Source organism: Diadema setosum, chromosome 3, assembly GCF_964275005.1.
Source record: "Diadema setosum chromosome 3, eeDiaSeto1, whole genome shotgun sequence".
Lineage (NCBI taxonomy): Eukaryota > Metazoa > Echinodermata > Echinoidea > Diadematoida > Diadematidae > Diadema > Diadema setosum.
Genome location: NC_092687.1, coordinates 1,544,549 through 1,612,076, shown reverse-complemented (window position 1 = coordinate 1,612,076; position 67,528 = coordinate 1,544,549). Strand labels below are relative to the sequence as shown.

General features: G+C 38.1%; 5 protein-coding genes and 1 pseudogene across 5 annotated transcripts in view; 2 read left to right on the top strand and 4 right to left on the bottom strand.

The window, feature by feature from the left end:
• LOC140226655 (uncharacterized) overlaps positions 1-3,813 on the bottom strand; it is a 7,797-nt gene extending 3,984 nt beyond the window's left edge. Inside the window, exons 1-4 of the mRNA XM_072307096.1 lie at positions 3,303-3,813; positions 1,797-2,102; positions 1,334-1,493; positions 1-455 (exon numbers count right to left, since the gene is read on the bottom strand). The exon at positions 1-455 is cut by the window's left edge and continues 324 nt beyond it. Coding sequence (XP_072163197.1) covers positions 1-455; positions 1,334-1,493; positions 1,797-2,102; positions 3,303-3,813 — 1,432 coding nt within the window. The remainder of the gene's footprint in view (positions 456-1,333; positions 1,494-1,796; positions 2,103-3,302) is intronic.
• Positions 3,814-20,478: 16,665 nt separating this feature from the next.
• On the top strand, positions 20,479-29,533 carry LOC140226654 (proton-coupled folate transporter-like). Its single transcript, XM_072307095.1, has 3 exons — positions 20,479-20,760; positions 27,277-27,703; positions 28,953-29,533. Exons 2-3 carry the CDS (start codon positions 27,286-27,288, stop codon positions 29,531-29,533), a joined length of 999 nt encoding a protein of 332 aa, XP_072163196.1. The 5' UTR covers positions 20,479-20,760; positions 27,277-27,285.
• A 3,091-nt stretch (positions 29,534-32,624) lies between these two features.
• On the top strand, positions 32,625-37,902 carry LOC140246963 (proton-coupled folate transporter-like). The gene is made up of 5 exons (XM_072326274.1): positions 32,625-32,801; positions 33,868-33,999; positions 35,836-35,919; positions 36,327-36,483; positions 37,489-37,902. Exons 1-5 carry the CDS (start codon positions 32,672-32,674, stop codon positions 37,556-37,558), a joined length of 573 nt encoding a protein of 190 aa, XP_072182375.1. The 5' UTR covers positions 32,625-32,671; the 3' UTR covers positions 37,559-37,902.
• A 22,001-nt stretch (positions 37,903-59,903) lies between these two features.
• On the bottom strand, positions 59,904-61,158 carry LOC140226653 (uncharacterized). The gene is given in 2 exon segments (XM_072307093.1): positions 59,904-60,206; positions 60,208-61,158. Coding segments are annotated over 2 exon segments (1,254 nt in total).
• A 143-nt stretch (positions 61,159-61,301) lies between these two features.
• Positions 61,302-62,643, bottom strand: LOC140226652 (uncharacterized; annotated as a pseudogene).
• Positions 62,644-62,667: 24 nt separating this feature from the next.
• Positions 62,668-63,831, bottom strand: LOC140226651 (uncharacterized; the record flags this gene model as incomplete). The annotated part of the gene is made up of 1 exon (XM_072307092.1): positions 62,668-63,831. A coding segment is annotated over exon 1 (1,164 nt), but the record flags the coding sequence as incomplete, so codon positions are not given.
• Positions 63,832-67,528: the final 3,697 nt, after the last annotated feature.

Below are 67,528 nucleotides of genomic sequence, written 5' to 3'. Positions count from 1 at the left end.
GTTGACCGCCGGCCTTCGGAACCTTTCGGAATTTCTTCACTTTGGCGTAAATCGGAAAAGGTTTGGAAGCCTTTTCCTCATCGGAAGACGATAGATCAATGGACACAGTTTTCCTTGCCGTGCTCGCATCCTTTGCGTCGTGCGACGGGAGAGCGTCAACCTCTCGAGACGATGCTTGTGACGTTATTTCATCCTGACCTGGAAGAGGCTGGGTGAGATGGAGGGCGCCCTCTCTTGACTTCGTGTCCTCGATCTTAACCGTCTTTCTTGGCGTCGATGGGTTGGTTTCACCCTTGCCTCGGCCGACGTCCCAAGAAATGCCCATAGCTGCTATAGACTCGTACGCTGGATCTTCCTTGATGTTGGGCTGTGGTTGAACTGTAGACGTGGTGGTTGCCTCTGGCCCTGTACTTGTCTGCAGTCTATGCTCTTCTTCTTCATCCGCATCTTCGTCACTGATTGAGAATAGAAAAATAGCTGACATGGAGTAGGTGCTTTTTAATTTAAGTGTCATTAAATTCTAAGCATGTAATTAAATTTATTATTTCATTATGAGGAAGTGTAAATCCTTGTCTGGGGTGTGGTATGGGCATGCAGTGACGATGGAAACGGTATTATAATTGTTGCTAGTAGGATTAGACAGTTATTGTAGACCACATTCCTATCACATTTTCCAAGGGTGACAGGACATTATTTTGTTCCTGCGACATTTGCTCCGGTCCAATTTTCTCCGAGGACTTATAGGGTCATGGTTAGGGATGTATATAAAGGGTTTTAGGTTTAGTTTGACGTGAGGATTAGGATTAGGGTTATGCATGTGGGTAGAATATAATGTTTGGCTTCGCGTGAAGATATTTCATGGGAGCAATTGTCGCAGGAGAATATGCCATGGAACCTTCCAAAAACAGCTTAAATACACACACCAGTCGCAGCGTCCCTTTTGTGCCTCATTTTATCTGGTTTTCTTATCCTTCATACTTCCCAGTTAGTGAGATATTAGTGAAGGAAGAATTAGTGAAATATCTATTACGGTTAGCTTTACGAATTCTTAATAAACATAAGCAGAACAATCACTCCTAGGACTTTAAAGAATCTCTGCCAGTTTATGTTGTTTTGCAGAACAGTTACGAAAGACCAACTTCTGTTCGTTTTAAACAAGACAATAATAAGTAATTCTGGGGTTTTCGAAGGCTGTTTCTCAACACCATCTCGTTCTCTCTCTCTTCCAGTGTATCTTTATTATCATCAAAATCACAGTCGTTTTTGACATTAACAGCCACCATACAACTTCCGACTGCCCCGTGAAGCAGGCCAGGCAGTATTCCAGACCTACCTATCGGTCAACGATGCGTTTGTCTCCACACCAGATTCTGTTCTTTCTAGAGTTCGATACGGATCCGGGTTATCATCGTTGTCTGTAGTGATTGTGACGTCACCATCACGTGGTATGTTTACAGATGTCAGCAGATTTGGTTCAGAGTGGTAAACTTTTCCTGGAAGAAAATGTCATACGTGATTATTTGCTACACAATTAAACCTCTCGAATGCAGTCCTATGCAGGTTGGATATCATCCTTTCTATCAAAAGAACAAAAGGGCCTATTCAACATTTTATAGAATACTACTTGGAGAAGTTAGCTTTGTCCTTCAAAATTTAGTGGTATATTTCTATCGACAGTTATTTAGCTGTATTTTCGATCTTCCTAATGAAAAAAGTTTAATACAAAGAGATCATTACGCAACAAAACAATGTCCTCTAGAATCCCTGACCGGTGTGCCTTTAATGATTAAACTTACTTTTGATTTTGCCGTACAAGTCTTCCCTCCCGACAGTGGACAGGGCCAGCGCAAGATGCGACCTGGGATTGGCCAATTCTGAACAGTTGTGTTTCCATAGGAGCAGCATCTCCGTGGCGCAGCTCTGTGCGTCGCCATGGTGATTCTCTTTCAGTGCTGCCATCTTGGTTTGGGGCACTCCAAGGTGGCCGCCCAGCCGAGTCCATTCGGAAGCGCGGAGTTCCTCGGCAAGCTTTTTGATTTCCTCTTCGCTGACTTCTGACCTATCTCTCCTCAGCGAAACGGGAGCGAAGGTGGCGTCCTTCACTGCAAATTAATTGTCATTTAAATCATAATTGTGTACAGTACGTAGGTTCCTTCCCCCCCAAAAAAAAATCACAATCGGATTTTCACATTCATAACTTCCAATATGATCAAACTGTCTGAATGCTATTTCAGAGTTTTAAATATATCATCTTAGCTACATTCCTCAGAAAACCTCATTCAATTTGGTCAAGTGGTCCAGAGAAATGTGCATCGTTGTACAGCATGTCACGAGTCTGATTCTTCCAAGTTTAGCTATTGGATGCTCGTGGAACTGCACATGAATGTGTGAACACAGTGGACAGAGCTTGGAGGGAAGGGATTCCTGACACACTCATCAAAAATCCTCAGTTCTCTTAGACCACTGAAGCAAATCGGATTGGATTTTCTGTAAGATGTGGGTTGTTGTGGACTGATTCTCTATATTTGAAGTAGTTATCATCGTCATGATCGTGGAGGGTCCCATTGTAAATTTTTGGGGACATACTGCATATCAAAAAGTAGTTTGTCATTAAATTTCCGTTTAGCTTTATTGGCATAAAACCTTACAAAACATGTATTGTGTATTCGCGCAAGAACTATCGTGTGGACGGCAACGTTGAAACAGAATGAGGTTATGGCCTGCATGTGTGACTTTTCCATCTTTTTTTTTTTTTTTTTTGTTCTCAGATACCAATCTTCCTCAGAAGAGTAGACTCTTTACTTTGAGGACTGGCACACACAAGAAGGAGCATGTGAAGCATGAAATTAAGCTTAGAACAAGAAATTATTATTATCTTATCTTTCATCAACAATCTATTCCCTCCCTCTCATTCGTTGCACCTTTCTATTTTTACATCTCTTTATAAGAAGTGTTCAGAACAACTGTTTTTTTTCATTGTTTTTAAAATGTCATCGTATAATCGCTCTACTCTGTCGTTATGAAAGGAATGTCGGAATTGCAATAATGGTAATATTAAGTAACGTACGTATTGCTTTCATCTCCCGAAATGGAAAGTGTAACCATGCAACTGCAATCCCCCCCCCCCCTGCTGAGGAAAGAAGTAAGTGTGTGTGTGTGTGTGTGTGTGTGTGTGTGAAGGGGGAGGGAGAGGAGAAGATGTAGGAACTATCCATTTTTTTTTTCTTACATACAATTAGGATAAAAGTTCAGGCAAAAAGTATACATACACCTGGAACCAAAGTATGGGGCGCCAAACTTACACATGGCATGCTGGTCTTCTCTCTCCAGTGAAAAGTACCCCGTGCCCGTCACTTCTTCTTGTTCGTTGCGCGCAATATACGAGCGCCCTCTGCGCGATGCGCGTAGTACGTCGTATTGGGCCTTCGACCTCTGCCGCTGTGAGCGGGGTTCCGCGATCGCCACGGGATTAAAACGAACGCCGCTTCTCTCCGGGACTCCTTCGATCTCTCCGCCCATCAGTCCGCCGTTTTCTTCCAGCATGAAAGAGAGGTAGTCCTGGCTGGCCCGTCGTGGTTGGTAGCGGCTGGACAACACATTTCTCATCTGAGCGTTCTCCGCCTCTTGTTGCTGCAGCTGTCTGCTGTGCTGCGCGAGTTGCTGGTGCTGTGGATGTTGCTTCTTGCTCCGGTGGAACCTCGACCTGTTACCACGGCCACCTCGGCCGCCACCACCACCAGAAGCAGGTGTGGCGCCATGACCGCCGAACTGGTACTGCCTTGAAGTGTGGCGTTTGGAGACACCCTGCCCCATGGTGAAGGTACAGTCCTAGCTGGGAACCCAGAATCACATGGGAAATCTGAATATGCGGATGAAAACAAGGCTTAAAGTCTCAAAATAATCGTAAAATCGAAAAATCATAAAATCGAACATTGAATCGGTGTGATACTTCACTGTGTAAAAACGGCACTATTTGAGTCAGCTTTACTGTATGAATATAAATAATAATTCTGGTTTTGTGTTTGTGCGTGTGCGTGTGTGTGTGTGTATACACACGAAAGGCATGCAATCGAATACCTCAATCCTAATTGTTGTTGTTGTTGTTATATTATATGCACATGATGTTGTATTTCAATTAATTTCTTCTTTCTGTATTGCGCTTAGAAACGTTCGTATTAAGAGCTGTATGAGTGTTATTTATTATTATTAAAATGACGAAGGTGTTATTTCTGTTCTTTAATTGGAACGAGTAGTTTCTCACATGCTAATTGCTTTTGAGCTTGCGTGTTGTAGCCCTTTCCATTCACAAAATCCAAGCATAGTACAAACCAATAAGAAGTGTAGGGTTGCAGTATTAACCCCCCCCAAAAAAAAAAAAATCAAAAAAAAAAACCAAAAAACAAACAAACAAACAAACAAACACACAAAAAACCCACACACTGACACACTTAATATTGTAGTAAAAGTGACCTCATGAAGTATAGTAGTCTCCTTATCCAGCGACGACCTCACCGAAACTTTGAAGATACATAACTTCTAAATCGATTGCCTGATTTTGTATTGCTGCTTTTACTCATAATTATTATATAACGTTTTACATTTGTGCTTTGGGTTCTTTAACAATAACCTTTGACCTCGTCGGCGCCGTAGGCATCCACTTTGCGCACACTGACTGTCAACGTGGAGCTGATCATTATCAGTTCGACAGCATATTCGCTGGAAGGCATTATAGTATGCGCAGTACAAAAGCCTAACGGTTGATTGATTTTCTATGACATTTCAACGGGGGTGGCTCAAAAGTATGAATGCAGATAGAATACCCCACATCAAACAATTTTGTGTGCTTACAATATTCTCTCCTCTGAAAGCTTATTGTATTTGAATTTTTTTTTCCCATCACGTTTTAGGCCGGAATGTAATGGTTGTAGAAAGAGAGGTAGAGATAAACAGAGAGAAAGAGAGAGATATAGAAATAGAGAGAGAGATAAATAGAGAGATAGAAAGAGATATAGAAATAGAGAGAGATATATAAACAGAGAGATAGAAAGAGATATAGAAATAGAGAGAGATATATAAACAGAGAGATAGAAATAGAAAGAGAAAGAGATAGACGGATAGATAGGTAGATAGAGAGAGAGAGAGAAATGGAAAGAGATGGGAAGAACATGAAATCTCTATTACAGGCAATATTTTCTGTTTATGCCCTCCGAATAGTTGCCCCCTCTCTTTCTAATCTTATTTTCTCTTTTTTTTCCTGCCTATAAGCCATTTAGCAATGTATTGCAAAGTGTGTATGTCACCACCTGACATGACCTGAGGAGGTAGAATTGTGTTTGTGTACAGTCATGATTGACAACACAGAATCACATTAATGATCGGAATTTCTTGCATCCAAAGCAAAACTCTAGATTCTTCTCTAAAGTGTTTCTTCTTCTGATAGTGTACAGTCAACATGGTACTTACTTATTTCTTTACTGTATCCGTTTTCTTATGAATGTAGTACACAATGATGTAAGTAAATCATTAATATTTTGTAAACAAAATAGCATTTGCTAACCAGAAATAACCGTAAACCGTAATAAGAAATCTTCGGAACAACAAACCTTGGGAATAACGGATAGTATTAGAATCATTCATCATTCCACGGCATTCCCGTTATATAAACAGCTGAAACTGTGGTCGGCGAGTAAAATGCACCTTGATAATCATCAATTAGTATCAATTGGAAACTGGAAACTTACGTGGCCAAGTTTTCAGACGCACTATATAGGTCAAGATTCTTCGTTCTTATTCATGTTTCAATCAGTGTTAAATTAACAAAGCGCAACGTAAGTAAAACCGTATAATAATTGATATTGTCATTGATTGTGAAATACGATACTCGGAATTACACATCCATTAAATGTGATAATGGCACTGCGTATCTTCACATCTTTGTCTTCGACATATTCAAATCTGATGCCATTTTATGCCTTTGACATTTTGAACTCTATAACCATGATAACGTTATAATATCCGACAGTTTCATCTCATATATTTTCATCGCTGACATTGATTTCATATATCTGGAATTTACTGGACAGACCTTTATCATTTCTGACCTAAGGGATACCTCTGACATGTTTGCATCTGATATTGTTACTTGTGGCATATTTGCCTTTGTCATTTTTATCTCTGACACTTTTGTAACTCTGACATGTATTTGTCCATATGATATTTTCATCTCTGACATTAACTCAGACCTATTACATCTAACATATTATTTGCATCTGACATTGTTACTCCTGATATTTCTACCGTGACGTTTTAACATCTGACATTATTTTATTTGTATCGCGACTCTTTTCTTTGTGACATTTTTACCTTTGACATCTAACCAATGATATGTTTGCACCTCTGATATTTGTTTGTCCCTCTGAAATTTTCCTTTCTGACCTTTTTACCTCCAACAACAGTCTAACCTTGATACCACTGATACTGTACCTGCGATTATTATTTTTTCTACCTACCAAATGCCCTTACTGCCATGCTTATAATATACCATGGCGACAGTGTGTGGAAAAAAAAAGAAACCTCCCACAATGTCCCAAAACTTCAACCACAAACTTAAAGCCACGCAAGAAAGATTTTTCATTTGGAATCGTCTTGTTTACCACACTTTTCAAGGAAGAACGCACTGTTGGGAAAATCATTGGAGCAACAAAAATTATTAGATCGAAAAGTTACTTTTCCTTTTCCTATCATTTTAATGAATATAATGGTTTGTGCAGACAGAATGCAGACGTTTTAGCCATGAAAACGGCCACAGTGTGTCCAGATTGTCTGCAGCGATCTGTTCAAGAGCCCAAGTGAATGACGTAATTTATGCAAATCGAAAGCAGACCTTTACAAGAAGGGTTGTTTTTAACAGTCGGAAAAAAAATGCCCGAGACTTGCCTGAAATAGCACCAACTATACAATGATGCAAACCGGATTCCAAGCATTTAAGTGCGTGACGTTTGTACAGAGGGAAATGAAGTTCTCACTGCTGGGTCCTCAGTGTTGAAAATAGCCATAAAGATTAATACACTCTTAATACGGGCGACTTATCTATTCCGACTAAACACTTTCCGTACTCCAAACTCAGTTTACATGCATCATTTTCTACCAATGTCTGGAAAAGACTGGTAAGCAGGCTTACCTGCAGTCTGGGAACTCCCTTGTTGCTTAAGTTGGCCTATAGAAAAATGTTGTCTTTTGTGGATCGAAGTCTTTCAGTAATGACAATTAATGAAACTTGTCCCATACATCCTGGTTGAAGATTGGACCTTTTTTAGGGCGCTTTTTTTTTTTAATGTTGTTGTCTATTTTAGCCATAACTGGGAGCGGGGGCTTTTGAATCAGTATTCTTAACAATAGCTGATTTACGCATCGACATAGCAATGTACATGACTCATTGAGCGTCTTCTCTTCTATGGAAGCCCTCCCCCTCCCGACATAAGGTACAGTACTTTACCACTCAATGGTAACATTTTGAGACTAGTTTTCATTCAATTAACTCCTCAAATCCAGAGATCCAGAGGATCATTTCTTTGTATGTGTTTATTTCATTTCCGTCTAAAACATGACAAGAAGAATATGAAAAAAAAACAAAATATCCGCAGACAAGAGTGAACATTCCATTCTAGCATGTGCCCACGTACAAGACAAGACAAAACTTCCAGTCGGACTAAAACGAAATGCATTGTTATAGCAACTCTTCAATGACAATCTATAGTACACTGGGTATTGACGTCAATCTCCATCACAGGAATTAAAGGAACAGAATGCATTTGCTAGCCTGATTTACAAGGCCTTTTTATTGTGAAGATATACAGAAAGTTTGAATTCGGCCAACTTTGCTTAAAGGGATGGTATTGTATTGGTTGATGTGAGGATTCATCCTTTGACCTTTTGCGAGATACCTATAAATAGAAAAAAAAAACTTTATGAAATGTTACAGAGTATACAAACTAAGAGGGATTCAAAAGTTCATTTGATGAAAACCGGTTTTGAAATGGCCGAGATATCCAAAAACAAAGTAAAACGAAGCGATTTTAATTATGAAAGATGGGGTCCATCTTTTATTAGGATTACTTTGTTTTGGACATCACTGCCATTTTAAGAACTATTTTCATCAAATAAACTTTGAATTCCTCTTATCTTTAGTATTTCAGAAGAGAATTCTCATATCTAAAAAAAATAATCATAAAAAAACGTTGGAAACCTGAAGCCCCATCTCGACCGAAAATGTACCATCCCTGTCGAATCTACTCTTAAAGGGACTGAAGAATTTCTTCGACTCACATAAATTTCGACTTACACAATAAAATAAAATTTACACATTCACAACCATCTGCACAGTGTTTATAAATGACTTAGCAAACTTTTCGACTTGTGCGAGGTCGATTTAGGCGAAGCTGGCTTTATTTGCACTATTATCTATTGTTGATCAATGTTTTTGATGCACCGGCCCTGACATGTTTTTATTTCAATGATAATAGCATTGATAAACCCTGTCCCCTATTTGACGAGCTTTCAACCAAAAGGCGCTAAATCCATGGAAATTCAGTTCAGTTCAGTTCAGTTTTTATTTCTGCATTTCAAAATCAATACAAATCAACAAATCAACAAAATACTTACATAGTCATTTACAGAGCTAATATTCGTAACGTTTGGATCATACATAGATTTTTTTTTTCAAGAACGAATATTATATATAAAAGGAAGCAATAGATGATAAAAATGAAATGCAGGGGACCATCATCATAAGCTAAGCTTGACGAGGAAGATGGCCCCAGGTAAAGAGATACATAGAGAAAATCTTGCCACTCACTGAGTGGGGGGTAATTGTGCGAAATGATGGATTTAGCTCCTTTTGGAAGCAAGTTCTTCATTTTCCCTGTTCAAGGTTGTATGCTTGGGGATACCTTGTCTTTGCCAACATATCGCTATATCTGTTTTTGTTTTTATTTCATTCATAAAATCTGGAGAATCATTTCTTTGGTTTTAACACAAAGCAATTTGTGTAAATAGTTGATCATTACGAAAAACAAACTAGATACCAAAATGTCGGGACTTTAAGCAGAGAACGAAATCAAAAACTACATCAATCCTCTGGAGAAATTGCAGAAAAGTTTCACTTTAAATTCATTAAAATTGTGCTACGTTTAACCCTTCGCACTAAAATAGCCATGAAATTCCATGGATATCTAGTACAGATAGTACAGATGTATAGGTGCAAGTTGCAACGAAAGACGTAGGCTATTTCCCAAATGTCACGCGAATGTAGACTATGCCGTATACTAGGAGCGGATGACATAGACGACATGTGCTCAACATTGGACACACCCTGAAAACATTAATTCAACGAACGATCAGCTCCCAGCCGTCGCCTGGTGTTTAGAATGTGCACAAAATTGATAACATTGGGATGTTCAAAGGTTTATTTCAAACTGTACTTTCAGGATAGATACATCATGATTTGGAACGTGTAATCAGAAGTGTGCTTTACGGAGGCAGTCTTTCGTATTCTTGGTCTAGTGCAGCAGCAGTAGGCCTATTTTGTATCACTTCTACAATATACGGAAGTTGTGTAGAAGTGACTTTGGCTGATTCCTGCACGCATGTCAAACGTAAAGTATTAGTTTGAATTAATAGACAACTGAGAAAAGATTTTCCGCTTTGACAAAGTTTGATTACCACAATACTCCGTCTCTAAACTTACCTTGGTTCTCCTTATTATTTTGACCTAGGTCTATGGAATCACTGCTTGGTCGTCTGTTGGAAAAACATCACATAAGGACACACACATTATGGACAATCAGTCTCCAGATCACAACGCGCACTGTCACGTACAAAATCAGCTAGCTCCCTCAAAACACACACCTGTCTATAACAAAGAAAAGCAGGCGACACAATGTTAACAGCACGCATTCCTGCCAAACTATAGCTCTTAATTGAAATTCATATCTTCAGTCAAGCGCGGCGTTTGGGACCTTGGCTTATTCTCCTCTATCTCTCTCTCCCTCTCTCTATCCTTCTCTCTCTCTCTCTCTTTTCTGTAAGTATTGGTGTCTGTATCATTCGCAGGCAGCTTATACTTGAATTCATATCGCTTAATAGGTAGAAAAAAAAATAACCACACACGTCACAATGGGTTACCTTTTCATTTGGTTGAATGATTAGCAATGGAGTGTAATATAGTACGCTCACCGTGTTCAGACTTTGACTAACTCCTAGACTTTATGTCAGTCGTTTACAAACTAAATGAATTAATTTTGACGTTAGCCTACCTAGCGCATTGTTGAAAGAGAACATCCTTAGGCTGTGCATTTAGTTTGATTTTCGATGAAGCATAGTCGTATTAGACTAAGTTTGAGAATTGTAGGTATGGAGTTCACGAGATTTTACATACTAAATGACTGAGCTTCAACCAACCTTGAATTGTAGAGGGCAAGCTTTCGTCCTCTCCTGAGGACTTTCTCAAGCCTTATGTAGTGGAGTGTTGTTTCGCTGCCGTTGCCTGTCTTTATTAATCACTGGACCATAGATTGGTGAAAGGGTATAGCCCGAGTCTCTGTTGAGAGCTGGATTGACCCTTCTGATCCAAAGTGCTTCCTTTATTTTTCTTTTTAACCAGATTTTACATGTTTTATAGAAAAAGAAATGAACGACGCAATCATGTACCTACCATTTCGATCATAAACATAAGTGTATATTTTCTATCCACATTTTGTATGACACACACATTAACGAGGTATTCCCCTTGCCTCTTGTTGTTCTTGAACTTTAAAAGTTATGTTGATTGTTGGCGTATCAAGCTGGAGTTGGTCTAAACAGAGAGAGAGAGAGAGAGAGAGAGAGAGAGAGAGAGAAAGAGAAAGAGAGAGAGAGAGAGAAATCTTTTATTCTGTAATTTTGATGTAGGAACCATATCGGGAAAACAAGTGGCATTAGGATGTCTTTCTTACTTTCTGTCCAAAATCGAATTAAATTTTCACCTACCCTCTATGTTGGACTTTTGTTAAAACTTTATTTTTTTATCTTTTATTCTGTAATTTTGATGTAGGAACCATATCGGGAAAACAAGTGGCATTAACATGTCTTTCTTACTTTCTGTCCAAAATCGAATTAATTTTTCACCTGCCCTCTATGTTGGACTTTTGTTAAAACTTTATTTACATAGCCACTAAATGACGCACTGATTGCAATGAATGACTAAAGACTTTATTACTCGTCTACTAAAGGCTGGCAATGAGGATTAAAAATATTATTTACCATTTGCAGATGAAACAAAAGCCTACATTCTTTGCTTCAAGTTAGTTCTAAAATGTGAGATAGGGATAGAAACAACCAATGTAAATATGTTGATCAGTGTAATTAATGTTAAGTGTTGTGAAATACACAAAACTTGAACAATAATTTTATCAACATTGACAAAAATAGTGATATCTCCTTATGATTTTAAGGCGTTTATATAGGGCAATTACCCGCTGGGCAATTACCCCGGACCCTTCCCCGAACCCTAACTCTAATCCTCAACCTAATCCTAACCCTAACAAACCTCTCACCCTAAAACCCAACCGTAACCCTAATTTCAATTTCAATTTCAATTTCAGTTTATTTTCAAATTTCTCACAGTACCACAAAAAGTACATGTGTACAATACGATAACCTTAATCTTTACTCTAACCTTATTATAACCAGTATTTAGCCGGGGGGTGGGGGTGAGGGGTAATTTCCCTCTGGGGGTAAGTGCCCTGATTCGATTTTAGGCTTTATTGTAAAATAATATGGTAGGATGTTTTGTGATACAACTGACCTACACATAAACTATGCAACAAATGTGATAACTCAAAGATTTTTTTTTTTTTTAATCACAGCTCCAAACGGCAAACAATGATTTTAAAGGACGTATGTAATACAAAATCCGTTTTGACTTGTATTGATTTATAATGCCCTCATCATCACCTATATGTGGCAAAATGAATATGAAAATATTATGTGCTATATGTTTTATAATATATTTTTTCCTGCTATTTTCGTCGGACTGCTTGGATAAGCCAAAAACCCCAAAGCAAGATTCTATCAATGACATCATCTGTTAATCCCTGCTAAAGCACTATGCACCTTTCCTTAGATTGAGTCAAGTTTGCATGTTTCTATGTTACTAATCTGATTAACAAAAGACATCGCGTAGAAACATGCACGCCTTAGTTGTACGTGAAATGTGTAAATAAATATTGATAAACGTGGAATCAATGCATTCAGATCACTGCGTAATCGTCAGTAGTTTCCTTCCGTAGGTCCACTTCTGTCTTTGCGATAAAGAGATCGGCGACGTACTTACTCATCACTAATGACGACGACGATGACGACGACGATGATGATAATGATAATGATAATAACAATAATGCTAATAATTATAGTAATGATAATGACAATGATAATGAAAATGATAATGATAATAACAATAATTATAACAACAATAATACGGTGGATTGCAACTGATTGACAAATTGCCCTACATCGACGTAAATTCATGAATTTGAATAATAATACGGTGCTTCTTTATGCGCTTTGAGGATAAACATAAACAAAGACAGGAAAACACTTTTCAGTTCAATTCAGTTCAGTATCAAAGTGTACCTCGTGACTTCCCCATCCATTTTGACAGAAATGAGTCTTGAGTTACTACCAGGAGTAGTCCCAGCAGTACACTCTGGTAAGTTGTCGTCGATTGACATTTGAATAATATTGAGGTAGGAACTCCCCTCTTTTTTTTTTTATTTCTTGATACTTTTGTATGGTACAGCCAACGCAGTAGCGTTTTCATATAAATATGTTAAGGATTGTTCATGTTTCGTTTCATTCTCCGTCCAAAACATCAAAACAAGAATAAGGTACAAGATTCAATCAATAACAGTAGACAGGACTGGACAGTCCTGCTATCCTCAACCTACAGGACAAGACAAATCGTCTGTCAGGACAAAAGCAAAATACATTGCATCCTCCTCCTATCAATACAGAGGGTAGACGCGAATCATGAAAATAATAACACAAAAGGCAAATGCATTTTTTTTTTTTGTATCTCGATCAGGCCAAAGAATAGAAAATGGCGCCCTCACTTAAGCGAGAAAAAGAATGTAATATGCTGCCTCCCCTAAAAAAAAAGAGAAAAAAAAAGAAACAGCTCAAAATCGAAACAGACAAGAACAAAAATAAAAACAACTGTATCACTGAACTGAAAGAAAACTAAACAAGAATCCTCTGTCACAAGGTCTTCACCATCATTCAATACCGCCCTCTCGTGTTCTTGGTCCGTCATGTCAGTGGGCACAACTATAGGAGATAAAACAGCAACAACAAAACACAGAACAAAAACAAAACAAAAACTTTCTTTTCTTTTTTTTTCTGTGACATCATCCCTGTGCATCTATTCTACGTTGATCTACAGAAAGGCATAGTAGACAAGCCCCACTCACTAGCACAGATTCAGACGGAATCTTGGCCTCATTTCATAAAAGATGTTAGGATGACAACTTTTGCTGGAATGGCAACTTCCAATAGCAACATCCAATCAGGAAGCTATCATATCAACTTCTCATGAAACGGGGCTCTGAACTCATCTTACAGAAAAAAGCTGAAACTAAAACATCAACTACACACTAATAGAATTTCATAGACTCTACGCAATAGTCTACAAACTGATATTCAAAGTTTGGAGTACTATTTCCCGGAAGTAACTTCGTTCGAAGGATAAAATACGCAATCGTGATTGGCCTATGACCATGTGACTTTTGTCTCGCTCAGTCATTACTATGCTGAAATACCGGGTCAGTTCTATATATCAGAATATGTAACTGTGTGAGTACAGGCTTGTGTGTGTGTGTGTGTGTGTGTGTGTGTGTGTGTGTGTGTGTGTGTGTGTGGTGTGGGTGTGTAAGTGTGTGTACACACGCACATTGCAGAATGCCAAATCGTGATATAACAAGGTGTTCAGACATCGTAAAAGAAAATACGATAATTTTCCTTCCCAAATTGTACACCATTATACAGCGCATTTATGAATGGTTCGTTGCGGAAAGTATAATAGGCCTCGAGCGTATAATATAGAATACGGAATAGACGCGGCTGCGGCAATTTTTTAAATATTTTTTTGTAGACCTCAGACCCTTAGCTAAAAAAAAAAAAAAAAAAAAAAAAAAATCAATGGCGAACACATGCACACATACACAACCCCTAAACCAATCATACACATCGTTTCCCGAAAGCGGGGACAATAATACTTTTTATGTACAGATCTTGTTATAAGGATGTTGTTTATACCTACTTGGAAATCACATTTGATAACGAAAACAAAAACAAACGCAAAAATAACAACTCTACCACAGCTCAAAGCATGGTTTTCAGGCAAAAACAAAACAAAACAAAACAAAACAAAACACCAATACAGTAACTTCTTTATCTAACTTCAAGTTTGAAATAAGTTTGACTTATTAGTGGAAAAATGAGCTAAGAAAATGGGATTCCATCGGGATTCGAACCCGAGACCTCCGGACTGCTAGCCCGGTGCTCTACCGACTGAGCTATAGAAAGTCCTAGTTCAGTTTTCGTCCCAGAAACCCTAAATTCTCAATGCTCGGATGGTCAGAAGCTGTTCATACGGTATTAAGAAAAGACGTAGAATCTTTCATTCACAAGGAAAATAAAAACGTAATTTTTCTAGCGAATTTGTTTCCTTGGAAGAGGAAACGTCACCTTTCAAGAAAAGAGAGGATTTGAGCAAGATACAGTTCAGTCAAAGCGCTAATATGTACGTGGAAGCCTGAACAGCGGCGCCGCGGCGACATCAGGGGAAAAGCCTACAAAACAATAATGAAGGCGGAGACTTGTAAAGCCATTGACTTATAAAACTCAGTTTAACGCCAGTGCGCCCTCTATATAATAAATGGTGACAATCAGATCCCATTTCACATTCTGAAAAAAAAAGGCCTCTGTCTATGACAGTGCTGTAAGTATGAAAGTAGGCCGACAGTAAATCAAAGAGAAAGACCAAGAGCATATTGGAAGAGCGCAGAGTATTATGTCTACAAAAAGGCAAAGAAGGGCGAAACGAGTATATTTTAGCAGTGTCGTGAAAGAAATGACCGTTTTAAACTGCTGTCACCACTGTCCATATAATATGGCGCTTGATTCGAAACACGGCGAAAAAAATCGCTCGTTAAATATGCTCTTTTATAATCGTAATTATGACGTGAATGTGATTACGCCAACCCTTCTTATAGCAGAGGTTGGCTATAGAGGGTGACATTTTCAGAACATGCTCATCACACCTTAGTTTGATGACTTTGTGCCTACTGACACAATTTTTGAAAAAAAAGAACGAAAAAACAAATGCGAAATCCGGGGTGCCCCGGCCGAAATCGCAAAAAATCCAAGATGGCCACCGTTTCGGCTTAAAAAAGACATTTTTGGCCATAACTTGGCTATTTTTTGGTCTATTGTGATGGTTTTGGTGTCTAACCCCATGTTTTAGGGGTCAAGGAAGTGGATTATAATGATAATCTTAGTGTAAAACCTAATCTTCCACATGATACTAACCTTTTTCCCATATTTAGGGTTAAATTTTTTTTCTCCTTTACCCCTACCCCAACTGCCATTTTTTTCACTTTTTTCTGCGTTTTTTTTCAAGTCATGTCAACTACCATACTCTTAATAACAAGTTCTAGCTATCAATCTGTTTTTTTTTTCTACCGACAATACAGCAAGAAATATATACAAATAACTTACATTATACATGTATGTGTCATTCCGATACTCGTATGTGGCTGATGCATTCAGAATACATGGTAACTGTGGAACCAGTGCTAATACTGTATCTGCTTTATAGTGCCCATTAACATTTGGTCATAAGACATTTAACAATAGTCAAAGTGTACAGTTGTACTGTAGGTGTACAAATTTGTAAAATAACTTGAGCCTTCTATGATATGCCAATATTGTCCAGCACAAAGGTAATGTTTTGACTGGATGGTGTACATTGTACTGTATCCGCCGTTTTGACAAGAAAACATATTTTTACCATAACTCAGTCATCTTTTCACCTCTTACGTAGCCTAGTTTTGGTGTTTCACTATCACCACTTGGTCCTTTATTTCTCATGCCTGCTTTTCCTTACCATGTATATTGCAGTACTTTTATAAAGCAATAGAGTCCGCAGGTTTGATGGGAAATTTGATACCATTTGGGTGATTCAACCAGTTCTACGACAAACAAATGTCTTTTGACTTTATTAGTTATTTCAAGTTCTCTTTTCCAGTTTTCCAAAATATGGCCCAAGCACAACAACCAGATTGAGTATGTGCATAGGCTGTCTGTTACAGGAATGAAAAACATGGGGAGGCCCATAACAAATGTTGATGAGCTCATGGAATGCCTGGATACCCAAGATCCCACTGAACACAAAGCTAGTTTATGTGGAGTGCTGTCATACCACGGTCTCATATCCCATCAAGATTATTGTGCGCCCACATGTGTATAAGGTCTTGAAACCAAATCTCTGAGGTGGAAATGAAGGTGAACTTGACTCCTCTACAAGACTGGAGGAGAGTCTGATTATCTCCCTGTCCCTGATCTGCCTATCGTTTAATGGTGAATGCATTCAATCTAAAGTCAACCAATGGCATCACACAACCAACTGCCCATTCCAACCTTGAATAAACTGTTGATAGTGCACTGGGCATCAATGAATTCTGCATTGTGACATGGGATTACAAAGGTGCATGAAACTGGTACCTTGGTATGTGTTGAGACCAAGAGCATGAGGCATATGAAATCGAGCACATGGAAAGAATGAAAGGGACAAATCAGCATTCAGCACTGCTGATGGCCAAAGCAAGCTGATGTGCAGACAGTACTGCTGATGCAGATTCTTCCATTTAATGTAATTGGCTCATGGGATACATCATCCAGTCAAGACATTACCTCTGTGCTGGACAAATGGCATATCATAGAAGGCTTATTCAAGTCATTTTACAATTAAATTTGTGCACCTACAATAAAACTATACACTCTGACTACAGTTCTAATGACCAATCCAAAAATGTTAATTAGCACTACAAAGCAGATACAGCTTATAAGCACTACTGGCTTCACAGTTACCATGTATTCTGAATGCACCAGCCACATGATACCAGTATCGGCATGACACATACATGTATAATGTAAGTTATTTGTATTCTTGCTGTATTGTTGGTAGAAAACACCAGATTGATAGCTAGAACTTGTTATCAAGAGTATGATACATGACTTGAAAAAAAAAATGCAGAAAAAAAGTGCAAAAAATGGCGGTTGGGGTAGGGGTATAGGAGAAGGAAAATTTAACCCTAAATATGTGAAAAAGGTTAGTATCATGTAGAAGATTAGGTTTTACACTAAGATTATCATTATAATACATTTCCTTGACCCCTAAAACATGGGGTTAGACACCAAAACCATCACAATAGACCAAAAAATAGCCGAGTTATAGCCAAAAATGCCTTTTTAAGCCGAAACAGCGGCCATCTTGGATTTTTTACGATTTCGGCCAGGGCACCCTGGATTTCACATTTTTTTTTTCGTTCTTTTTTTTTTCAAAAATGGTGTCAGTAGGCACAAAGTCATCAAACTAAGGTGTGATGAGCATGTTCTGAAAATGTGACCTAAAATTGACCCTCTATATAGCCCACCTCTACTAAATAGGCCGTTTGTTTGGATGCTGCTGAGTAACTCATTGTTATATGTTTATGATTGATTGATTGATTTTATTTCTGAATTTCTTTTTCATGATAGAATGTCAATTGAACGAAGTAATAATTGAGTACAATATTTATTTGAATCTAATGGTTGAAAACAGATAAATGATTGATTAAGATATCCGAAAATATTCCATTAAAATGCAAAACGAAAATGAACGGCCGTTATTTTGATTTATGCATAAAAAGTACAAATATAGAATCCCATGTACCTGACGTTCAAAAGACAAATTAAGCAACTCTAGATATAACAGAAATACAGGAGACCGTCATCATAAGCAAACGCTTGACCTGGATAATGGTCTCAGAAATGTTTGTTTTGACAATACAACATAGTAAGAAGAATATACTCAAGTCACCACTCGCCAGTGCATGGAGATGAAGAGAGAGAGAGGGAAAATGGAAAAAAAAAAGAAAAGAAAAGAAAAGGGGTGCAGCCGCGTGGTGCATTGTGCGAAATGTATTAAAAGTGTCTGTGTGAAAAGGAGTTGTGGGTGTGTGACAATGCATGTGTCTTTTATGTTCATGGTTGTTGTGTACGCTCATGCCCTTCATATAACCAAGATGTTGAATAGTCTCCCTCGCCATTTTTCTTTTTGTCCTCTACTGAGTATTCTCCCCTAAATCAATGCTTACATGTTTCACACCTCTTTCTGTTTTTCAGTTGCAAGTTCCGTGTTACTATGTTCGTGCACTTCACCAACGGTAAGCCGATGTTGTCTGGCATCCCACTCATTTTGTCCCGTGTCTTTTCTCCATTGCACAGACCAAAATATTTTTCGTTCTGCCAAGGAGGTTTACAAACAAGTCGATGCTGACAGCAAACAATGTGTAATGTGCCCACCTTTTAACCTCTGCGGAGTGTCTTATGACGAGATTTAATGTGAATGTATGCAGGGGAACGCGTTGCACATGAAAGCTATCATCTTGTTTGAAAATGTCTCCCTCCAAGGGATTTTTGTTGTTGTTTATATTGTGAATTATGGTATCTGAATTTGTATTCAATTGAACAACATAAAAACAAAGCACAAAATACTGTGAACTAAATTCATTTCCATCTGAAATGACGTTTATGCGAGCTTTGATCTCCACAAATTATGGGCGAAGATGATTGATGCCATTAACATGTTTCATTTTTATTGCTTGAAAGAATATATTAGCGTCATATTTCCATTGCATGTAATAACGTACGTATGTTTATGTGTTTGAAATATCTAAAGCTTTCAAAAATACAAAGTAGTGTGTTCCCCCGCCAATCATTTCGCTCTCTAATGTGCTCTGCATATTATATAGTCTTAGCTTCTCGCACAGTCATGACAGTATTGTCGTCCTTCTCTTTTTCGTTCCGTTGGTTGCTTATTCTTTTACGTTCGGTTTATAAGAGATTCAAACTGTTGCATAAACAATGTTTTTTTAAAGCATCTTCTTTCCCCGTTGTAAACTCTGTCGAAATGTGTAAATACAATAATAAATATTTCTACAGTATGTTACGTGTCTTTGTAAATTTTCAGAGACATTTTTTCCTTTAATTGCAACTTTGCAACCGTCTTTGGAGTACCGTTTTAGAAAGGTTCGCGAAGTATACGTGTAATCTATCTAGTGACAGAAATAAGACGATTGCGATAACACAACTGCAAAGAGATTGTGTTCTTATTCACCTAAATTCGGCATGCTCGATTTGCGTCCAATTCATTGAAATGGAGACGTACATATTCAGCTTGTGGCGTAAACTTATGATACAACACAGTGTGCTGTAAATGAACCTGGTAATAAAATACTTACTGCAATTATGACAACACGATGACAACACAGTTGAAATAGGGCCTACAACTAAAGTGATAATAATGGCAAAGAAAATTAGTTATCATGCATTGTTCGTTTCTTCTGTAATCATTCTGTATATACCTACAAAGGTTAAGGTCGACTTTGCTCAGATTCAAGGCCCCATTCATATGATATTTATGATCACGTGCAAGATAATATGAAGTCGTTAACGAATTTATTGATTGCGGATTTTGCATGTCATAGGTAAAAATCTACTGAAAGAGGGGCGTGTGGATGGGAGTTGGACCCTCGCGGGTTTAATTCCCTCAGTCACCTGACGCTGCTAGAGCAAACAGAACAGAGGGAAAGAAAGATGACCGGGCAAAATTAAGACCTTTGCTCCTTGATGTAAACAGACGGCGTCGACGCGACAGAGTTGCGGACTAACGGGCGCTCGCACGCGCCCCCAGATCTTCGGTCAGGCTGTGCTCCGAGTTTGTATTTTGGTATTCACAAGCTGGTGATAATCCGGTATATATATTTTCAGCTACTCTTGTGTCGCATCCAGCATGTCCAGTAAACTTCGTCTCACTCAGCGGGGTGATTTGAAAGGCTTTGAGGCTGAACTTAAGAGTTTTCACCGGGAAAAGGCTTACTACATTTAGAGGCGTTTAAATGCCATTCTGGTATAGGGCCTAACTGCCGTACCAAAAGGCAAGGGAAATTTCCGCACAGCGACCGGAACGTAGATATATTTACCAGCCAATAATGGATATTGTACTCAGAAGACCTAGATAGTGAGGTGCCTTGGTCGATCTACACTGAAGCATTTTTGCGATCACGTCATGCCGACTCGACGGATGCGGCAGCTAATAGTTGGACTAGGTCCATGGTTGGACCGTGTGAGTTGCGGTCTTCTTTGCCCAGATTTAAAATCCGGACTGTTCTTGTAAGACCGTATATTAAAACCAATCCTCTTGAATTGTCTTGAGGTATATCTTCTCTTTAACCCTGTCGCGAACAAGATGCCTATACAGCGTTGACATTGCGTGTAAGCATGTTACGCTGGGACTGAAAGACTTAAGTCTCTTCTAGGCCGAGAAGACTTTCCAGTTGACTGCTGGACAGTGGTTTAGCCTTGGTCTGGTACCCAGGAGGACAGGAGACAGTTCCTGATTACGTAAGTATGGACAGCACTAAGCTGCACATTGTCATGTTCCTATTTTCTTCCCCACGGGTAATCGTCAGTTCATGATCTATCTCATAAGCAGTGACAGCTACGGACGCAAAATAATGTCAGTCATATCTCATGCAGGGACAGCTGCGGCAGACGACAGGTAAGTGTGGACGGTACTAGTTGCACATCGCATCTTCGTGTTTCTCCCACCCATAGTCCAATGAAAGGTCACATTCTTACAATATGATATGTTTTGGTAGAATGCATTGCTGGAGATGCTTCAGTTCTTGTAAATCATTTACGGTACATCTACTCAACCTACTTTCGATCGCGGTTTAGTTTGACAGTTTATTTTGTAAGGCGTTGTAGTGTATCATACTAAATTGTTTCTGTTCAGTGAACATATTGTCATAATTCTGAGATGAGGATCATGTAAACACAGCGGAAAACTTAATATGATGGATTACTGATTATGAGGTGTACTATCCACGTACAGAGGTAAACTAGAAACGATAGGGGCTATGTACGTAAAAGCAAACAAGCTTGTTTAACTGTAAACAGCTGGAAGAATAATAACGTCATTACATTGCTGAGAACGGATAGGCGTATATTTACAGAACCAATTACTTGATATTAGCCAAACTTTACTCTAGCTGTTACTGCTTTTTTACAGCAACGTGATTGTGTACATTGTCACTGACATTTTGCGGTCACGACCCTGGGAGTGTACAATTTCAAGCACAATTTTAAAAGCCAGTTCCATCATGAATTGGTTATGGTAACATTGCGTCATTACTCACCGTGGTGTGTTGCGAAAGGGCTATTCAGCTTAACGGCTTTTAAAATCAACGCTAAATTCTGCTACATGAGCTATTGTATAAGAAAGAAGTTGCATTGCATATTATAGCCTTAGAAACCGTTCTTTGAAAGTAATTCATTTATAAATATATATAATAAGGTCTTATTTACCCAGGGTAGCCTCTTCAGTGTTGCCACTGCTCTACCAGAGGGCCGTTCTATAATTATTACCCTAGCGTTGCCAGGTACCCATTTATACACCTGGGTCGAGAGGGACATTGTGGATAAAAACATCTTGTCCAAGGATGTAAGCACTGGGCGGGATTCGAACTCGCGGTCCTCCGTTCGGGAGTCGGGAGTCTTATCCACTATGCCACAGCGCCCCACATTGATGTAGCTGATGCCCGAGAAGCACATAATTATATGCATTGATCACTGCACTGATCTACATCGAGCCTACTTTCACTTTTGATCAAAAGACAAAAATAGAGTACTTGGAAAGGTGTATAAAATATCATTTAGGATGGGTTTCAGACTTGAAGAAGAACTCGCTCATAGTCATGTTAAGAAACACACATCTGGTTTCATTCTGTAAATCCAGTAGTTTACGTATTAGTCTGAAAGTAAACTTATTGGCCCGAATTCACGAAGGTGGTACAAATGAAACCATGGTTTAAACCATGGACAAAAACCATGGAATGCCAAGTGTTGTATGCGATATTTCGCTACGAAATCAGTCATTTCGTCGATGAAATGATTATTTTGTAAAGAAATGACAACATTTTGTAACTAAATGAACCTTTCGTCCACGAAATGATAATTTCGTTAACGAAACAGTCATTTTGTCGACGAAATGACCAATTTCGTAACGAAATATTCTGTTTGAGACTTGGCGCTCCATGGTTTTTGTCCATGGTTTAGACCATGGTTTTGTTTGTACCACCTTCGTGAATTCGGGCCATTATGTCTCCTTTCTGTACGTACCGTGCACATAATGCTAATATGGCATCAGGCAAAACTGAGGTTAGATAAATTTGAGGGTTTTTTCCCCATGTATGCTTGATTTGCTTGATTCTGCATGGAGACGTGTTTGAAGTCTGTTGTACAGGTTGACCTGTTAAACTTGGTTGAAGAAAAAGAGCGTCGCTTGACCTAATCAGAGTTCACTTCCGCCATGGCGCTGGAATGGGAAGTATTTGAGTACTCTAGAATAAATTCGAGAGCTACATGTATGTTTGGCTGGCCTTTGAGTGCGTGACGTTGCTGCTTTGTCATGAAATTCCTTTTGCGATTGATGTTGGCTAATCATGGAATATGTAGCCTCCTATGTTATACTCAAATCTGAGTGTAAACACTCTATGAAGACGTCTACAGAAACGCGTTTCAGAATCGTGTTTAAAAACCAGTTCTTTCGCAGGTCTGAAACTCCTCTTATAGACGTGCGAAGTTTAACTCCTCTTGCAGAAAGAGAGAGAGAGAGAGAAAGAGAACCCAAACATAAGTTGTATTCACCACCGACAACTGAAGCCTTGCATTGTTCACTACATGGTCACATGATGGTTTGTGTAGTTTAAGCTCGCTTTGCATTGTTCTGGGTATATCGTTTCCTCGACGTATGTGATCACTTCATCCCCAAAATTGATTTTCAGTGGAGTGGTTCTCTGTATACGCGTCTCCTCATGAACTTCCACTTTCTTCTCTGAAAGTAGAAGATGCGACGTAATAAACAACGGTGAATATAAAGATGACAGTGTACGGATCATATTTATCTTTATTTTCACATGACTTTATATATGAAAACAGCAGCTATAGCACGTATAGCGCAAAACTAGCGACACTAATTAGTAATAGATAAAATAAACAGGCCCAATATTGCTGCATTTATATACACGTAGCAGTGTTGAGGAATATTGTACATAGCTATATCATAGACATACACACACAGACAGACGCACACACACATACACATACAAACATATATATCAAAACAAACATACATACATACATAATTTATATACACAAACATATATTCCTGATGTATTCTCATCGCGTCCTTAGTGTAGGCCTTATTGTAGCGATGACTAATGTAGTGACAGTACCCAACTTTTGACTATAAGGTCAGGAAAGGTAGTGACCTGTGTACATCTGCACGTGTGGTGGTCTTATAGAACTACATCCTGATATATTCGAATAGAACGACAGATCTAGATGTCGCTATGTTTCAGCAATGAAATCAAGGTGTAAGACCGTGCTATTTCTGCCAATAAAAACTTCCTGTCTAGTCTCTATACGACAGCGAAAGAGGGAGAGAGAAATAGAGAGACAGGGGGAGAGAGAGAGAGAAAGGGAGAGAAAAAGCTGTACGATAACACCTTGCTACACCAATACGAATGTGTGATTACAACATATATTTTCTTTTCATTTCCCGCTTAAAGAAATTCTGTTTAAGTATAATTGGCTAGCTATTTTTTTTCCTTTGTCTCAGCCGTATCTTTCACCTGATACGTTGTGAGGAAAACCTTGTAATGAAAGAATGCTGCTACATGGTCACGGACTGCTATACTAAAGGTTAGCCCAATAGGTTATACATGTATGACATACAATGCAATGGTCTTTGAGACAGGTATATCGCAACCAGACGGAGAGGCATACCAACTAACATGACTATTAAGCATTTTGTATATCACAATGCATGGGGGTGGGGGTTAATGCAAGGTTCTGCACTACTTTTTTTTTTTTTATATTGAGAACTATTTTTACATCCAAAGCACAAAGCACAGGGTTTTATTACCAACACCGTCTGAACTGAACCTTTGGTCAAGATCAACTACTAAAATACACTCACATGACTGAATTATCACTTCTAGAAATGGACTTACTGTCACCATAGTTTATGATAAGGCATTCCTCAGCATTTATGTTTGTTCTATTTTATTCTTTGCTTAGCTCTTTCGATTTGATGGAGGGGTATTTAAAGTGACCCTTGTTTAATTCTCATAAAAAGATCATAATTTAGATAATACTGATCATCCGATGAGAAAATAATATATTCACTTAGTAGGCCCTACTTACAAACAGTTAGCTTGTCAGTTGCATGAACTGCTCAGTACGGGTTGATCCATTATGTACGTGAGCCAGGTTGACCTCGCATTGTACTTTTCTTTGCCAGTTGAATCAATCTTTTGAGAAATTACAAACATCGTCTTGAGTTCATATTGAAGCCGAGTGTTTACATTTAAGTACTCCACAAAGAATCACATTGTCGGAGAAGATAAACCCCATTAACAGTGATTAAACAATCAAAACTATCGCTACATGTGCTCTTCAATGCACACACTTAAAAAGCCCTGATAAGATTACCTATACGGGCGATAACAACTTTCGAACGTCTTAAAGATTATAGAATAGTTTCAGGTATACATTATACATCATAATTATAACGGAATGAGTGCCCTGGGATTTATGCCCCATACTGAAATAACAATTAGATATTTCCTCATTTAATTGGTATAGAGTGATTATGTTGCTGGAATTCTATCGGCATTCGTTTTGAATCAGAAGAAGTGTTTTAGCTTTTCAATAATGTTTCACCCCGTTCAAAAGAAAAAATAAGATATATGCTGTTGTTGTTCATTCAATTATTTACTTTATGTCCATGAAACGAAAAGTAATACATTATACAAAGTACATGTATACATTTGTCAGTTCATATTGTTCAACAATACTTTCAGAAGTACAAGTCATAGAATATGATACCAAATGAAGAGTTTGTTCGCAAAAAAACAATAAGTTCATATTTGCCCAATGGAAATATTTGCGATTAAAGGTCAAGAAAAATAAAGAGAATAATAAGATTTTTATGCCTCCGCCACGAAGTGGTGCCGGAGGCATTATGTTTTCGGGTTGTCAGTCCGTCCGTACGTCCGTCCGCTTTCGTTTACGCGATAACTTGAGTAATATTTACTGGAAGTTTACCAAACTTGGTCCAAGTATGAAGTATGATGGGGCAATTATTTGATTAGATTTTGGGTGAAAGCGGCTAAAGGTCAAAGGTCAAAGGTCAAGATCAAATCATGAAATTGTATCCGTTTACGCCATAACTCAAGACTGGATGGAGCAAATTTCACCAAACTTTGTTGGAGGATGATGTATGATGGGACAATTACTTGATTAGTTTTTCAGTGAAATCGGACAGAGGTCAAAGGTCAAAGATCAAGGTCAAATCCTAAAATTTATATGTTTACGTGATAACTCAAAACTGAATGAAGCAGCTTTCACCAAACTTGGTCCAAGGATGATGTATGATGGGACAATTAGTTGAGTAGATTTTAGTGACATTGGCAAGAGGTCAAAGGTCAAAAGGTCAAGGTCAAATGCTACAAATGTTGCAATTTCCCCCATATCTATGCAATGCCCGAAGGTATTTTCTTGAAACTTGGTGTGGACATGTACTACTGTGTAAAGATTCTCCAGAGAGAGTTTCATGTCATAAGGTCAACGGTCAAAAGGTCAAAGGTTAGGTGAAAATGTTGCAATATCGCTTTTCTCGCAAATGGTTCAATGTATCTTCGTGGAACTTGGTACATAGGCATGTACTGTCTGGCAGGGATTATCTAGGGAATTTAGGGGTCATGGGTCAATAGTCGGGGGTCAAAGGTCAAGGTCAACTCCTCAAAATTTTACTATTTCCCTTATATACTAGCATATGCAATGCTTGCATTATTAGTTTCAAAACTTAATATATGCATTACCTAATGGAGATTCTCCGGGAAATTTCCAGCCAGAAGGTCAAAGGTTAAGGGTCAAAGGCCAGGTTTCAATGCCCCCCCCCCAAAAAAAAAAAATCTATTTTGTACCATCATCACACTCTTTCTTCATAGCTTGGAAAATTACTCAATGCATAAACTTCCCCAAAAATTCCCCAAATATGTGTACCTGCACTCTTAGAAAATTATAGCAAACCCAGTTCAAGACATTTCTGACAAACCTGTCATTTCAATATTTTGCCAGTTATGTGAAACTCTCATGGATCACACATTGTGAAGACGTTGTGCTATACGCCTATTGGGAGAATCATGCATTATGGCGGAGGCATCAGTCGCCATAGCGACATTTCTAGTTTTTGCTTTTTTTTAACCATAACTTCAAAAATGTACCTTTATGTAGTGACCAATATATCATTTAAAAGGTAGTATTTTGTACTTTATGACAGAGACAATACTTCAAAATCTTCAAAAATGGACTTATCGGTTTTTGCGAACAAACTCTTCATATAAAATGTACAAATATAATGAGAGAACAATGCACGCGATGATAAAAAAGTAAATATAGCGCTAAGAGTGATATAACGTACTGAAAAGCCGAGCTTGTAAAAAATGGATCACTCTTAATAACAGTGTACCAATATTAAAGGGCCCACTGTCCTGTCAAACCTGCCGCTGAGCCTTAGTGGCCACCTGTCTATAGAGGACTCCTGCCGTATACGGCCACTAAATCAATCGCTCCCGAAAAAAAGCCATGTTAACAACTCTGTGTATAGCGGCCACCTGTCTTTAACGGCCACTTTTTCATCTCCAAAGGGTGGCCGCTATAGACAGGTTTGGCTGTAGGACCCCCATATGCAAATGTAATGTATTGTTATTGGGACTGCTTATGACAAATTAATCGTGTATCATTCTCCTGCGTGTTCATCCTCCTTCATGTTGTTGTTTTTGTTTTCAGAAAAAAAAAATGGTGGACGACTGGACTCCTGCTGAGGAAGGCTCGGCTCTCCCATCCTCTAATAATAACTCTCGTGATGGCAGTTTCAAAGAACTTAGACCCCCTGAAGCCAGCATCAATTACGACACCACCGCTGAGGAGGAAGTACTTCCGGGTAAAGACAGCCACGGGCATCAACTACAGAGGGCGCGTTCACGTTACGTGACAGTCGAGGTCCCACTGCTCCTAATCTCCCTGGCCATAAGCGTCGTAATCACGCTGTTGCCGGAGTACATCCGGGCACGCATAGCGGTAGACGAGTTTAATCAGAACCAGACTGCGAATTCTTCCGTGTCCGAATGTCAGGCCAACTCCACCACCGACGATGAGATTCAGAAAGAAACAGCTCGGTGGATGCTGTGGTTAGGCGCCGCTGGCGCACTTCCAGGTACATAGTTACTGTTTGCTGGAACCAGAACCCTGTTTCCGTGACATGAGAACTAAATCTAGTCTAAGAATGAACTCAGAGTTGGGACAGATTCGGATCAGATCTACAAAAATTTGTAGTTGGGAAGGAAATAAATAGATTCATGATGCATTCTAGAACGTGGCAAGGTGGGCGCAAGATATTGCTCCCAAATGGCATAGTGAAACAATTTCCAACTTTTGAGGACTGATTGATTCCAAAGTTGTCCCTAAGATTGATTTTATTGAACCAGTAGGACTGATTTAAAAACTTTCATTTCTGAAACAGCCCGTTGGTTTAGGCCTACCCCGTATTGACCCTGAAGGGAATCGCAATAACTTTACTCGGAAGCAACGGATACAAATCTCGTGTGTAATATTTGTAAAGTTCTGTTCCTTAACAACGAAGAAGAAGAAGAAGAAGAAGAAGAAGAAGAAGAAGAAGAAGAAAAGGAAGAAGAAGAAAAAAACAAGAAAAAAAAAGAAGGAGAAGGAGAAGAAGAAGAAGAAGAAGAGAAAAAAAAAACCCCCATGTATAATCAAGACCTATCCTTGTAATGATAGGATCATTTTCTCTGATTTCTCTGAACTTGTCGGATATAATTTACTTGTCGGACATTTTATCCGACAAGGTCCTTCATGAAGCGCCCCCTGAAACACAAACTAAGACAAGGAAATTCAGGGAAACTTTTGACGTACCAAAACTTTATATTATCTAGTTAAATTCTGTTTCCTATGTGTCGATCATAAACGTGCCCCATTGTTCGGATGACATCGTTCTCCGATAGGGTCACAGGCACGAAGTGATAATGGTGTACGATTTACTGCCTCATTTCACATCTCATCTATACGAAGCTCATGGACATTGATATGTTTCAGAGTCTTGCTTGTGGGTGCACGTCACGAGACCGACACCCACTTGCCAGAGAGACCACTAGCCAAACAGCCCACGAGTTATACAGCCCTTGAGTCACACAGCCCATGCATTCGACACTAAGCAAACAAGGCTCACGAGACCGACAAACTAAGCATCGTGTTGTAATGTCGAACTCATGGGCTGTATGACGCATTGGCTGTATGACTCATGGACGTTTTTTTTTTTTTTTTTTTTTTTTTTTTTTTTCAATGTCGAACTCGTGGGTCGTATGACTCGTGGGTCGTATGACTCGTGGGTGTCGGTCTAGTGGGATAACCCCTTTTCTTGTTTGCTTTGACCGGCTTCTCGAATCCAGGTCTGTTTACAGCCATGTTCCTGGGATCCTTCAGCGATAGGATTGGACGAAAGCCCTCCCTCTTCCTGTGCGCATTGGGTGAAGCTCTCACGTGCGCCGGAAGCATTGTCATCGTCAAATTTCATCTGCCACTCGTAGCCTTCGTTCCAGTCGAACTCATCAACAGCATCTTCGGCGGAATGCTTCTGGCTCTCGCCACTTCTGCTGCGTACGTCACGGATGTGACGTCACCAAACTGGCGCACGTTTCGAATCATCATCGTGGAAACAACGCTTTTTCTTGGCCTGAGTGTGGGGCAATTGGCCCTTGGATTTGCCCTGCAGCTCGACCACACCCAATCCACGACGAAGTTCCTTCTGCCTCTGTGGATAGCATTGGCCTGCTCGCTGGTGTCAATGGCTTATGTCGCCGTCCCCTGGCTGCTCATAGAGACAGTCGATAGGAAAACGTCCGATAAACTCTCGAAAATACCGATCGAAATTTATCACCTCTTAAAGGCGAGTGCCAAAGATAAGGTCCTCTGTACAGTCAATTTTTTTCATGTCCCCTTGATTCTGAAAGAGATTTCTCTAGATACTTAAAGGGATGGTATAGTATTGGTTGAGGTGAGGATTCAGCTTTTAACTTTTTGCGAGATACTTAGAAATCACTTTATGAAAATGTTAAAGAGCATAAGAGGAATTCAAAGTTCATTTGATGAAAATCGGTTTTGAATTGGCTGAGATATCCAAAAACAGAGTAAAACAAAGCGATCCTAGTAGGTGGGTCCCACCTTTTATAAGGATAGCTTTGTTTCGGATATCTCAGCCATTTCAAAACCAATTTTCATTAAATAAACTTCCTCTTATAGAATTCCTCTTAGAATTATATTATGTTCTTTTATATTTCATAAGAGATATCTCATTATCTATAAAAATCATCATAAAAAAAAAAACGTTGGAAACCTGAAGCCTCATCTCAACCGAAACTGTACCATCCCTTTCAACATTAGGGAGCTTTAGATTTTGACGCGCGGACGTTTGAGCCGATGCTTGCGCTGGACGTTCTCCTCTCCTTGCGTCGTGTGGAAAAGTAGCTTTAGATTACGCTGGGACGCAACGTATAACTAGAAATGTCGCTACGGCGACTGATGCCTCCGCCATAATGCATGATTCTCCCAATAGGTGTATAGTACAATGTCTTCACAATGTGTGATGACAGTTTCACATAACTGGCAAAATATCGAAATAACAGGTTTATCAGAAATATCTTGAATGTTCACTTTCCACGAACTGGGTTTGCTATAATTGTCTATTAAAGAGTACAGGTACACATATTTGGGGAATTGAAAATTTTTACTTGACTTCTGACCGAACTTATTATAAGTTTATGCATTGAGTATAATTTTCAAGGTATGAAGGAAGAGTGTAATTAAAGTACAAAATATATCTTTTTTTTTTCATTTAAACCTAACCTTTGACCCTTAACCTTTGACCTTCTGGCTGGAAACTTCCAAGAGAATCTCCATTCAGTAATACATGTACATATATTAAATTTTAAAACTAATAATGCAATTATTGCATATAATACTAGTATATGAGGGAAATAGTAACATTTTGAGGAGTTGACCTTGACCTTTGACCCCTGACTATTGACCCATGACCCCTAAATTCCCTAGATAATCCCTACCAGTCAGTACATGCATATGTACCAAGTTCCATGAAGATACATTGAACCATTTGTGAGAAATGTGATATTGCAACATTTTCACCTAACCTTTGACCTTTTGACCTTTGACCTTATGACATGAAACTCTCTCTGGAGAATCTTTATGCAGTAGTACATGTCTACACTAAGTTTCAAGAAAATAACTGCGGGCATTGCATAGATATGGGGGAAATAGCAACATTTTTAGCATTTGACCTTGACCTTTTGACCTTTGACCTCATGTCAATGTCACTAAAATCTACTCAACTAATTTTCCCATCATACATCATCCTTGGACCAAGTTTGGTGAAAGCTGCTTCATCCAGTTTTGAGTTATCACGTAAACAGATAAATTTTAGGATTTGACCTTGATCTTTGACCTTTGACCTCTGTCCGATTTCACTTAAAAACTAATCAAGTAATTGTCCCATCATACATCATCCTCCAACAAAGTTTGGTGAAATTTGCTCCATACAGTCTTGAGTTATCGCGTAAACGGATAAATTTTATGATTTGACCTTGACCTTTGACCTTTGACCTTTTGCCGATTTCACCCAAAATCTAATCAAATCATTGCCCCATCATACTTCATACTTGGACCAAGTTTGGTAAAATTCCAGTAAATATTACTCAAGTTATCGCGTAAACGAAAGCGGACGGACGTACGTACGGACGTACGTACGGACGTACGGACGTACGGACGTACGGACGGACGGACGGACAACCCGAAAACATAATGCCTCCGGCACCACTACGTGGCGGAGGCATAAAAAATACAATCGCGCCCCCATATGATCAGTGCATGAAGAAGCTCTCTACGTCGCAAACTGTGCGGACGTGAAAATAGCCCAGTACGCGTAGTGAAAAACTCAGGCGACGCAAGCTAAAAATAGATTGACTTTACGCGTGCTACTGCGCACGCTCAGAACATGTTTTTTTTTTTTTTTTTTTTTTTTTCTTTGATCGTCCGCGCGTCTAAAATCTAAAGCTCCTTATTAATGTCCCGTGGAGGAATATGATAATTTACCTGATTCGGGATTTTTTAAAGCATCTAAAGAAACGAATATCTCCTGAATGCACATTGGATAGTTTGGAATAACCCTGATTTTGATTGGTGAATGTTTGTCATTCCTGTCTGTTGCACTACTCCTTGGAAAGAGGAAAATATTATGATTCTTCTTTTGTTTTTTATCAGGAGCAATGAATACTGAAATTTTATCAATCAACTTCCAAGTTGGCTTTCACTGCGATTTCAGCAAAGCCCTACAAAATGATAAGAAAATTATAGGACTCCGAAATCTCATATGTTTTTATGAAATAGTGTAAATTGCATCCGCATTATTTTGCAAATTAGATGACCTATGATAATGATTTGTATGGCCTCACAAACCTAACATCGGCCAACACACAAAATGTTCACCCTTTCCCGCCACCATGACATGAAACTTAACAAATAAACCAAAAGTGGTATAATTTATTCCAAACTTTAAATTTGCTGCATTGACTTAAATGGTACTGTTCAGGGGAATTATGAAAGGGTCGTAAATGGCTAAATTATTGCCCCTTGATAGAATTGTGCTTGGTGTGTGTGTGTGCGTTATGTGTATTATGAGTTGATATAACATCGTCATCTCAGCAGCAGTACGTGCGTGATTGCGACCAATTATAACTATTCACTAAAAGTATGAGGAAACATAAAATAATTCCTTTCTCTTTTCATGATTACCATTCTGTTCGTCTTTTTTTTTTCGTGTTTAAAATTAGTTGGACGTCAATCTGGTTTGGAGCAACTCTTTACAATTTTATAAATGTGTAATACATGTATCTTCTGTAATTATGATTGTATGTCTGCAAACAACAACAGTATTAACAACAAAAACTATGAATATCATGTAGAAATAACGTCGGTTGAATGTTAAAGTAAATCCGCGGTGAGGAGAGCAAATCCTATCCTAAAGTTAGTCACTATTTTTCGTATGTAGGAAAATACCAACGGCCGGCGGAAACAGATTCTCCTGTATTCGGTCATCATAATGTTTGCTGAATTCAGCGTGCAGTCCTTCGCCCAGATCTCCGTGGTGTACTGCCAGGGGCGGCCATTTTGTTTTTCCTCTTTGGAAATCTCCTACATCAGCATTGTGTCATTGGTATCGGCATCACTTGGTAAGAACGACAGTTACGTACACTCCGTTCAAACTTCAGTCAAACCTGTCGTAGCGACCACCTGCCGTATACGGCCACTAAACACAATTCAGGTTTTAGGCTTCAGGTTCAATGACATATTTCCAGCAGATATAAATATAATATACATCGTAGGTGCAGTTCCTCCCGAGAGAAAAGCCATGTTGACGACCCTGTCTATAGCGGCCACCTGATGTCTACAATGGCCACTTTTTTCGTCTCCCTTGGGTGGCCGCTATAGGCAGGTTTGACTCTATTTGCATGATGTTTCCCTTTTTTCTCTATACTCTGATGCTCCTGCTAGTAAGCATAGAATTGAAGAGTTTGAATGCCAAAAAGAGATAAAAGCCATTTTCATTATTTTTTTTTTTGGAGAAGTCAGGTCATCATCAATAAAGAAAAATAAAATACCGCACTCATTTCATAACCAGAATATTTTGTAAGATATCATTAAAATTATCACTTCCATTTTAATTGTTTTCTGTGTGTATCAGTATCTTTAACATGTTTAATATCTAATATCTCAAATCGACAATAATGGATACATCTGTTACTCCATTTAAGCTCTTCATCTAATCCTCCTTAAGGCAATAAATTGGAGATCTTTATCCTGCATACATCGCTGTACATACTAGTATACTTTTCTACTAATGGTAGTGTTAATATTGAAGGGCTTTCTTTTAAAATCAGCCTTTGCCCATAATTATTGAGTATAGTCAAATGAAATACGTAATGATTTTGTTTTTCAATCAAATGCATAATTCAAGAAATTTTGAATCTTAAACTTAGTTGCGTGGAATAGGAAAGTCAATTTCCATTTCAATTCAATAGTGACTTCCGCTGCCACGAGACGGAATGTCAATGACTTGTAGTACGCCCTCTATAGTTTATGATGCTCCAAGGAATGGCTTTATCACGCTTGTGTATCTTGTAAACAAACGTTGTCGTCTGCATCCTGTATTCAGCCTACTGCTTTTGGTTTTATTCTGTTGTACCTTACTTGAGCATTTTTTTTTATTGTGTGTGTGTGAAACATTCGATCTTCTAGGTATGATCGGTGGTGGCGCTCTTATGCCTCGGTGTATGTCAGAGAATTGGATACTTCAAGTCAGTTTCCTGCACATCCTTATATCGTGCCTGGTCACTGGATTTGCCAAGACCAAACTTGTTTTATATATCGGTAAGATTTCCAACTAGTTGCTGGTTGCATCGCTCGAACTTCATTATTGGCTCTTCTGATCTAGATGCTGTTTCTGCAGTTTTAGAACAAGAAAAACACAACTTTACTTTGCCGCACGACTATAGATACTTTATAGATACGCCCTTCTACCTACAAGAAAAAAAAAAATCACTCGTTATACTTTGCCAATCGATTAGTTTGGCAGAAGGATGTACCGGCAGGTAGGGCCTACTCCCTCTTGCCACATTTTGAAACACTTTCCGTGTAGATTTAGTTTTTTTTTTTTTTTTTTTTTTGGATAAAGGCCCTTTCACGAAACGAAGAAATAGACTGGAAATAGGTAGGAAATAGGCCCAAATATCTTGGAAACGAAAGCTCAATAAAATATGAGAATGCACAACTCCTAATTAGACAGTAAATAAGAGAGATAGAGAGGAAAAACAAACAATAACATATATTTTCTTTTTTTTTCGACTTGGGCCCTTGTACCAAAATATGGCCGTGATGCATTCGTCGGAAACGTGGGATACAAAGTTTTGCCGGATAAAGGGGATCCTACCCTTCACTATTCAAATACTTGCGAGTTGACTTAAATAGATTTGTGTGATAACAGTTCGCTTGATAAAAAGATTTACTTTTGTAAGTTGACGTAGGCCCACTATTGTTCATTTTGTACATTAACTATATTCCTAGTTCCTCACCAATTCTTTCCTTTATACGTTTTTCTGACTCCATTTTTTTTTTATACACACACAGCCGCGATCCTTATACTCTTGTTAACACAATGAATAAAGAACTTAAATCTGTGCAGTCTTGGATATACGCCGATAAATTGTCACTTGATATAGCTAAAACTCATTGTATGCTTTTTAGTAACAGTCTTAAAACCCTTCCCCTTCATATTAAGTTAAATGAAATTGAATTACATCAAGTTAGTAGTATAAAATCTCTAGGGCTTTTTATTGATAGCGATTTATTTTGGAAATCCCACGTTAGTTATTTAAGTTATTATTCTTTCTACAAACACGGGTGTTTTTGATAAACTTAAGAGTGTTTTTCCTAGTCAAATATTGCTTAATCTTTATTCTATTTTGATTGTAAAAGAACCTATATTCTTATGAACTTCATATACGAGAAGTATGAAAATAAATGAATTAATAAATAGAGTTCTGCCTTTTATTTTCTCTCTTCAGGGAAGTTACTTTTAACAGTTCCTTCTGAATCTCAAGTCTTGTTGAGAACAAAACTTGCTATTTGGCCAAATGAAAGGGCATAACGCGAAGCAAAGGAAACAATACAAACTTGAAAATTGAAAACATTGACTTATACGTAAGTCTGCCAGATAATGTCAGCATCCAAACTTAATCAGAGCGTTCCTCGTTCTTTGAATGAATTCATGACAGAAAAAAAATTAACTTTTACGATTTCTATTATTAATTTATTGATTAACGACTTTATCTGATAGATCCTGAAAGTAAATTGAATAAGATAAATTGAATAAGTAATGTTTGCTTGGTTTTGTCGAACACTAAAAGACATATTTTATATTGAGACATCCCAATGAAGTGCTGCAATAGATTATCTTCTGTCATAGAGATATAACTTTGAAAGAAGCTATAGACACCTTTAATTAACAAATGATAGCGGATTCTGTCACTTTACTTTGTATGGCTCCAACAATGTATGTATAATACATGTACATGTATGTTCATGTATACAATGATAATACGTGAATCAATAAATCAAATCAAATCAAATCAAATCAAATCAAATCAAATCAAATCAAATCAAATCAAATCAAATCAAACTTTTCCGACTTTGTTCTCGAATCAACAGGTGCCGGCATTTGGTTTCTAAAGCCCCTCTCCTTCCCCGTGATACGCTCACAACTGTCGAAGCTCGCCGCCCCGCATGAGAGAGGTATGAAAATGGTAATTAAAAGAACGAAAGCGCTGTGATTTCGCAATCAGACTACCGAGTCAAAAAAGAAGAAATGTTACATACAATTTCTGTTCAAAGAATATTCAGTCCGAACATTCTTTCAAGCCTGCAATCCTGCCAATGTATAATCTGAATTTTTCATGAAGACTCTTCCGTGATGTATAGTCGATCGTTTGGTCTTTTCTCATTGACAACCTAAGCTGGGATATGAGATTCCAAAGCCTAAAAATATGATTGTCTTTGAGAAAGTTTACTCGATTTCAACATTCTCTTAAATTTACGATCCGGCGTTTCACAACCTTTATAAAGGAGATGCACCTTACAGTCTGGTTACATTATTAGTACATTATATTTCTTTTAATTCTCCTATCATTATAATTGGACAGGTTTGATGCTCGCGTTCATTGGCGCCGCGGAAAGCGGATCTTCATTTTTGGCGCCAATAGTTTCCAACTCTATCTACCGCGCGACCATCGGCTTCTTCTCGCCATTCACCTTCTTTTTTCTCGGCGCCATTCAACTGGTGCCGGCCATTTTGACTGGGTGAGTTTTTTACGTTCTTACATGAACGTCCATCATGCATTTTCTCACCAGCGTCAAAGAGAGAAAGAAAGAAACAAAAAATACACTCACACACACACACACACACACACACACACACACACACACACACAACCTGTCAATATAATCGATTTTGGCTAAGTGGGGTGTTGTTCGTTATGCCGAAGGTTCGTTAACCCGAAAATGATAAGGTTTCTTAGTCCTGAATACTATTATCCTTTACCGAGATGTTTGGATCGTTAACCCGAAAATGAAATTGGGTGCGTTAATCTGAAGGTTCGTCAATCCGAAAATGGAAAAAGGTTCGTTAATCCGAAAATGAAAAGACGGTGCGAACTAGTGAACCTTCGGAATTACGAACATCACGTTTCCGGATTAAGGAACCTTCGGAATAACGAACCTTATTTCATTTTCGGATTACGAACCTTCGTAATAACAAACATTCGGAATATCAAATGGAAACCGGCTTAGAAATGATATGTAACAGATTACACCGCCACCTTTTATCGAGGTCGTGTTACATGTTAATGTGTGGCCATTTCCGATAATCTGTATGATCAAGGGATCAAATAGAATCTTACCCAAGATTCCAGCTTAAATATGATTTTAATTTGATATACAAGTAGTCATATTACACATACACTAAACCTACTCTTAGCTGCCTCCTGTCTGCAGCGGCAACCTGTTTTGTGTGGTCACATCAAGCATGGTTTACTGCCCTCGAGAGCAATACGATGTTTAAAGACCCCCGAGTGCGGTGGACGTCTTTTGAAAGCGAATAGCGGGCACAAATTGATATCCCGTGATCACTCTTATGAAGTGGTGGGGAGAGAAAGACAGGCGAAGCCGGAAAAATGACAAAACACTAAACGACGGAAAGTGTAACTTCCATGGAAGTGACGACATCAATAAGAAAGAAAAATCACTAATTGTAGACAAGATTGCTTACAGTACACTGTTTTCTACTTTTACCTCATTCTCTTGTAGTATACTTCAATGCGATAGAAAGCCGGCTTCAACGTACAGTCCACTGGAGGAAGAAGAGCGGACGAATTAGCAAACGATGGAGGAGAGAAAAAAATACTGTTTATCAATTCATTCATTTTCTGATTTATTTATTCATTGATTTATTCATTTTGTTTTCATAATACTACTAGAATTGTTTATTGAGTTGTGCAAACACTTTTGTTGGATAGACCCCGAAGTGCAATAAATCAGTCCACATAAAAAAAAAAGAATGTGGTAACTATGATATATTTGATGATATAAAGGTTACAAGTGGAATAAAAGTGATTATACTGACATCATGAAATGTGCAAACAGTATATATCGCAATAATTATATTTCACTACAAAAGATAAAAATTTGTAGCTACATACAGAAACAGTTTCTTGTTTTATTACTGTGCATTATGATTATGTACAATGTCAACGTGTATTTAGAGGATATTCCATAAGCTATACGTTTCTTTTGTATAATAATATGACCATTGTACAATACGTAAAATGATGTGTTCCAGTACTTATATTTCATTAATATAGTTATATATGTATATATATATTTAAAGAAAAAAAATAAAAGAAATATATATGTATATTACGTGTAATATTAAGCATATTATTATTACGAAAATAATGTTCGTGTGTGTGTGTGTGTGCGTGTTTTGAGAAAGACGGGGACAGATTTTATGATTTTGAAAACAATCATGTTATACATGAAGCTGTTCAAAGGTCAAAGGTCGTTTGTTTAAATCAACATCCACAAAGGAATCGTCTCTCTTATTTCTATCTTTTTTATACTCGGTTGTAATTGATGGCAGATGGCAGATGCCAGTTAAAGTCTGTCTCTGTAGTATGAACATTATTATTGGCATACCTCACCAATGCACTTTGTTGCGTGCTACTTGCTGCTGTGTAAACTTTGTTATTAAGATTATACAGTATGTCCCCCCCAAAAAACAAAATAAATTACAATCCATTTTTCGCATTGATAACACCCAATATGATTAAACCATCTAAATGCTACCTCAGGGTCTTAAAATATAACATCTTAGGTCTATTTTGCAGAAAACCCCATTCAATTTGGTTAAGCGGTCACAGAGAAATATGGATTATGGTAAAGCATGTCATGAGTCTGATTCTTCCAAGTTTAGCATTTGGATGCTCTTGGAAATGCAAATTAATGTGTGAACACAATAGACAGAACTTGGAGGGAAGAGATTTCTGACACGCTCTACAAAATTCATAATTTCTCTTTAACCAGTGAAGCAAATCGAATGGGGTTTTCTGTAAGATGTGGGCAATGAGTTATAGTTTCATACCCTATGAAATCGTATTTGGATTGATTCACTATTTTTAAAGCTATCGTTGCGTAGGGTACCGTTGTAATTTCATTTTTTTGACATACGGTATACCTTATATAATATCGCACCTATATGGATTTGATTCGTGTTTGTCGATCTGTGACATAGATTCCATCATTGCAATGCCGTGCTTAAGATTTTATTCAACATCTTGTTCAATATGACTTTGATAAAAAGAGTGAAAATGAGGAAAAAAGGAAGACGTGTATTGAACATTGCACATTGAACATGTAGAACTGTAGAATATGGAAGTTATTGTTAGGCGTCACATGTATTTCTTAAAGAGTATCATCGGTTGTAATCACATACCAGACATTCACATTAGCTAGAGTGATGTTGTCTTAAACTCACATTGGTTTGTGCACTCAAATCTCTGGAAGACTATCCGCTGATAATCGAGCAATTACATTGTACAACATATTCTCCTATAGATGTCGTCATTGCTAGGCCATAGCGATCCAACAAAGTGCTGACATGGTTGATGCGAGGGATGTAAGTTCTTCTGTTCTCTGTCATCTTTGGCTAAAAAAATCCCAACAGCTTTTCAGTGAAGAGACGTATGTAGGTCAGTGGGAGAAACTTGAGGCTGTGACGTAATAATCTAATCTAATCTGCATAATGTCTTCCGTTGTAGCACCTGTATTTTCGTACAGCACTAATAAGCCACTGTGCTTTTCCCGTGGGTTCAAGTCTTTAAACCTCAGCACTGCGGAATTGTATCGAATCTTGTGCAATAACAGTCGTCTTCCAAATCTTCTATTAAATCGATAAGATAATGTTTTGATTAACGAGTCAAAGAAGTGATAATGTAGTCATGATTATACAATTATAAGCATTCTTACTGTGTAAAATTATATGAGTTTTTTTTTTATATTTAGTTGGAAAATTATGTGTATTCTATTTATCATAATTACAGTAGGTGGTTGTGATATCTTACCATAGCGAAACGGGTATTCATTGCTATTCCCCTCTAACTATTCCTTCAATTCTCGAAGAACTGCATGGCACAAAACATCATCCCTTGTAAATTGCACCTCACTTGGACTGGTAACGACACGTCAGGGCAATAAATTAGAACGACGTTTGTGAAGCAAGTTCTAAAACTTTACATTTTCATGTTTCGTGTGTATTGTCCTATAAATCTCATGAAAAGCATACATGGTCGCATGTGCAATTACCGGGTTTGTTTACTGTATTTGTTTGTTTGTTTTTTGTCAAGTGTATAACAAACGATGAGGTCTATAAACTCTCCGTCGTGTTTGCCCCGATGACAATAGATAGGCCCCTAATCTTGGGAAATCATTCAAGTCGTGCCCTTCTAGTACCAGTACTAAAATTGGGCTTGTCCTTGAAGTGCGTTTCCCAGGCACTTGTAATGAAGACAAAAGGGGGAAAATCCAATGATGAAAAAAAACCAGAAAGATTCTTTATTGCAACTTTTGTATCATCTCTTCCCTTTTTTTGTGTGGTTTAAATGTAGTATCATTAATTTGAATAGAAATGCTTTCCACTTATGTAAAAGGCATTTACACACACGCACGCACATACACCCACACATGCACGCATATTCACAAATAATGTACAGCTTTTATGTTCTCACTCTATAGCCCTTTTTACACTTGTGTTTCTTAACCCCGGACTTTCTCTGACCCAGGACTATCGTTAGTCCCGTACCATTTTTTCAGCTTTTTACACTGGCCAATTAGTCCCTTACTATCTCTTGTCCGGGACTAAGGAGAAAACTGACCTTTTTACACTCGTATTTCTTAGCCCCGGACTTTCCAAACCACATGAATATTCATGATTACGCTGTGTACTGTACACGTATACGCACGCTCCGGCAGCACTTGATTACCTCGTTTCTGATTGGTCAGTGAGGGTCGGACTTCGTCTCCGTCGCTTAGCCCACACTGTAAAACATCGGTGTTAGATTTAACACCACGGGTGTTAAATCTAATATTGTAATATTGTAATATATGTAATATTTTTCCGACACTGATATTGATATTGTAGTGTTGTACAGTGCGTATCAAAAATTGTAATAGTAAGCTATACGGAGAGCACAATGTTGGTTGTGAGGAAAGGCAATCTTCTCCTCTTTCCATTGATATCTAATTATGTTGACAAATGTCATGCATGACTGACCACATGAACTTTAAAGACAACAATGACAAATCTCACTTTTTCCAAATTTGCGTGTTATTGCGAAGAACAATGCATGTCTCACTGCATGGATGAGATCTGTCAATGAAAGTGGTCAAATCATCACGCCAGCCTGCACGACTGCATGTTCGTGTTGAGGGCTTCTTCTAACCTCTTATGGTTCACAATCTAAAGTGTTATTCCTGAAGTCGACGAAGTTTTGATTTTTTTAGATTAATTCAGAAATTTAGCAAATTAATGCTGGATTACATATAGTCACACAAGCTCTATCATTTTATAAATGACATTATTTACGACATCATACAAATGTTTATAAATTTATGAACTGAAAGAAGCAATATCATGTGCGTCTTAATAGTATTATATAGTTTCGTGATGCATTATTTACACGAATACTAATGGAATAGTTTACATGTCATAACAGCATGGGCGTCACGGGGGGGGGGGGATGCGTTGGACAAAAAAAAAATCACCACTTCCGTCTGCGAGCGACCTCAACACCTGACGCAAAATAATTATTCTTTTTTGTTTATCTTATTATTTTTTTTTTGCACTAGGGACAACAAAATCGTGAGCAAAAACAATTGTCAGCCTGGGCTCTGTCAGCACTGATTTTATACATATCTACGAGTATTCTAAAGTGTTACTATTTATCGACCGTACTGTACATCCGTACGGTAAGAAGCACGTACTCGTTTGCATGTACTTGTGCTACTTACAAGTATGCAGGGTCTACGTTCAGCGCGTTATCTCTGACCAATGCATATCAATAATGCAAGGCCAAGGCGAGCCTTGCCTCATAAAAAAAAAACAACAACAACTGGAGGGGCGAGTATATCATTTTGCCCAGCCCACTCTTAATTCCCGAGGCGAGGAGATTTTTTTTTCTTTTTTTTTTTTTGCTGGAAAAATAAAAGTTTACCTTCATAAAAACATTATCATTTTTGGGAAGGGGCTGCAAAAAATTCAAGTACAGTTGCATTGCACCAAAAGTTTGCACCACATCGCTGAATTTCAGGTCTGAATTTACAAAATCATCTTCGTTTGGGAGGAGAAATGCTCCTTATGTAAACCCTCGTGTGCATGCTTTTTTCTGTTTGATTGCTTAAGAGACAACGTTCATAATATTCAGTGCAAGAATAAATACAAGAAGGTTATTCAAATTACACCATTACGCCACACAAATTACACCAAATAGTTTAATACTGATTTAAATCAAAATGTACTGTTACCTTAGTGGGACTGTTTCAAGTCGCTAAAGCACGCAAAATCCTGCATCAAATTGCACCATCTACAAAATCAAAATACAAAAAGTTCCACCGTGGGAGGGGAAACACACCTTCCCACAATACTTCCCCCACCCCCCCCCCCCCGCGCTCACTCCGCTTGCTCTTGTTTCGTCGGGGTCATCCCACTAGACAGACACCCACGAGTCACATACAGCCCACGAGTTCGACGCTGAAAATAGGTCCATGAGTCATTACAGCTCACGATTCATACAGCCCATGAGTTCGACATAAGGCAAATAAAGCCCATGAGACCGACACTAAGTGGAAACAGCCAATGAGTTTGACACATATAAAACGGCGCGTAACGTGTTGGTCTCGTGGGCCTTGTTGGCTTAGTGTCGAACTGATGGGCTGTATGACTCGTGAGCTACATAACTTATGGGCTGTATGACTTGTGAGCTGTATGACTCTTGGGTGTCGGTTTCGTGACGTGCACCCACAGAAACGCCTTGGTTCAAGCCTTGTCGTATCTCGCCTTACGCAGTTCTGCCAGATTCGTTTCGTTTAATCATTCCAATAAAATCGGAGTTTACAAAACATAGAAAACAATATTCAATCGAAACTAAATAAATGACAAAATGCAGACAAACAAAGTTAAACTTTACGTATTTTCCAAATCAGACAGTTCAGTGGAAATGAAAAAGAGAACTAAAGAAAAGTCTTGTATGAAATAAGTTCCCTCAGGTATGTATGAGTACTAGAATATGGATGCAAACTAAGTGTTTCACAGTTTCAAGACAAGGACAGTACAAAACAAAAACACGTAATGAGCTCCTTTATGGAGACAATATGAGCTCCCTCGTGGAGACTTTATGAGCTCCTTTGTGGAGAATATATGAGCTCCCTCGTGGAGACGATATGAGCTCCCTCGAGGAGACTTGGTATGCATTTAATATTCTTGTTTATATCTCTTTAAGATCTATAATGTTTGTTTTATGTTATAAGTGCTGTCTGGGGCAAATTATTTGTATAGGGCCCCATTTCTCTCTCTCTCTCTTCTTTCGATCTTTAAAATAACAACAACAACAACAACAAAAACACACACACACACACACACACACATATATATATATATATATATATATATATATATATATATATACATATATGTATATATAACAATTGTATAAAAATGTGCAGAAAAAGATATGGTTTAGTATTTGTCAAAATCCCTTCTTGACAGATTTTTTTTTTTTGAAGCGTATATCATTTTACAAAGAATTCCAAACAATGGGGAGATTAAAACGGACAATTTCTTTTTTAAAGCAAAAGTTGTATTTACCTTAAACATATGAAATAAATTACTCTTACGAGAATCATAATGATGTATCCTGTTATTTACGCAAAACATTTGAGAAATATTAGGAGGTAACATGTTCTGAAAATGCAGATATCCAGTTATTGTTGTATAATATAAAAACATCATGAAAATTCAAAATATTCAACTTTTGAAATAAAGGGGCTGAATGAGCAAAATAATCACCACCAGTGCAAATACGAATTGCCTTCTTTTGCAACTTTATCAATGCATGTACTTATTCAGGTTAGTGAAGATGAAACACCTCATTTCTCCCAGCTATTTTACAGAATTTTTTGAAATTTGAATTTTAACACACGTCTCTATGGGGAATTATTTACCCGTGTGAGCCCTATAGAGAATGCACGCAATACATGGAAGTCTATGGGAAGTATTCATCCCATACAAGCTCTGCTGGTTTATGTTGATCTTGTATTGTGTCAGATCTCTCTTCCTCCCTCCCCCTTCTAATCCCTACTCCCCCCCCTCTACCTCTCTCCTCTACTCCCCCCCCCCACTCTATCTTGCTACAATTTCTTTTCTTAATATTATGTTCTTGTGGTACTAGATCTTAGCAAAGAGCAGTCATCAGCATCACACAACTTTGAATGACTTCTTGTATTGTGAATCTTGTATTGTGTCAGATCTCTTCCTCCCTCCCCCTTCTGCTCCCTACCCTCCCCCTGTCTCTCTCTACCTCTCTCCTCTACTCCCCCCACTCTCCCTTGCTACGATTTCTTTTCTTAATATTATGTTCTTGTGGTACTATATCTTAATAAATAGCAGTCATCAGTAGAACACAACTTTGAATGACTGTGTTATTCTTGTATTGTGTATCTTGTATTGTGTCAGATCTCTTCCTCCCTCCCCTTCCCCTCCCTACCCCCTCTCTCTACCTCTCTCCTCTACTCCCCCCCCAACTCTGCCTTGCTACTATTTCTTTTCTTAATATTATGCCCTTGTCACTAGATCTTAGTACGTAGCAGTCAGTCATCAGTATCACACAACTTTGAATGACTGTGTTATTTTAATGTATTTCTTTGTTTTGGCTACCACTGAAACAGCTCAAAATACATAAAGTTAGTCTGTTTGACAAAACAAAGTCTTATCAAGTACTTTGTAGGCTATAAGGTGATGATGACACCCCCACAATCAAGGATAACTGCCTGGATCTATGTATTCATCTTATGAAGAACTGATCAAAACTGCAAGATTTATTGAAAAAAAAAGCCTAAAGGGCATGATTTTCTAAAAGTGTCCCTTTGAGAAGCTTTATAATCCTTGAAAGTGTAATTTCTCATATGATGTAGGGGCAAATATCATAAAAAACACATTTATGATGTTTAAAAGTCAAATAAGAAATATGACCTCCACTATAGGGCTCACACCTGTAAATAAAATGGACTGTCCCAGACCCCTTCACAAATTCGTACCAAAGATGCCAAAATAAATGAAGAAAAAAATTAATTAAAAATCAATGATGTAGTTTGGCAAAAAACTGAATAGCTGTAGATATTGAGTATGAATTCCTCTACAAACTGCATTTTGGTTGGAAGATGAAAGCTTTTCTGATGGAATTTGAGGGGACTATATTTCATTGGGTACGTGTACGGAAAATAGGTGATTTTTTGAGTGACAAGAACTCGTAGTCTGGCTTTGCGGACCCCTGGACAGAATTAGAGCAGAACAACCCACCCTGGAAATCTGATGGATGAAAGGTAATATCTCACTTATTCAGGTTAGTGAAGATGAAACACCTCATTTCTCCCAGTTATTTTACAGAATTTTTTGAAATTTGAATTTTAACACACGTCTCTATGGGGAATTATTTACCCGTGTGAGCCCTATAGAGAATGCACGCAATACATGGAAGTCTATGGGAAGTATTCATCCCATACAAGCTCTGCTGGTTTATGTTGATCTTGTATTGTGTCAGATCTCTCTTCCTCCCTCCCCCTTCTAATCCCTACTCCCCCCCTCTACCTCTCTCCTCTACTCCCCCTCCCAACTCTATCTTGCTACAATTTCTTTTCTTAATATTATGTTCTTGTGGTACTAGATCTTAGTAAAGAGCAGTCATCAGCATCACACAACTTTGAATGACTTCTTGTATTGTGAATCTTGTATTGTGTCAGATCTCTTCCTCCCTCCCCCTTCTGCTCCCTACCCTCCCCCTGTCTCTCTCTACCTCTCTCCTCTACTCCCCCCCCCCACTCTCCCTTGCTACGATTTCTTTTCTTAATATTATGTTCTTGTGGTACTATATCTTAATAAATAGCAGTCATCAGTAGAACACAACTTTGAATGACTGTGTTATTCTTGTATTGTGTATCTTGTATTGTGTCAGATCTCTTCCTCCCTCCCCTTCCCCTCCCTACCCCCTCTCTCTACCTCTCTCCTCTACTCCCCCCCAACTCTGCCTTGCTACTATTTCTTTTCTTAATATTATGCCCTTGTCACTAGATCTTAGTACGTAGCAGTCAGTCATCAGTATCACACAACTTTGAATGACTGTGTTATTTTAATGTATTTCTTTGTTTTGGCTACCACTGAAACAGCTCAAAATACATAAAGTTAGTCTGTTTGACAAAATAAAGTCTTATCAAGTACTTTGTAGGCTATAAGGTGATGATGACACCCCCACAATCAAGGATAACTGCCTGGATCTATGTATTCATCTTATGAAGAACTGATCAAAACTGCAAGATTTATTGAAAAAAAAAAAGCCTAAAGGGCATGATTTTCTAAAAGTGTCCCTTTGAGAAGCTTTATAATCCTTGAAAGTGTAATTTCTCATATGATGTAGGGACAAATATCATAAAAAACACATTTATGATGTTTAAAAGTCAAATAAGAAATATGACCTCCACTATAGGGCTCACACCTGTAAATAAAATGGACTGTCCCAGACCCCTTCACAAATTCGTACCAAAGATGCCAAAATAAATGAAGAAAAAAATTAATTAAAAATCAATGATGTAGTTTGGCAAAAAACTGAATAGCTGTAGATATTGAGTATGAATTCCTCTACAAACTGCATTTTGGTTGGAAGATGAAAGCTTTTCTGATGGAATTTGAGGGGACTATATTTCATTGGGTACGTGTACGGAAAATAGGTGATTTTTTGAGTGACAAGAACTCGTAGTCTGGCTTTGCGGACCCCTGGACAGAATTAGAGCAGAACAACCCACCCTGGAAATCTGATGGATGAAAGGTAATATCTCACTTATTCAGGTTAGTGAAGATGAAACACCTCATTTCTCCCAGTTATTTTACAGAATTTTTTGAAATTTGAATTTTAACACACGTCTCTATGGGGAATTATTTACCCGTGTGAGCCCTATAGAGAATGCACGCAATACATGGAAGTCTATGGGAAGTATTCATCCCATACAAGCTCTGCTGGTTTATGTTGATCTTGTATTGTGTCAGATCTCTCTTCCTCCCTCCCCCTTCTAATCCCTACTCCCCCCCTCTACCTCTCTCCTCTACTCCCCCTCCCAACTCTATCTTGCTACAATTTCTTTTCTTAATATTATGTTCTTGTGGTACTAGATCTTAGTAAAGAGCAGTCATCAGCATCACACAACTTTGAATGACTTCTTGTATTGTGAATCTTGTATTGTGTCAGATCTCTTCCTCCCTCCCCCTTCTGCTCCCTACCCTCCCCCTGTCTCTCTCTACCTCTCTCCTCTACTCCCCCCCACTCTCCCTTGCTACGATTTCTTTTCTTAATATTATGTTCTTGTGGTACTATATCTTAATAAATAGCAGTCATCAGTAGAACACAACTTTGAATGACTGTGTTATTCTTGTATTGTGTATCTTGTATTGTGTCAGATCTCTTCCTCCCTCCCCTTCCCCTCCCTACCCCCTCTCTCTACCTCTCTCCTCTACTCCCCCCCAACTCTGCCTTGTTACTATTTCTTTTCTTAATATTATGCCCTTGTCACTAGATCTTAGTACGTAGCAGTCAGTCATCAGTATCACACAACTTTGAATGACTGTGTTATTTTAATGTATTTCTTTGTTTTGGCTACCACTGAAACAGCTCAAAATACATAAAGTTAGTCTGTTTGACAAAATAAAGTCTTATCAAGTACTTTGTAGGCTATAAGGTGATGATGACACCCCCACAATCAAGGATAACTGCCTGGATCTATGTATTCATCTTATGAAGAACTGATCAAAACTGCAAGATTTATTGAAAAAAAAAGCCTAAAGGGCATGATTTTCTAAAAGTGTCCCTTTGAGAAGCTTTATAATCCTTGAAAGTGTAATTTCTCATATGATGTAGGGACAAATATCATAAAAAACACATTTATGATGTTTAAAAGTCAAATAAGAAATATGACCTCCACTATAGGGCTCACACCTGTAAATAAAATGGACTGTCCCAGACCCCTTCACAAATTCGTACCAAAGATACCAAAATAAATGAAGAAAAAAATTAATTAAAAATCAATGATGTAGTTTGGCAAAAAACTGAATAGCTGTAGATATTGAGTATGAATTCCTCTACAAACTGCATTTTGGTTGGAAGATGAAAGCTTTTCTGATGGAATTTGAGGGGACTATATTTCATTGGGTACGTGTACGGAAAATAGGTGATTTTTTGAGTGACAAGAACTCGTAGTCTGGCTTTGCGGACCTCTGGACAGAATTAGAGCAGAACAACCCACCCTGGAAATCTGATGGATGAAAGGTAATATCTCACTTATTCAGGTTAGTGAAGATGAAACACCTCATTTCTCCCAGCTATTTTACAGAATTTTTTGAAATTTGAATTTTAACACACGTTTCTATGGGGAATTATTTACCCGTGTGAGCCCTGTATAGCTCTGCACAATCTGTTTTGTGTAGGCCGAGCTACAGCGTGTCGTGTGAGTGGGGGCAAATTTGAATGCCTGGAACCTCAGAGCCTTTTAAAAATGGCGGCCAGTCATAGCCACGATGGGAATGTGCGGGGAGGAAAGAAGGGGAAGGAAAGTACCGAAATGGAAAGGAAGAAGGTTATCTGTTGGAGAAAGGATGGGAAAACTAATAAAGAAATTGCAAAACTTCTTGGAAGGAGTGTCAGATGGGTGTAACGTTGATGCAATAGAAATCCTGGACTTGGACAGAAAACCAGGAGACGGTCAGATAGGCCCTGTAAACTTGGTCAGACGGATAAACCACTAATTACAGCAATGATGAAAGAGAAACAATTTTCAGTAGGAAAGTGCTGTCAAAGGTAAATTACTAATTACTTCCTATTGAAAAATCATTGAAAGTAAATATAAGCAATAAATCTTTCAAAAATTCAAATCAGGAGATGAGTAATAACATGATGAAGATTTTTCTGCGTCAGAGGGTGACAATACTTCTGACACACGGTATAAACACCAAGAAGTTTAACACTCTGTAACCTTTCAATACAAAGTGAATCAACCGAAATTTCAATATTCTCAATTACATCATCAATCTTACTAAATTTATCATAAAACATTACAAAACTAGTTTTCTAAAGAATAACAATTCACTTATAACTTTTAAACCGGTTACTAACTTTTTCTAACTCAAACTCAATATCATCCTTCAAATTTGCAGTTCCAGATTTGGTGTAAAATAAAATGGTATCATCTACAATTAAAATTTGCAGAAGAATTGATTATATCATTAATGTAAATAAAAAAAGCAAAGAAAACAAAATAGAACATGGAGGGACACCATGATTAATTGCAGTTAAAGGTGAATCTTATGCTAAAATCTAAAATATCATTAATCATTGACCAAGTACCTTTGTTATCATTTTTATTATTTACCATTCTGTAAAAATAATTTTTGTTTTAGCATGACGTAAACAACTGTTTACTTTATTTCTATAAATTTTCTATTTCCTTTCATTCAAACATATCTTATACAATTTATGTTTTTTCTTTATATATCATATCTTTGGGGTGATCCATGGTTTCATTATTTTACTCTTACGGAATTACTTTTCTGCAAAGGCAAAATTCTATCTACAACTGAAATTAACATAAACAAAAATATATCATAAGATTCATTTGCATCAGGAGTTGGATATACAGAAAACGAATCTAAATCATTCAGTTCTTGTTTTACCTTTTTCAAACCTTCATCTGATATTTTCCGATTAATTTTCTCCTTAGGTCTTTCTCATGTTTTAATTTTGTTGTATTTGCAATAACATAAAAACTGGTAAATGATTAGTGACATTAGCATAAAAAACTGCCACAATCCAACTCAGAACAAATAACATTGGTGAAAATATGATCAATAAGTGTCTCACTATTCCTCGTTATACGTCTAGGGGTATCAATTAAAGGGATCAAACCGTAACATGAGTTGGAATATATAAAACAGCTGGCTTCTTGAGCTTTACGAAATTCCCAATAAATTTATATTAAAATCACCTAAGATATACATGGTGGCCCAGAAAGAACTGACCGCTTAAGATCTTTGATTTCAACAATACCGTTGCAAATGTGTCATTATTTTGCGTACTGGTAGAAAGGCCATTCTTTTTCCAAGAGAATGACACCAAGCTCTTTAATTTCAGTTAATGCGTTGCGATTTTAGGACCATTTTTTGTCAACCCTTGCAATTTTCAAAATGTGATCATTTTGCACTCTCAGAGACACCTCTGCAACAATTGCAATGTATTGATACTGTTAGTTTTACCCATTATTGTTGTTTTCTTTGTATGAATTTACACGCATTGTTTCTGTCACTCAAGATAGTGAGATTTATGTTTGTATGACTTTATTGTGGGAAAAACGAATAAATTCGAACTTGAACTTGAACTTGAACTTGAACTTGAACTTGAAATCAGCGAGAATTCGGCTTGCCATAGAAGCAGTAACGTTCACAACGTGTGGAATGTGGCTGTCATTGTCCGTTACCATTGTGAATGACACGACCCGACGACAATAACACTGTCCGCCCCACATTCCGCACATTGCGAACGCTACTGGTTCTACGGTAAGCCGAATTCTCACTGGTTTCTGTATCTCTGAGAGTGTAAAATGATCACATTTTGAAAATTGCAAGGGTTGACAAAAATGGGCCTAAAATCGTAACGCATTAACTGAAATTAAACAGCTTGGTGTCATTCTATTGGAAAAAGAATGGCCTTTCTAATAGTATGCGACATGATGGCATATTATTTGCAACGATATTGCTGAAATTAAATATCTTAGGCGTTCCGTTCTTTTTGGGCCACCCTGTATATACATTTCTGCGTTCATTTTAAATGATACGAAAAACTCTGTTATAAAAATCAAATAACAAATCTATGTTATCTCCAGGTTTTCTTTATATCACACCGACAGTTGAGTTGTTGTTTCTGCACTCAAAATCAACAAAAAGATATTCACAGCAAGCCTTCTCTTCTTCAGTTTGAAGGACATCAATTCTGGTCTTAAATCTAATACAATCCAAAATGAAAAATGCTACCCCACCCCCTTTCTCAGAATACCTATTTGAATTTATAAAAGTATATCCTTGCAGTTTATACGAGATTATAGCAGTATCAACTATCCAAGTTTCAGATATTGCTAAAACAGAAAAAAATGATTAAGTGATGATAAAAAAAAATCATGAATGCTATCAAAGTTTTTCTGCAAACTTCGTTCGTTGAAATGTATTAAGCAAAGACCAGATCTGTCATCAAACTTCAGATTAAATTCACATGGAGTGTAACATTTGTATGAATTGGATAAGAAGTGAATATCTTGATCTATGTTTTCAAGTGTATCACTTATTTTGAATGTTAACACAGTTACATGTCAAATATTCAGCATCGATGGAATTCATTGCAATCAGTATTGATAAATGCTATAATTGCACACAATTATGTCTTAATTTTGCAAGTTTTGAGAAAAGCATGGATGAAATCAGGGAGGTGTTACAGAGATGGAGTGGCAACTCTTCGTAATTCATGCACACGCATGTTTGGGTTCAAGGCGTTACAATGGGATGTCTAGCATTCCATTACGCTTTGAAGTCATGCTCGGCGCCGCTCTGGTTTGCAAGACGAAGTTGGGAGACGAAGAACGCATTTCACCTTTCGTTGAATTACAATTTCTATTTCACCGTAAAATTTTAAATGAAGTAGAAATGTCTACTCGAATTGATTTAGAATAGTTTAGGAAAGAATTCAATATTATAAACATGTATTTCTAGTTTCTTCGTAATGCGCAAATCAAAATGAAATGAAAATTAGGCCCTCTTAAAAACCTAATATTTTTCTATAATGCGCATATTTGTGCATGTTAGTTTTTTAATCTTTTAATATGGGATATTTTGATCTTTCAAATACAGTACTCCGCTAAAGCGCATTCCAGAGTGCTTTTAAACTATTTGCTGTTAAAATTGTTAGTTTGACACTGCATTTTGGTTCGCTGCTCCAATTCAAGTTACACAAATTCATTGTTGCCATCACATTGAAAGAGAGAGCAGTAGGGGCAAGTATTTCTAGATGTGAGAGCGCTAGTCCCGATTATTGATGCTCTCTTTTGTCAAAGCACATGGGTAACACCTGTAGTTGAACGCATAACTTCTCGGCGGCGCCGCGCATGACTTCAAAGGAGAGCAGTATAGTTGCCTCTCCTTCTCTAGCACCTCCCTGATGAAATTGAAATATATACACACAGAGACATCTCAAGAAAAACACACATTAGGGTTCTTTCAAGAACACTATACTTAAATAAAGGTGAAAAAATCAAGTACAAAATTTAGTAAAACACAAAAATCACATCAATTAAAGTGCCAAAAGGAGTTCAAAAGTCTTTGAGTATGCAGGAGATAAAGTTAGAACTCCACCAGGAGATAAGATGGTTGAGACTTGATAGTTATACCATGCATGTTAAAAGTCACAGCTTTTTGATGTCATTTGTATTGTGGACCAGTCTTGTTTGGTTGTTTGTTCTTTTCAGCAGCACGTAGATGCGATCGTCTCTGCTCCATGCCTGTTCAACTTTTTCATTTGCCCTTGCCTCACTGAGGAGTTTCTTGTTCCGGGCAGTCAGATCCTCTACGATTGACATCCTCTGACCCTCTCAGAGATTAATCGCCCTCTCTCTCCTTACAAATTTTGCCAAAAGCATTTTCTAAAAATAACTTTCTGTACCGAATCACATCATTTTTTATGGCCCACTTTAAAGAACATGAGAAAAGAAAACCACGCAAAACACTCAAAATCGGAAATTTCACTAAAATCGACTTAGGGAGTTCTGCCAGATTACGGCCTCCTTCTAAATGTCCTTCTTGACTTGTATAGTATAAGGGTGTAATAACAACATTAGTGGTAGAATTCACGTCTGCTCCTTTGTCGACAAGGATCTTGTCAACCAAGAGATGTCCAATTACCACGTGCAGAATGCAACGGACTATACCTGTCATTATCTACTGAGTTTAAGTCAGCTCGGCCGTGATAAGGGAAAAAAAAAAGAAAAAAGAAAAAAAAAGTAACCTGAAATCTCATGTTCTGAGAAAAACGAGTTTGAAAATTTAATTTGTCCCTATTTTTCCGTCATCGGAGTATGGCAATTTATAAGCAACAGACTCTGTAAGGTACTGATAAAGAGTATCTCCACAAAATTTCAGAAAAAGAACACAACACTTGTCGTTTCAGAGCAATTGCCATATTTAGAATAGATACAGCCTTTACCAAATCAGAGCACTGTGCTGATGAGTAATTCTAGTTTGCCAAAAAAGCGAATCCTTTCTTTATTTTGCACCATTATCCTCACTCGGCAATTTATCAATGAGGCAAACACGTAACCCGGCTTACGATGCGAAAGCATTCTCCCGCGAAGCCACTTCAGTATGTCAAAAGAACGTATCTTGACTTACAAATACCGGCGCTGCAACTCACCTATCTGCAATAGTAAGGCAAAACGACTTATCTCGACTCAATAGCAACAATCTTTATCACTAATACAGTTTAACCATTTTTTTTTTTAAATATGATAATAAAAGTCCTGTTGTATGCTTTCAAAAATACATATAAAAAGAATGTCAATTTATAGTCGACTGCAAAAGAATTGATGCACTTGAACATTTTTTTTTTACTTTTTTTTTCTAAAAGGAATCGGTATGTAATAAAAGTAGATCAACTTAATTTTAATAACAACATAAATATTGATATTTTAATCTTTTTGGTTGTCCTTACTTATTTGTTTTTTTTTCTTGATGTATGAGTTCTCGCTGGAAACATGATTACATTTTGTTGACTATTCATGATGTTGTTATTGTTACAAATGGCTTTGGATCAATATTGATGACTAACCTACGAGTTTGCGTAAAGTCTTGGGAATAGATTTCATTACATTATTTTTTCATGCAAAGGAGATGAAATTGAAATATATATATATTTGTATGACAATTTAAGGTATCAATCTGATGCATGAGTGGCACCATAAATATATGACTGCATGAGAATTGGTCAAATAAAAAATAATAAAAAAGATGAAATGGGTATAGTTTTTTTTATAGACATCTGTACACGCACTTCATTTCACAGACGCATACACGCATTTCAAATCATATATATGTTAAAACTGAGACTCCTATTCTAATTTCTTCTTCTTTTTTTTGATTTGGTTCATCTGAATAGTTTTCATTGAGATTGCAGAATTCAAACAGAAAGAAAAATTCTGTGTGCTTTGTTATTTTGTTATAATGTTGGTAATGTTTGGTTGATTGTTCAAAACCTCTAACAATAATAAACCTTAATTCTTTGAAGAAATAAATAAAGATGATTTAGAATCCAAGTTTAACGTTTTTAGATGTACCTTAAAAACTCATACACATACACATAAACACACAAGTACTCAAACAAAACACAGACTTGTCAGACGAACAAACATTCTCTCTATAGAATAACTTTGAGAAAGACATGATAGAAATGATGACGCAGACACTAATTTACATCTGTTGAAAATTTTATAGGTAAATACAATATGTGGGTATATCTGTTTTTCAAGACAACATCATTTACAGAAATCATTCGATTATTTGTCAAGTGTTAAGAATGTGAAATAGAAAACTATAGGGTCTACAATGCAAAATATCGTATAAGAATAAAAAGAAAGTAAAACAAAATTTGAAATTATGGTTTTAAGGGATATCTACAGCTAACTGATATCGTAGAAAAGAAAAGAAAACAAATCAGGCCTCCACAGTTAACAGTTACACAGTCCAAATGCATGTGATTAACTTTTAGGATAATTTAAAGTGACTAAACTCCCGTACGTATAAAAACAACACAATCACATTCTTTATCCTTTTAAAGAACTGTAAAACAAGATCAAAGAAAACAAGAAAAAATAGAAATTACGCGGTGCGTAATATATGTCCCCGCCGGAAGTTTAAATCTTTGCACTGGCATCAATGAGTTTGTTGCAGCTAAAGATACATGTGACCCGCTACGACAAAAGGATCGTAAAGTCGGGGGAGGGCAATTTTCTGAAAATGGCATGATATTTTTCCCTTACTCTTCTACATTAATTCCATATATAACACAACTCATAAAAGTACTTGGTTGCGGAGATATCGATGATTTTATTAGCGCATGTCAAGTGGTTGTGGAAATCAGAGTTTCGAGAAAAAAACGCCTTCAAAGTTCTCCTTCCGACGCTATCATAATCAAGGGGAGGCAAGACAGTTTTCACCGCTTGACAATAGAAGGTATGCTCATAGCGACCTACGCGATGTTCATTCAAGCTTAGCGCCAGCGGTCTACGCACGACCAATCAGTAATCAGGATGCCACGCACTGACCAATAAGATCATTCCCTCGTTGCTAGGAGCGGAGTCTAGCTGCGACGTTAAATCTAAATCTTCGGACACAATTCTGTTACATTGAAAGTCGCAAAATCATGGCCCAGAAAAACGCTGATTTCTTGCCTTTCCTTTGATCATTAAGCTTCGAAATTTCGGCAGATGATAGACAAAACATTAGACTACAAAATTACGGCAAAAGCAGAAATCCGACTGTTTTGACCAATTTTGATGATGTGAATTCAAACTCTATTTTCTCGGCCAAGCAGTCAGCGACTTTAGGATCCTTTTGTTGTAGCGGGTCATATTATGTATTACTTTAGTATTTTGTTATTAAAGCCCTCATCTAGTGCCATCACATAAAGCAAACGGAATCGAAATCGGGTTGGAACTGGCGAAGGAGTAGCATTTTGTAGCAAAATGTACAATACAGGTCAAAAATCAAGGTCAAAGGTCAGAGGTCAAAATTCTTTGTAGAGGTTTTGAAGCCCTCACCTAGTGCCATCACAAAGCAAACAGAATCGAAATCGGGTTAGAAATGGCGAAGGAGTAGCATTTTGTAGTAAAATGTACAATATAGGTCAAAAATCAAGGTCAAAGGTCAAAGACGTCAAAGGTCAAAATTATGTGTAGAAGTTTTGAAGCCCTCACCTAGTGCCATCACATAAAGCAAACGGAATCGAAATCGGGTTAGAAATGGCGAAGGAGTAGCATTTTGTAGCAAAATGTACAATACAGATCAAAAATCAAGGTCAAAAGTCAAAGAAGTCAAAGGTCAAAATTCTGTGTAGAAGTTCTGAAGCCCTCACCTAGTGCCATCACATAAAGCAAACGGAATCGAAATCGGGTTAGAAATGGCGAAGGAGTAGCATTTTGTAGCAAATGTATAATATAGGTCAAAGGTCAAGGTCAAAGGTCACAACTGAAATTCTGTGAAGGAGTTTCAAAGCTCCCATGTAGGGCTTGTGCCGAAAGGGTGGGTTGGGTGGTGGCGCGTCGCGTTAATGGGAACACCACCCTTCGTCCAAAGCCCCCCCGGTTTTGCCGAAAGGTTGCGTTGGGAGCGCTGGGTCGCGTCGCGTTGACTGGAACCCCACCCTTCGTCCAAAGCCCCCCCCCCCGGTTTTGCCGAAAGGGTGCGTTGGTACTTTTTCTCATGTAATATTAAAAGACGAGTTTTGAATTTATATTTAACCTTCAAACAACCATTTCAAAGAGGCTATCGTCCGGATCGGTTTACACTCTATTACTACTTGGTCTACAGCCAGCTGGTCTAATAGACTGTTTAAATATCAGTTGGTCTAATAACCAGTTGGTCTAGTCATCATTTCGTCCAATTACTGTTTGGTCTAATTATTATTTGGTTTAATTACTATGTGGTCTACAGTCAATTCGTCTAATAATAGCCATTTGGTCTATTTTTGGTCTATTATGAGTTGGTCTAATTCCATTTCGTCAAAAATCATCAAAATGTTAATGGTCTAAAATAAAACCAAATTTGTTCAATATAAATTTGGTGTACACATCAATAAAAAGGGCCCACCCCCCCCCCCCAAAAAAAAAAAATAGCCCAGTTGGTCATATAGACGAAACGATGATTGAACCAAATGGTACCTGATTAGACCAGGAGGCTGGCTATTAGACCAAATGACAATAAGATCAATGGTTATTAGACTAAATGGGTGTAGACTAAACCGAGGCTTGACCAAATTTTATGGGCAATGGACCAAAATTAATGATTTGTACACCAAATTTATATTGGACAAATTTGGTTTTATTTTAGACCATTTGATGATTAGACGAAATGGAATTAGACCAACTCATAATAGACCAAATCGGTATTTGATGATATGCATTGGTGTTAGACCAAAAATAGACCAAATGGCTATTATTAGACGAATTGACTGTAGACCAAATAGTAATTAAACCAAATAACAGTTGTTATTAGACCAAACAGTTATTGGACGAAATGATGACTAGACCAACTGGTTATTAGACCAACTGATATTAAACAGTCTATTAGACCAACTGGCTGTAGACCAAGTGGTAATACACAATTGTAGAGTGTAAACCGATCCGGACGATAGCCTCTTTGAAATGGTTGTTTGAAGGTTAAATATAAATTCAAAACTCGTCTTTTAATATTACATTCTGAGAAAAAGTACCAACGCACCCTTTCGGCAAAACCGGGGGGGCTTTGGACGAAGGGTGGGGTTCCAGTCAACGCGACGCGACCCAACGCTCCCAACGCACCCTTTCGGCAAAACCGGGGGGGGGGGGGGGGGCTTTGGACGAAGGGTGGTGTTCCCATTAACGAGACGCGCCACCACCCAACCCACCCTTTCGGCACAAGCCCCCATGTAGTGCTATCGTATAAAGCAACAGAATCAAAATTGGCTCATAAATGACAGAGAAGTAGCAATTTGAACTTTTTGATCACACACGGACGTACACACGGACACACACACACACGGACACACACACGTACGGAGCCCGTTTCATAGTCCCCTGCTCGAACTCGTTCGGCGGGGACAAAAAAAAAGATACCTATGTTGAAACAAAGTTGTAAACCAAAGATTACTTTTGTCCTTCCGTTTCCTTGCCATGGTGTCAATGTCGTTATAAGAGACTATATTGTCTGCCTTCAGTTTATCTTATCACTTGAGGCTAAATTGAATTCATCAGTATCGACCTTTACTGTCATTAGTTTGTGGACGAATCTACTGTCTACTAGAGTTGTGTTACTCTCTAGACTCTTAGACGTAGGTTGAATTTGCGGTCGAAGACGTCAAGGCGTATAACATCAATCTTTCCCTTAATCGGGTGTTCTTGATATGATCTTTGTAAATATACTAATGAGAGTCAGTGTTGATGTACTTAGTACTACAAAAGAATAGAAGTAGTAGTAGAAGTATCTGGATACTGTAATGCAGTTTACCCGTTTTCCTTGACCGAAAGATCGGTCTGAATCTGGTCGTTGGGGATATATTCCGCGGAGACTGCGTCTGGCTTCGCTAAACCCTCCCGTCTCCGGAGGAAGGCTATATTGTCAATAAGATTAAAGACTCCTCAGGACAGACCCATCTTTCTGTCTACCGTTTTCCTACAACATCGCTACTAGCCTTCCATTATTACTAACGTTATGCGCCACGTTTTGCCAAGTACATCTTACGGCAAGGCTGTCATAGCTCTAAGCTTGCTCTTTATTGTACCCCCCGAACAGAGTTTGGAGAATACAATGGATTTGGCATCGTTGCGTCCGCGTCCGCGTCCGCCGCAGTGATTCTCTTTTGAACGTTCTACTGGCGGCAGTTCTTCTTCGATCATCTTCAAATTTGGCATGATGGTGTGTTATGGTAAAACAAAGACGCCTTTTGTTTTTGGTGATGGCGCCCTTGCTTGTTCCGTCTTTATACATGAAAAGGTAAACTTAACAGGGTCTGCTTGTGTGTGCGACGCTGACCTTGTTTCTTGACAGATTTTTTTTTTTTCAAATTTGGTATGTAAATGTATCATAGTCAAATGTATACACCTGCACCAGTCCTACTGATAATGCTCCCTCACTGTTCTATCTTTTACAGGGTCAAAGACCACCCTGATCATGTCATGTTTTACAACAGTCTTGCCTAAAAAGTAATCCAGATGGAGAATGGGAGACGGGTTCGGGGGATACATGTGCTCGAACGGGTTTCCTGTGCGAGTGGTCCAGTTTTCTTAGCTTTTCTCGGTTTCTTTCTTAAACGTTTTACTCAGTGTTTTCTTAAAATGAGGTATCATGGCGTACGAACTTTTAGTGTTAGTACTGAAACTACTGGACACATTACTTTCAAAACGTCAATTTCCAAGGTACCTCGATCAAACTTAGACCAGTTTCACCGCTGATTTCCTTTATGGTAGTGTCGTTATCTGGAGGATATCCATTCCTCTGCAAAGTAGCACGATGGGCATGGCTTCATGGCTTTACCACTACAGCTAAGCTTGCCTGACAGTCCGCTTACAGTTACTCTGCTGCAGCTGTAGCAGCTCTGTTGCAGACGGCACTGCGGCCGCTGAAATGGATATGCAGCAAGAAGGCCTTGCGCCTAAACTCTTCATTCGAGTCATGCACATTGCGGTGTATGTTGCGAGGACCCAGCATATGATACGTTCTTTGTTACCGTGCTGGCAAAGCGCTTTATGATGGCATACGTTCTTTTGGCGTCGCGATTTCCTTCTTTTTCTTTCCGAACCACCATAACAAACAATGTATGCAAAGATACGTTCATTTGCCGTAACAGCGAAAATGCTTTCTTTGTCATTTCTATATGTATCTCAGGTTACTCTGTTTTGCCTAACTGGAAACGGCACAGTTGTGGAAAAGATGTGAGAGATACGTTTTTTATCTCTGAAATTGTTAAAATTTGAGATTTGAGACATTCACAAAATTCATTAAAAAGAGTGCATTTTATTGGGCCATATGTTCATGTCTGAAAATGCCAAATTTTTGGGTTACGTTCGTTTCCATATCACTGCCGAGTTCCGTGGTTTAAACATGTTAAAAGGAAAATAACAACGTTTTGGTGTCCCTCCATAGACGCATGGATGAAGGCATTTAAACCATTTTCATCAGCTGCATGTACATCAGCACCATGTTCAACAAGATAGATTACGACTTCTAGATGTCCATTTTCACTTGTCCAATATATAGGTGTAATACCATCTTTACTTCTAGTATTCACTTCTGCTCCACTGTCGACAAGGATTTTGGCAACCAAGAGATGTCCATTCAAACTTGCATAATGCAACGAACTGTCATCGGCATTATCTAGCTGCGTTCAAATCAGCTCCGTGATTCTAAACAAAAGAGACAATGTTTTGGTGCCCTTTCATAGATGCAGCGATGAGGGCATTTAAACCATTTTTATCAGCTGCATGTACATCAGCTCCTTGTTCAAAAAGATAACTTACGACTTCTAGATGTCCATTTTGGCTTGCACGATATAAGGGTGTAACACCAGATTTACTGGTAGTATTTACGTCTGCTCCACTGTCGACAAGGATTTTGACGACCAAGAGATGTCCATTCCCGCTTGCATAATGCAACGAACTGTCACCGTAATTATCTACTGCGTTCAAATCAGCTCCGTGGTTCAAAAGGAAAGGAACAACGTTTAGGTGCCCATTCATAGATGCAAGAATGAAGGCATTTAAACCATCTTTATCAGCTGCATTTACATCAGCTCCTTGTTCAACAAGATAGCTTACGACTTCTAGATGTCCATTTTCACTTGCCAGATGTAAAGGTGTAATACCATCTTTACCGGTAGTATTCACGTCTGCTCCACTGTCGACAAGGTTTTTGGCAACCGAGAGATGTCCATGACAAATTGCATAATGCAACGAACTGTGACCGTTATTGTCTACTGCATTCAAATCAGCTCCATGGTCTAATAGGTGAGAAACAACGTTTAGGTGCCCTGTCATAGATGCATGGATGAAGGCATTTAAACCACTTTCATCAGCTGCATGTACATCAGCTCCTTGTTCAACGAGATAACTTACGACTTCTAGATGTCCATTTTCACTTGCACAATATAAGGATGTAACACCAGCTTTACTGGTAGTATTCACGTCTGCTCCACTGTCAACAAGGATTTTGGCAACCAAGAGATGTCCATTCCCACTTGCATAATGCAACGAACTGTTACCGTTATTATCAACTGCGTTCAAATCAGCTCCGTGGTTCAAAAGGAAAGGAACAACGTTTTGGTGCCCTTTCATAGATGCAAGGATGAAGGCATTGAAGCCCTTTACATCAGCTGCATGTACATCAGCTCCTTGTTCAACAAGATAACTTACGACTTCTAGATGTCCATTTTCACTTGCCAGATGTAAAGGTGTAATACCATCTTTACCGGTAGTATTCACGTCTGCTCCACTGTCGACAAGGGTTTTGGCAACCAAGAGATGTCCATGACAAATTGCATAATGCAACGAACTGTTACCGTTTTTATCTACTTCATTCAAATCAGCTCCGTGGTTCAAAAGGAAAGGAACAACGTTTTGGTGCCCTTTCACAGATGCACGGATGACGGCATTGAAGCCCTTTACATCAGCTGCATGTACATCAGCTCCTTGTTTAATAAGATAGCTTACGACTTCTAGATGTCCATTTTCACTTGCACGATATAAAGGTGTAACACCAGCTTTACTGGTAGTATTCACGTCTGCTCCACTGTCGACAAGGGTTTTGGCAACCAAGAGATGTCCATTCTCACTTGCATAATGCAACGAACTGTGACCGTTAATATTAGCTGCGTTCACATCAGCTCCGTGGTTCAAAAGGAAAGAAACAACGTTTTGGTGCCCTTTCATAGATGCAAGGATGAAGGCATTGAAGCCCTTTACATTAGCTGCATGTACATCAGCTCCTTGTTCAACAAGATAGCTTACGACTTCTAGATGTCCATTTTGACTTGCACGATATAAGGGTGTAACACCAGCTTTATTGGTAGTATTCACGTCTGCTCCACTGTCGACAAGGATTTTGACGACCAAGAGATGTCCATTCTCACTTGCATAATGCAACGAACTGTCACCATTATTATCAACTGCGTTCAAATCAGCTCCGTGGTTCAAAAGGAGAGAAACAACGTTTTGGTGCCCTTTGAGTGATGCAAGAATGAAGGCATTGAAGCCCTTTACATCAGCTGCATGTACATCAGCTCCTTGTTCAACAAGATACCTTACGACTTCTAGATGTCCGTTTTCACTTGCAAAATGTAAAGGTGTAATACCAGCTTTACTGGTAGTATTCACGTCTGCTTCACTGTCGACAAGGATTTTGGCGACCAAGAGATGTCCATTCTCACTTGCATAATGCAACGAACTGTCACCATTATTATCAACTGCGTTCAAATCAGCTCCGTGGTTCAAAAGGAAAGAAACAATGTTTTGGTGCCCTTTGAGTGATGCAAGAATGAAGGCATTGAAGCCCTTTACATCAGCTGCATGTACATCAGCTCCTTGTTCAACAAGATACCTTACGACTTCTAGATGTCCGTTTTCACTTGCAAAATGTTAAGGTGTAATACCAGCTTTTCTGGTAGTATTCACGTCTGCTCCACTGTCGACAAGGATTTTGGCAACCAAGAGATGTCCACTCCAACTTGCATAATGCAACGAACTGTTACCATTATTATCTACTTCATTCAAATCAGCTCCATGGTCTAATAGGTGAGAAACAACGTTTAGGTGCCCTTTCATAGATGCATGGATGAAGGCATTTAAACCACTTTCATCAGCTGCATGTACATCAGCTCCTTGTTCAACGAGATAACTTACGACTTCTAGATGTCCATTTTGACTTGCACGATACAAGGGTGTAACACCAGCTTTATTGGTAGTATTCACGTCTGCTCCACTGTCGACAAGGGTTTTGGCAACCAAGAGATGTCCATTCTCACTTGAATAATGCAACGAACTGTGACCGTTAATATTAGCTGCGTTCAAATCAGCTCCGTGGATCAAAAGGAAAGAAACAACGTTTTGGTGCCCTTTCACAGATGCAAGAATGAGGGCATTGAAGCCCTTTTCATCAGCTGCATGTACATCAGCTCCTTGTTCAACAAGATAGCTTACGACTTCTAGATGTCCATTTTGACTTGCACGATATAAGGGTGTAACACCAGCTTTATTGGTAGTATTCACGTCTGCTCCACTGTCGACAAGGATTTTAACGACCAAGAGATGTCCATTCTCACTTGCATAATGCAACGAACTGTCACCATTATCATCAACTGCGTTCAAATCAGCTCCGTGGTTCAAAAGGAAAGAAACAATGTTTTGGTGCCCTTTGAGTGATGCAAGAATGAAGGCATTGAAGCCCTTTACATCAGCTGCATGTATATCAGCTCCTTGTTCAACAAGATACCTTACGACTTCTAGATGTCCGTTTTCACTTGCAAAATGTAAAGGTGTAATACCAGCTTTACTGGTAGTATTCACGTCTGCTCCACTGTCGACAAGGATTTTGGCGACCAAGAGATGTCCACTCCAACTTGCATAATGCAACGAACTGTTACCATTATTATCTACTTCATTCAAATCAGCTCCATGGTCTAATAGGTGAGAAACAACGTTTAGGTGCCCTTTCACAGATGCATGGAGGAAGGCATTTAAACCACTTTCATCAGCTGCATGTACATCAGCTCCTTGTTCAACAAGATAGCTTAAGACTTCTAGATGTCCATTTTCACCTGCCCGATGTAAAGGTGTAATATCATCTTTACTGGTAGCATTTACGTCTGCTCCACTGTCGACAAGGACTTTTGCGACCACGAGATGTCCATTCCAACATGCAAAATGCAACGAACTCTCACCGTTATGATCTACTGCGTTCACATCAGCTCCGTGGTTCAAAAGGAAAGAGACAACGTTTAGGTGCCCTGTCATAGATGCAGCGATGAGGGTATTTAAACCATTTACATCAGCTGCATTTACATTAGCTCCTTGTTCGAGTAGATGGCATTCAGCTTGAAGTTCCCCGTTTTCACATGATGAATCATCGTTTTTTTCCAAAGAAGTTACATCAGCTTCATTGTCAGTCGAGATTGTTTGACCGTCATGTAACTGCTTACGACATGCGAGTAGCAGCGGTCTTGAATCATCCATCTTTGTAGTGGTCGTCACATTAGTCTCTTGAGCCATTAGATAGGATTCCACGTCTAGGTATGCAGTAAAAGATTCAAGTGTTAGGACATGTGTTAATTGAAAATTTGCAGCTTTACATCTCAAATTTGATCGTTATTTATAAACCCAGTGTTTTCTCTTTTCATATAGCTTCTTTATTTCCGCCACATGGTTACATCACAGATATTGTTTTGAGTACCAATGACAAAATGAGGTGACTACAGGACTATTGTCTCTTTGTGTGTGAAACATGATTTGGCCGAGTCCTTGCTTGTATGCAGGCGCTCCATATCAACGCATTCTCTATCTGTCAAATAAAGGCAGTTGATGAAAGACGTAGGCAAAAATCAATATACAGCCTTTTATTCTGGTTCCCAGAGGGTCAGTCCGTGTCTTCTTTTTTTTTAATAGTTTTACCCAATTTTGAGGATGTTGAACCATTATCTTTACGATGCAATGGCAACATCCTTCAGGATTTTGGAGCATTTCAGATGAACTCTTAAATAGCTGCAAAATATTAATATTTGTCTCTGTTTTCTTGTAAATTGTAAAGAAAAATTATAAAACTGACTAAACTTGTTCTATCTTGAAAGTGATAAAAATCCGAAATGAATAGATGGAACTTTTGCATTTTTGTTGGTTTTGATATTCATATTCAAAATGGTCGCCATAATCTGACTTTTATTCTAAAATCTGTTTCCCTATAGTTTTCTGAAAATATGCTTGAAAGCACTAAGAGGGTTGTTGATGAACCCATAGTGAAACCGGGTGATATGTTTCCTCAATTACATTTCAGATTAAGAGAATAGGTAAAATATCAGCCAGAATGGTATCGAAAATAACTGCTTCAAAAGCGTGCATTGTGCAATGAATGGGATAAAAAAAAAGATATAAATCTCCACGGCCACAGCAATAAATGGATCATCAAGAAACCAAGCTGAAATTGAGCATGGTCTATTTACACATTCCACACATGACTAATGTCAGCTTTCAATGCAGTAGCATCATACCTTCAGAGTTGAAATTGAAGAGGGTGTACATGGTTTTAAGAAATGAAAAAGGACCGAAGAGACGTACCTACAATCACACCATTCCACGAAAATTGTCGTTTTGAAAAAAAAAACAAGAACTGCTAAAACGCTAATTTTCCATTCGTTTTATGATCCAAAACATCAGAATAATGTAGAGAAAGACTTGCTCTTTCAGCAATTATAAAAAAGAAAATAAAGATTGACTAGGTCAAATCGTTTCATATATGTTGAGTCCTCACGTAAATCAGGGCCTGCGACTTATTTTGTTATTTTTGCAATACACGGTCACAATATGAAAATTAGATTATTTAATTAAACAAAGACTGAACCACAAAGATGTAGTGCGGGTGTAAAGTGAAACAATTCACTTAGCGATCATTGCTTTCACAGTAACACAATCACTATTACAAGATTATCGTTCTTCCCGAACAAAGTTTGTATATACATGTAACCAAGAATGATATCGTAATTTTTTTCTCATATGATCAATAGTGGAGAAAAATAAATGACATAGCAGATTTATAATAGTACCTGTCTATTTATGTTTGCTTTATGCTCAAGGATTGAAAATGAACTCTATGCCTTTATTGTGGGTCGGATTTTATCTGACTCACATTGGGCCGTTCCTGGGTATTACAAAATGTATAAAAATTCATTAGCTGGAATATACTTGCAAATGGGCCGCAAAACTTTTTTTTTAAATTTGTTGTTGTTAATATGTGTGGGTGGGGCTCGAGAATTGTTGTGAGGTAAAGGGACAAAGGTACCTAGGTCACAAATCCTTCTTGAGTTTCTCGTGAAAAATACAAAATAGATAATAGGTATATTCACTTCTGTTTTCAAAAGCCATATTTTAAACAAAGTTTACTTAAAATCGTCATCTTTTCAAAGCGATATGATGGTATACGGAACATCTTGGTTTCCGATGTGTGTGAATGATTTTATTTAATCAATGACTGCGTATCTGATAAAATCAAAATATTTGTCTTTAAGCATAGCTTCATAAAAAAAGGAAATAATAATAATAATAATAATAATATAATATAATATAATATAATATAATATAATATAATATAATATAATATAATATAATAATAATTTCAGTTTCTATCTCTACTGATCTGTAAACGGTTGTTGCAGGACTGGTGTGATGACTTACCCAAGGGTAGATATGTCTCAGCAATACGGACTAATCCAGCTCTTATTAGAGCTGCTGTCAAGGCCGACCGGCATTCCAAGGAGCTCACTCTCTTATTCCACTTAAGAAGCATATGAAGAGTCCCTTTGCATGTCTTCTTATCGTACAGGCTGTTGGCTTTTATGAAATTTGCGACTTCTGCCGCAGAGAAACACAGCTCTTTCCCAAGCTTTTCAATATCGCCATCGTCTTCGATATCATTTGCAATGCCGGTCACGATGAAGTTAAAATCCCCAGATTTTCCAATATCCACTCCTACAATGAATAGGCAAAAGAAATATTAACTTTCTGTACTTTTAATTTGCATTCATTGCACGAAATGTCAAGGCCATAACGTATCCTTTTCAATCCTGATGCAATTGTATTTTATAACTGGTTTGAGTGGGTATTACACAGTGGTTGGGTCCTATAAGTGGAAACATTGCATGCGTTCTAAGAAAACACTTCAAATCTACAATAAAGAGTAATGAAGTAGAGATTTCTGATTAATGAGATATAAATCCTTTCCAACTGCGGGATTAATCGCATGCCATTTCAGTTGACAAAAAGAGATGTGCGATGTTATTACCTCTATATAAAGTTGTGCGCCTTGAGCGTCAATGGATTCTGGTAATGGACCAAATATGTCATTTGGGTTGACTAACTCAATTTTCTTAAGTTGTCATACCTAGCAGAGTTATACTTTCATTACCTTCTGTCAAAATTTTACTGCTGAATACAAATAAAAAATCGAAATATCTTAGGTTTCTATGTATCATATATATATATATATATATATATATATATATATATGTTTATTTATTTATTTTTTATTTTTTGGAGAGAGAGACACGCTGTTTTCACAGTAAAACAGAAAATGTTTTCATTGATAATTCGACACAGCACGCCGGAGTAACGCTAAGCTTTCAAACCTTTTCCGTCTTTCTTTTGAAATTGCACCTTCTACATCTCCTTTTACTTTCATCTCTTTATGAAGGGATTAAGATTCTAAACTCCTTATAAATTGCACACTATTTTAAGGCATATAAATCATTCTTTCAAACAATGTAGAGAAATGGGAATTTATCCCGGCATATCTTTGTGGGTTTTTAAGTGAGCGATTATATTATGTGACCCTGCATCACAAACTGGCTATACCAACAAAACGTCTCAGACATGGACTTTAAGCTAAGGGCAGATTCTGACCGAGCAGACCCTTAGCTCTAAAAAGACACAAAGCTTAAATGGACTC

Bases quoted from the DNA above. Each gene is read 5' to 3' on its own strand.
- LOC140226654 (XM_072307095.1), top strand. From the start codon at position 27,286: ATGGTGGACGACTGGACTCCTGCTGAGGAAGGCTCGGCTCTCCCATCC. The intron at 27,704-28,952 runs GTACATAGTTAC...TCTCGAATCCAG, and splicing joins CGCCGCTGGCGCACTTCCAG to GTCTGTTTACAGCCATGTTC.
- LOC140246963 (XM_072326274.1), top strand. From the start codon at position 32,672: ATGTTTGCTGAATTCAGCGTGCAGTCCTTCGCCCAGATCTCCGTGGTG. The intron at 32,802-33,867 runs GTAAGAACGACA...TCGATCTTCTAG, and splicing joins ATTGGTATCGGCATCACTTG to GTATGATCGGTGGTGGCGCT. The intron at 36,484-37,488 runs GTGAGTTTTTTA...ATTCTCTTGTAG, and splicing joins GTGCCGGCCATTTTGACTGG to TATACTTCAATGCGATAGAA.